We start from the raw sequence: 72,089 nt of genomic DNA on the forward strand, positions 1-72,089 counted from the left end.
CTAGTTCTATTAATTCAACTAGTTCTTACTAAAAATAAACTTACTATAAATAAAAATAAACTAGTTCAATTAGTTATATTAATTTTCTTACTAAAAATACATTAGTTCTATTAATTCAACTAGTTCTTACTAAAAATAAACTAGTTCAACTAGTTCTATTACTTTACTTACTAATTATATTAAACACTTACTAAAAACAGTAAAAAAACTACATTATACAATAGTAAAAAAACTACAGTAAAAAACAGAAGAAAAAAAGAGATGGAGGGAGGAGGGGAAGGGAGGAGGAAGGAGAGAGGAGGAGGGGAGGAGGCCGGTGGATCGGAGGAGGGAGGAGGAGGGAGGGGGCGGGGGGGGAGGGGGAGGGGGCGGCCGGAGGAGGACGAGGGAGGGGCGATGGGAGGAGGGCTGCCGGCGGAGGAGGGAGGAGGGACGAGGGGGCGGCCGGAGGAGGAGGGAGGAGGAGGAAGGGAAGGAGGGACGCGAGCAGGGCGGCCGCGGCGGCGGACGACGGGTTCGGCGCGGGCGAGAGTGAGTGAGAGGGAGAGTGAGTGAGAGGGTCGGGCGCGTGGTGGGGATAAGGTAAGGTAGTAGTAGCGCGGGTCCGCGAAAAGCGCTACTGCTACGGAACGTAGCAGTAGCACTGGGTTCAGATACGCGCTACTGCTAAGTGGGGCTAGCCATCTGCGCCCAGTACAAACATAGCAGCAGCGCGTTTTCCTAGCACACGCTACTGCTAAAATAGTAGCAGTAGCGCGGTTTATTTAAACACGCTGCTACTAAGTAGTAGTAGTGCACTATTTTGTCCAGCGCTACTGCTAAAATGTTGTGTATAAGGTTTTCCCTAATAGTGAAAGGTGAATGGACTCGTGAACTAGGCCAGCAGCGTTCGAGGTCACTGACCCAAGAGTTGTCTAGTGGAGCCACGACCACCGTCATGTTCTTGCTCCTAGCATGCTTGAACATGGCAAGGTGAGATGTGCGCGGCAGAACCCCACCAATACAGCAGCAATCCCAAAAAAGGGTCATGGTGCCATTGTCGATACCGACTGTCGTGGCAGAGGCGAAGAGAGCGTGATCGGCATCGTCGCACGGCGCCGGAGTCCTAGCCTAGGGCCAGTTTGGTTGCTGCCAGGCAACCCAAAGCCACCGCAGGCGCATCGCACGACTGAACTTAGCCAGATCATGTATACCAAGACCTCCGTACAACAGCAGCGAGCACACATTTGGATATATAGTTCACCTTGTAGTGTCCTCCGGTAAGCTTCTTGTCCCCATTCCATAGGAACCGCCGGCGCGCCTTGTCAACCTCCTTGAAAAAATTCTTTGGAGCATGAAGAATTGTGATGGTGAACATGGGCATGGCTGTGAGGACGCATCTGATGAGAACTCGGCAGCCAGCAGCCGTGAGAAGACGACCCTTCCAGTCAGCGAGAATCCTTAAGGAGGGCTATTCCTACAGGCAAAAGAGCTGGCAGGTTTACGACCAATATCAGTAAGTTATGCTCCAGATGCAACTTGGAGGAGGACGATCTACATATTTCTTCCTCTGTGACTTTGCTAGCAACCTGGTTCTTCGACCCTTGTTTAAACATATATTCTCACTCGAACTCACGGCTCCTTAGTAGAGATTATTCAAGCTCTTCTTAATTCGCGTCATCCGCATGCTTCTATAGAAAATGTTTTCACTTTCATGTGGTGCTTATGGGAATCTAGTAACAATAATCGCTTTGGCACGAAAAGTTGATGCTCCTTTGCAGGTTTCCCATACAATGCAGGCAATAACTTCCAGCCAAAACCTGACAACTTGTGCAGATTTAGACCGTCACAAAGTTGCATGGCACCAGGCACGCAACCATCAACAAGTCTTGTGCAGGGGGCACTATCAAGTCCGACTTGCTTATTATAGGTCTAAAAGCTTTCTCACATAGAGCCAAAAAAATTATTGCCACTGTGGAGAAACTGAGACAGAGACATGAGTGTTTCTGCAATTTTTTGAAGGAAACTACGTCTACAAAATTATGGTACTTGCCTCTACTCCAATTGCAACTTCGCCTCTACATGATGAAGCATCAGGCCTCTTGCTAGCGGCAAAAATCTCCCAGCATCTCCAAGTCCAGCAGGTTACATGCCTCACTGACAACCTGACCTTAGCCAAGGAGCAACACAAAGAAATATCTCTTCAAACAAGATCAACTTGGAAGTTGGGAAGCCTTTAGCAGATTATCTTCTTGTCTACGATGGTCTCCAAGCTCATGTGTACCATATCTCTAGGAACGTCAACAGTGTATCTCATACTTGTGCACATCAAGTTCTCAACTGATCCTTAGTTGAACCAATTTTCAGTTGTGTAAACTCAGCTCATACGAACATATGTTGCCCTATAGTATACCAAGCATTGATAAGCAAAACGAGGATTCAAGTACCTAGAGGCTTTGTAATCCTGGTTGTGCTTATCCCTAACTCATTTCATTTACTAGGGCTTTGTAATCCATGTTGTAAACTGTTGTTGAATACTGCACATGACGCCTTTGGCGCCCTTCAACGTTCAAAAAACACACACAAATAAATCATCTATTGGTATGTTAATTAGACGATTGCTGGACTCTTTTTAGCCTTTACATGAATGTTGATTTTCTGTTAGGCGTTTAGTTTTCACTTATTATTATTTTACTTAAAAAAGGCTACTTTAAATAGCTCGTTATAGCTGACATAACCATAGCTCGAAAACCTGCGAAAAGAAAAACGTAGTCAAAAACACTGCTCAGCTAAGAAAAAGCATAACGGAGGGAGTGCAGCCACAACATCGGTGCATGAAAAGTTGTGGCTAAATTCAGCACACGAGTATGTTCCTCGGGTACTCCGACAATCCAAACTATTTCTCGACTCCTGGCGCACCTTCCTCCGCATATTTCCGTTTACAAGTTGGAGGTAGAAACCTATACTGCGTCCACTCATCCAGCTCTGCATCCCAGCTCGCTGGACGTAGCACTGGCCATGCGCTTCACCTCGGGCCTCTCCTACATATGGGCGCATGCGGCCACGTGGAAGATACGTGGATCATCAATGTAAGAGCATGGTCTATTCTGTTTAGGGCACATCTATATATGTTCTAGTTATTGCACATTTATGTGAATGAATCAAGTATAAAAAAAACTAAACAAAAAAAACGCATGCACGAATCTTTGCATAAAATCAATGACATAAGATTTAGATGTGTAATACTTAGGACATATCTAGATGTGCTTTAACAAACTATATAGTTATCTACTGGCTATAGCATGTTGGCATGTCATTTACAACCAATGTAATAGTCAACACGTACAATACTACTAGTTAACTACAAGAAAATTCTATTTTATTAAGATATGACCCACCTTGCCTGAATATCGGAGTCCGTACTACAGACGGCTGCAAATCTAGAACCCACTTCTTTTCTCTCTCCTCTTCCCTCTCTTTCAACTCAGAAACAATATAGTAATATCTAAATTCTTATAGCCGGTTTACATCATCTTATTATACTTGCTTTAAAAGCAAGTACAATAGAGTGACGTAGACAGACTAGTATAAGAGATGCAACATCAGATTTGTGCCTAGCTAAGAAGAGGAGAGAGAATAGAAGCGGGTGCAAGCTTAAAGCCGTCTGTTCCAGCAATCTTTATGAGAGAAAGATATGAGCCGATGCCATGTATGGGGCCTTCGCCGGTGTGTGGGGTCTTCGCCGGTTTCCCTTAATTAACCGATGCCATGTATGGTTTTTGGGTCCAGTTTCCCTTATTAACCGTACCAACTCTTTTCTTCTATATGCAATGCGGGAGCTCCCCGCCCTCTGACGAGGTTTCGTCAAAAAAAAAAGATATGAGCCATGTATTAATGATTTGACATACTGATATGATTAACTATTGTATGTGTGGGCTATTATGTTGGCTATACTATTAACCACCATCGCATTGGTCAGTAGTGGCAATGGATAAGCACAACGAGGCAACGAGGATTCAAGTACCTAATAGGCATCTCAAAGGAGTATACCAAGCTGCGGCTGCGGCTATGTTTCTTGGGGACAGAATCGGATTGGACGCGATCTACGTCCTTTCTCGCCTCTCGGTGCACCCTCCCCCTCTACTTTTGGATCTCAAGGATCTTCTAGCTCATTGTTGACGGGAATGCTTCGAGGCAGGAACCTGAAAACTAGCCCAGACCCGCTCGCTGGACGTAGCAGTGGCCATGCGTTTCTCCGCGTAGTATCTCTCTTACCTACTCCCTCCGTAAAGAAATGAGTATGACCACGTGGAAGATTGGTGATTAACAAGGCGTCCCTGCCATGCCGAATTAGTGGCGTCGATAAGCACAACGAGAGCTCAAAAACCTGGCCATACCACCGATCATGGGGGATACGTAAGCTGTCACTACTAAATTCTATCGTCAACAGTGAGAGCATTGGTCTTCTAAAGCCGGTGCTCCTATATATGCACTCGTGCCATCCATCAGCTGGCTACCGTGTCCACTCCTCCATAGAATTCCTCGACTTCTTATTGCAAGAGAGCACGAGCACCTCATGAGGGTACGCGCGCAGGCATTCTCTTCTGTGTTCGTCTCAGCTTCTGACTGTCAATGAACAGCATATGAAGAAGAAGCTAATCCTTCTTGTTTTTGCCGCCGCAGGATCTTAGCTGGGTGCACACCGGGCTTCACGGGTCTCATTGCGGCAACAGGAGATCAGGGTTCGGCGCGGGTTGGAGTCGACGTAAGTGGCACACTGAATCTCTCTACGGTCTGAGAATTTTCAGTGCGTAGTTTCAGAGTTCTTCCACCGGAAATCACACTTCCCCTCCTACCTATCTCTTGCAGCAGCAGCACCTCGTCAAGATGACGAGCTCCATGGCGGCTGGCGCCCGGCAATGCTTTCGATCGGGACGTTCGGGACAGTCGAAGGCCGCAGGGGCGAGCTGCAGAAGATGCAGGCGGAGCTCACATTGCTCATGAGCGCCAAGGCCATGGCCACAGCAGCGGCGGAGGGAGAGGGCGACAAGAGGCGTCGCCTGACGCAGAAGAGATCACCGAGTGGAGGGATGGTCAAGCACAGGTCCTTCAGGAAATTCATGTCAGCTGCCTTCAGCAACTTCCTGCCCAAACCAATCTTCAGGGGAACAACACCTGGACCGACACCCGCTCAGGTGCTGTTACCCAACGTTTTTCTAACTGTTTCCTGCTGCCAACTTCATGTGTTCTAAACACTCATATGTCCCTGCATGGTTTTCTTCATGGCAGATACCCTGGCCATTACCCCATGACGACATACCGAGCGATAACTGGGCGATGTCAGAGGCGACGATCAAGAGCTACCGAACGGCGCATTTGCCTTGGAGAGGCAAAGCGACGGGTGAGGAACAAGGGAGTAAATGGATCAAAACAGATTCAGAGTGTAAGCTTATCTTTGACAGAGTACCAATGCTTGCAAGCTGACCTAGAGCCTAATATGTACCTCAATTCCCCAGATATCGTGCTGGAGATCTGAACTCAAAAGATGGCGGCGAGGAAGAAAAGGAGGACCGGGTCCTGATACAATTTTCTTTGGGTACATGTACATGCCTGTATCCAAAATGTTTTGTCAGCTGTAACACTACGTTTTTGTGTCCTCTACCGTTATGTAAGTGGGCATTTGAGTAGTTTTACAGTTTGACTTGGTGATAGGTTATCCTAAGACCAACACCAATGCCCTCGGTAGCATCTGGTGCAAGCAAAGTGATATATGCATATACTTTCTCCTCAACCATCAAATGTACATCTGGTCATTCAAGTATACAATAGAATCTGATTAACCAATAAACTATGGAATCTGCAGATATTCAGGCCCGCAACAAAACCATCCTTTTGCCCATATGATTAGTATTATTAGAGTGTTTTAGCCTATGACCTGCAAAATTGAATATGAAAGAAGGTAATCCCTAATCTCGTGATTGCAGCGTACATTTAGCAAGCCCGGTTTGAGCTCTCGCCTGGGTTACCAAAGGAAGTGCATCTGTTTCCTATTCTGTTGACCATTTGGAAGATGACTCTGTACTCAAGGCACCATTCTTAAGAGATTTCAGGGTATCACATTCCTCTGGAAATCCCTTGAAGAGCATCTGCATGATTTTTCAATTGCAATAATAGTTAATGTCTCTTTCAATGATTAACCCAAAAAACAAAGCCATGATGGAAAGTACTTGTACTAATAATTTAAAATGCACTGAAACAATGACTCAAGTAGTCATACAATGAAATGAAATCTCTACTACTTAAAAAAAAACGTAAGGTTCCTATTTCACTTTTCTTCCCACCATCCCTTCGTCCAACCTTCCAAGCATGATAATCAATCGACTCAATTTACTTACCTTCTGAACCAATTTCACTTTAATTTACTTACCAACCTTCTGATCGAAATATAAGGTAATTCACGGGCAGAATTTGATGAATCTCTATCTCTACTACTTAAAAAGAACGTAAGGTTCCCATTTCACCTTTCTTCTCACCATCCCTTCGTCCAACCTTCCATGCATGATAATCAATCGACTTAATTTACTTATCTTCTGAATCAATTTCACTTTAGTTTACTTACCAACCTTCTGATCAAAATATAAGGTCATTCACGGGCGGAATTTGATGAACATTTATTTACACAATCATATTATTATGGACAGGTAAATCACAAGCTAACGTACTAGAATAATTATATCCCGTTGCAACGCACGGGCATTGTTATAGTAAAAGATAAAGACTCAAAGTGGTTCTCAACATATTTATGCATATCTTTGTTGTCATTGCTTTTCAAACCAGTTCTCCAATGATTACCTCTCAAACCACCTATATGCTTAAGAGGCGAGGAAGATATTCATACCACACCCACGGTATAATATTGAAGTCTTTCTCAAGAGGGCGAAGGGCCATCCAGAGGCGCTCACCTAAAGTTGCGCGGACCTTCAACACCGCAGAAGGCTCAATATCTGCCTTTCACTTCAGCAACTTTTCATATGAGATCCATCTATCTATTTATCGTCTATGATGCTATTTTTAAAGGTTTTAAATGTTACATGTGAAGTGCTTATGTGGTACTTTTTTAATTGGTGCTTGTGTATTGTTGTACTAGCTATATGGTGTACCGTGATGTCAATTATAAAATATTGGTGGGCATTTGATGGATATGAAATATATTGTGTGTTCGGTCTGAAATCGCGGTGAACATTTGTTGGATATGACATGTAAATTTGTTTATTAGAAGAAACTAGCTAATTGCCCATGTGTTGCAACGAGGGCATACATATTCTGGTGGTTCAACATAAATCTTGTCCGACATATGCCTTACGCCCACTTCTAGATTTTGGTAAGATTAAATTTGATTTGATGATGAGTAGGGGAAGGCAATGAAATTTATTATTTAGTTGTGGTTTTGATAAGATTTGATTTGATTTGGGTATGGGTCGGGGTGGGAGTAAAGTTTTGATTTAATTGAGTTTTTAGTAGGATTAAATTTGGGTAAGATAAGGGAAATGACCGATTTGGTTTAGATTTAACTCCAGGTTACTTTATTTATATTGATTTTTATTTTGTGCGGCATCGGTTAACATTACCAAAAAAAATCAACAGAAAACTAAAACGAGAGAGAACGTGGGGAGGAAAAAAATCGAGGGAAGAGGTAAGGCGAACCTATCAACTCCCATGTTAATAGTAGAGATAGATGATGCGAAAATTCGTTTCTGAGCCCAGGCTCAGCTACACCTGATATCTTAGCCATCCAGTGACATATGGATCCGCGCCGTAACTTGTATTCTATCAGGCATTCCCACTGTATGCAACATAAAATTATTGTGGGCCATCATCTCATTTAATGTGGCTGCCGTTGCCACGGGCGGAACGGCTCGTCCCTCACGGCTCTGGATTTTCCTTGGGCCATCCTGGTCCATCTGCGCTCCAGCCTGACATTCAAAATTTGAATTGCAGCACGCTACACTAGACCCTGCACAAGCTCTGTACGCCACAAATTCACTCAACCAAGCGTGCAAAAAACACTACGATCACAGAAACGCCAATGTTTTCATAACCAGATTATTTAAAATTCCTCACTCCATAGTGACACCATTTGTTCGATCTCTTCGAATACAACGAACAAACACACAATGTTTTACAGTCTTACAACATGGAGGAACAAGCATGGACAACACACCAGAAAAATCCCCAGATCAAGCTATAGCCCAACAAATTTAATTCTGCACGCCACGTAATGGTCATGTGCATGAGTTCCGGCGGTGTCCCTCGATTCCACAGTTTTTACACTTGCCGGGCTTTACATGGCTGCTTCGGTGCATCCCCGGGCATGTCGTTCTTTTGTGACCTTCCCAGTCATCTGATGCTACAGAATCTTCGTGCGTTTGCTCAGCCCTTCTCCCGACTGTTTGTCAACCTGCCTGTGTGCTCGAACTCGCCACACTCACACTCAAATTCAGTCCCGTCTTCCTTGATGTTGACCTCATACACCACTCTACACCATTTTTCACGTTTGGCAGCATTGTTGTGTGTCAGATATTTCTTCCCCCTCTCAATCTCATTAACCTTCTATGAAGTCCCTTCGATGAGTACCTTGCCCAAACCGCTTGAACATAGCCTTCGTGTATATTTTGCTCGCATGACGCTCAATAGCCAGATTTGTTCGCCTCACAGCACCTGCATGTAAGATCAACTTTCAAAGGTCATCACGAGCAAAAATAAGATGCCAAATCAAAAATATTTACCCAAAACATTTATGTCTTCGACATACTCGGATCCATATACTTCCAATCATAGTTGTTTTCTCCTCATAGCTCTCCTCCCTCTCACCCATCGAACTAGAGACGAATGTAGTGCCTCACAAATATAAGCATAGCGCTCTCGCTGCATTTGGTGCTTGTAATCTTAGCGCAGAACACACCCTTGAAGTAAGGCTTTGCGCACTTAGTTCTAACTAGAAGCGGTTGCTTGCTTTGCTGCGCCGCCTAGACTGTACTTAACCTTCTTTTCCGCGGAAGTGAAAAGGTTGGTTTGACACATGCACTGATGCATTAGTAGTTAGCAAAGACACTCCGACTCAGCTGTGAGGATTTTGGGCTTATCCAAATATTGCTTGCTAATTCTTTGACCAAACGCTCATTGGATGATAAGCACTCATCCAAAATTTGCTTGCTTGAGGTGGATTGACTTATCAAAGGACCAACATGCATCCAATCTATCTGCCAGATCTCCCAAGACACCTACTAAGTCTTCATCACAGAATCATCCCTGAAACGGCGAGAGATAATTTTAGAAAATTATTGTGTTGAATTATGAGTCGCATTGAGCTGAAATATTTGTCCATTGTTGTGATAACAATTCACTGCCGGTGCTTATAATAAAATAATGAGACCGGTCATCATATGGGTGTGGCATCGGTTGGCTTAGATGATCGAGGGAGAGATTTTGTTATGGCAATAGTGTAAGCTGAGTATAAGTGCGACAACACCGTCCTAACAGTATTTGGTACTGCCCATCTTAGTGGCAATTTGAAGGCAAACGACATAAAAATGGCCAGGCTTAGTCCATTTACAAGAAAAAAAATCCAAAATTTAGTCTGAAGTCCATTAATAACTGAAAGGCCAAATTTAGTCTGAAGTTCATAATCAGAAGTTCAGCAACATACAAATTTAGAAACGCTTAACTTGACCAAGCATGCTGTCTAAATCAGCTTAAATTTATTCAACACCTTTCCAGGTTCTACCATATTGTTAGAACTGCAGGTCCCTATCACTACGTGATTGGACATTTGTCGACCTATACCCCCACTTTAGAGAAAAATGCTTATATATCACTGAAAAACGCCTAGTTTCATCATATCCATTGAAAAACATTATTCATTCGATAGGACTCGCTTCCAAAATCTCTTCATTATTTTCCTTCACTGTTAGATGGGAGTTAATGAGCTTACACCTAGTGCGTACCATTTTGTCGTGGTTTAGAAGTGCCATTTTGCACCATCTGTGCACGGTGTGTGGATACACTTTTGAATTGCAACTTCCATAGCTCTCTTTTGATCTGCACAATTTGTCAAAAAGAACTACTCAGCATCACCAAACGCAAGACAAGCACAAATAAATACTGCCAGGCAAAGTTAGTACAGTGCAAAACCTTGTTTGTTGCAGGTATGCCCATCATCCTAAGAAATTCTGCGAACACCCACCAGTATAACACTCTGGAAATGGTGGTTCACCCGAACAAAAAGACCGAATGGCATGTCATACAGACTTGTCTTGTCACTGCACCTGCATGACCGGCTGTTCTTCACCTCCGGCTTCCCCTGCACATCAAGGTTCACCAAATAAGTAACCAACGGAAACTCACTTCGCCAAGAATCATCGTTTGTCAAAAAACAAAATGAACATCAAAGCATTATCTCTCACCGCACAGCCGGACAGGATCTCCTGCATTATCTTCGTGCTCTTATCGTTCAATCTACTCTTACCATAGCGTATCCCAAAGCCAACCACCCACGAATACAAATTGTAAAAGTCATACGCCTCACCCGACAAGTCAAAACTCAGACCAAGTTCAGGTTTCACCACACTCTTACTAGGTTCTTCTGCATATTTCTGGATGGATTGTTCCAGGGCGGTGTACTCCCCAGCCTCAACCTGAATTTTGACACAACCTTGGTATAAATCGAACAATGCATGAACAATCAAATCCTACAGAAAATCATCCACTCTAATATTTGCAGTGCACTAAACATTTATCACACTACGCCAACACACTCGATGAGTGCTGAAAATAATCTTTGCCAGACTCCTTAGCAATTTTTACTTCCTACAAAAAGATGGCCGTATTGAACTAATAAGAAATTTGTTTGCATTACCTTGGTCCAGCCAGGTGCTTCGTGATTCACCTCCCCCGTGGATTGTGGAGACCTAGTTGGCGAAGCATTCTTCCTTCCCCGGATCTCGCAGCGTGGCAGTAGCGCCAACGGCACCGGATCTGGATGTTCCAAATTATCTGCTGACTCCTCTCTTAGTGGAAACCTGGGACGTAGCAAACGAGTCACCGGCGGCGGGGGCATGGGGGTTCGATTCAACGGATCGCGGGGGGACAAATTCGTATGAAAGGTGGAATCCCAGAGATAAGGAGAGCAGGCGCTGGCCTAGGGGAACTCACCGGTCTACTGGATCTAGTAGGAATTCTAGCCCGCCGTCAGCTTCCATCGCCACGCCGCCGGCAGAAGGAGCGGTCGCCGCACACGCCATACTCCCCTTCCCTGGTCGGTTTCACCGCTTGTCAGCCGCCCACACCTGGAACACTCCACAATTTCCCCATTTGGTGGACCCCACACACACGTCCACTGCCGTGAGCCCGTGACGGCTCAGGCTAGCACGGAACGACCTCGAGCGTTCTGTTCCACGTCCCATGACGACGCCTAACGATGGGTGCGGCGAGCTACGAAAAGGGACCACACGAGCGCACTGTGGAAAGGCGTATAAGTCTCGTATCCTCATTTTTTCGCGCTGCAACTCTGCCGCGCGTGTCAGACTTTCTGCAATCTCAACGCAGCAGGCGAAGGCTCAGATTTCGGGCTCATTTGAGCCCGAGCACCAAATCTAGATGATGGGCTAAACCTACTTATTGGGTCACTGCATTGTACACGGTTCCGTACAAAGGTGTGTGAGCAATGGCCACCCACAACACACTTTTTTTCGATAAAGGGCGCTTTTATTATCTCAAAATGTAGCATCAAGCGATACAAAACATTTAGAGTATCACCCGGCCTCTGCATAATTAGGATGCACACAGCCAAACATCAAAAATCTGACAAGAAAAAAAAAGACAATTCGGCAACAGTAGAGTCCTATAGACCGACACTATGCCTATGTCGAAACAGTTGGTGGACCGATGCGGAGATTATGCTACCACCCATGTTGGGTAAAAACTCCATAGCCACCTGCTCCAATCGCGTACACACCACCTTGAATAGCGGTTGGTACTCCGCACGTTGTAGCATAGACCACATACAAAGCGAGTGCGTACAGCGGAAAATAACCTGCAGAGGAGAAGCATTTTTGTCATTAAAAACCAAATCGTTTCTACATAGCCAAAGCAACCATAGTAAGGCGTACGCTCCCACCCTTATTAGCGTTTTGAACCTATTTGAAATACCGTCCAACCAATAACCAAAAATCTTGGCAACACTTGTGAGCGGATACAAATTTGACGCTATTTGGATGACTGACCACGTAGAACGCGCAAACTTGCATTGAAAAAAGAGGTGTTTGATTGTCTCGTTATGAGTACAAAAACAACACTTCTTGCGTCGTGCAAGGTTGTCTTTGGTTAGCACAACACCTCTACGAAGATACCACATGAATATTTTAACTTTTAGTGGAATCTTTGCCTTCCAGATTTTCTTGTTATTGCTCTCCGGTACCTCAGAATGCGTGAGCGCACGATACATAGAGTCTACCGTAAAAGACCCCTATGTAGTAAGGTTCCAGCGAAACACATCACGACCTTGCGTCAGGTTAATCAGATCCAGACGGGATAAGAGATTATGCCATGACAAGTCGGACGCCAACCAAATCCCGCCTGAACGAAATATTCGGCGGGGATGAGCGGAGCACCTGCGCAATAGTATTGTTCTTATCGCGAGCAATGTTGTACAAGGCTGGATATTGTTCTCGGAGACTAGCATTGCCTAGCCAGATGTCTTCCGAGAAACGAATCTTCGACCCGTCCTTTATCGCGAAAGACCCAAAGCGAAAGAGTTGTTTCTTTGCCGCCATTAGGCCAGCCCAAAAGTGTGAGTCGCCAGTTTTCCAATATGCCTGAGACACCGCCTTTTGGCCTAGATACTTGTTGCACAGCATGGTTTGCCAAACACCATCCTCAGTAAGAAATTTGAACAACCATTTACTAAGTAACGCACACACTCCATATATCGTATCGTATTCAATGACTGACCCTATCCCACACGATTGTTTAATCTCCAATCATGTGTGATACGTGGTTGGAACGCAAACGTTTCTCTCCGGCAAATCGCGGGCAATGAATTTCTCAACCCCACACAATTTTGTGTCTCTAATCGTGTGTGATATGGGGTCCGAACGGAAATGTTTCTTCTGTGATGTGGGATGTATGACAGACCTTCCAAGTTTGGTTCATCATTTGCGATAGCTCACCCCATCGCACGCATATACTTCAGGCTTATCATCTGTGCAATATACGGACCTATCGGATATGGTGGCGTGTGTGTTGCATCCCCTATCAGGCAAATATTCACAACCAATAGACCCAATCTGTACTATTACCTCCCACTGGTAGAAAAAAGCCCTTTAGTCCCGGTTCGCAACAGCCTTTAGTCCCGGCTGTGCAACCGGGACTAAATATGCGCGATTAAAGACCCCCCCTTTAGTCGCGCCACTTACGAACCGCGACTAAAGGCTTTAGTCCCGGTTCTCGTGGCTGACCGGGACTAAAGGCCCGTCCACGTGGCCGCCAGGGGTCCATCGGGGCGGAGGACCTTTAGTCCCGGTTCTCGTGGCTAACCGGGACTAAAGGCCTCGTCCGCAGGTTTAGGATTTTAGCCCCCCTAAACCTGGTTTCTTTTTAATTTGTAGTGTTTTATTTCTTTTATATTTTATTTTGTGTTTTATTTTAATTTTGATGAAGTTTCAGTACACATATTCTACGCTACTATATACATGCATATGAAATTTCAAACAAGAAGAATTCAAGAGGAATATATAATATATATTCAATCTCGGGTGACCATATACAACTTCGAACAAGTTTCCATACACAATTAGGATGGATGACCATATACAACTTCGAACAAGTTTCAATCTCGGGTATGCATATAAATTTCTTCGTCCTCGGTATAGTGTTCTCCTTTAGGATTGATGACTTCCCTCATGAAAAATCCTGCTAATTCTTCTTGAATTGGTCGGAAGCGAGCTTCTGGACTAAGCCTCCTCCGCAAGTTATCCGTCGCGTTCCGCACGCTATCCGATGCCTTCCGCTCAGAGGTGTGTCTCCGGATGTTCTCACAAACATAGTATCCACATAGATTGGTCCCCGGTGGCTGCTTATCCACATTAACTAACCTTCTGAAATCTAGCTCATGTTTGAATTCACCGACAATTTCTTCTGAGAACCGTCTCCAAACCCTACAGGGCAAAGAAAATTAAATGAACAAGGGAGTTATTAGTTACTTGATATTAGGAAATGAACGAAAGAGACCGATCGATATAGAGCTCAAATGATTGAAAATAATTACTTTTGCAGCATTTTTCTCATGTCGGCCCAACGCTTTGGATCCGAATCCATAGAGTCCATGATTAGAACTCTGGAGGTGTGAAGTTCAATATTTAGCAGAATCCAGTGGAACCTGCGGACACGTTACATGCACAGTCATGCATAACTCATCGATTAGACATACCATGCATGGAGTAAACAAAAGAGAATGGGCACAAGAGAGAAACACTCACCCAAAATGGTAAGGAAATAGAATATGACTTTTGAGTTGATGCTTTCTAAGAAACTTGTACAAGTCTTTCTCCACGTCTTCGGGGTGATGTTGTAACACATGTCCATTAACGATATGTGGGTCAATGAACCCAACATCATGGATGTTTCTTATTTTGCATTCCCAAATCTTCAATCTGCATAATAGCGTACGCAACAATATAGTTAGGACAATATATATATATATATAGTGCAGGCAATGAAGAACGAGATGAGGTAGAAATAAATCACTTACAGAACGTAGCAACTCAGCATAGATTTGTCGAGGTCGCGCAGATTGAACAGCTGGAACAATTCACTCATATGAACTTGTACAGAGTACCGTTTGGTGTGATGCTCCTCTGTAACATCCGCATAAATATATTCTTTGTCGGCCCATGTTATGAATTGCTTGTACCAACGTAGCAGATTTCGCATTTGTGGCGGTAGACTCTTCTCCCGCGCAGGCTCGACGAGAGGCCCATTCCGCACATATTGTAATGCTATCTCACATACTGGCGCATCCTCAAGGCCTAAGAAGGCACGAAGAGTCAAACCCATCTCGGACGCTTGTTTCATGGCACTCGCTACAGTCAATCCAAGTGCTGCCGCAGCTGCTATGATCTCGGGGTCCTCTTCCGGACCGGCTTTCACTATGAGCGGGGGGATCGATTGTTTCTTCTGCATCCCGAGCTGGTCAACTTGTTTCCCGCTTTTTTTACTTTCTTCTTTCTCCTCCTTCAATATTTTTGCTTGCCTACGAAGTTCATGTCCATAGTCGTCAGGCATATTCAGCTCGGCTTGGGACGGTGTCGTCAAAAAATCCTTAGCCCACTTCTTTTGCTTCTCAGTGAATACTTGCTTGGGCTCAGGCTCTTTTATCGCCTTCATATCCGCCTTCCATTTCTCATAATCAGCAGACGCGGCCAATTTGGTTTCAGCTTCACTAAGTTCCCCAGGCCTTGGGAGGAGAGGCTTCAGTGATGGCTCCGGTACCCTTGTGGTCTTAGGTACATAAGGGTCCGGGTTAATAGTCCAGGAGCGGGTTTCCTTGCTGTCCGCCTGCTTCTGCTTCTTCGCCGGAGGTGGATTGGGGGGCGTCGTACCCGCCGGAGGAGGATTGGGGGGCGTCGTACCCGCCGGAGGTTGTGGATCGGGGGACGGCGTCGAATGGCGTGAAGGAGGTGTAGGTGAACCACCACGACCACCACCACCGCCACCACCGCCACCACCACCACCACCATCGGAGGGGGGTGGACTTGCTAGCCTTGGCGCCTCGCCTGGAAACACTATGTACTTCTTTTTCCATAGAATGAACTGGCGCTTGACATCTCCAAGTCTTCTCTCCCCTTCGGGTGTAGGTTTGTCAATCTCCAGGTCCTCAAACCCTTGGACTATGTCTTCCACCGTGACACGAGCATAGCCATATGCAATGGGGTTGTTGTGGTGGAGTGCTCCAGGTGTACAGGGTAAAGCACTGCCGCTAGCTACCTTCGTGGAAACGTTCCCCACGGGATAATGCAGATCACATTCTTTCATCTCCTTTACATCATCCACGGGGTAGTGAGGCTCCGGTGCACGAATCTCGATCATCGGTGCACTAGCACCAGGCGGGGCATCCGTGGAAGCCACGCTGCTTCTCCGCTGCTGGCTTCCGCGATCCGCTTCATGATCTTCATGCGGCCCTGCAGCCGATTTTTCTTTTACTAGTTCATGCACGGTCTGCTTCAACTCATGGAGTTCCGATGCAAACTTCGTCATAAGATCTGCATCCCGGTCCGTCTTTCTCTTACGGCTTCTGTAACAGTACGGGTCATTGTCCTGGGAAAACCCTACTTTCCACGGAACTTTGCCTTTGCCTCGTACACGTCCTCCGTGTTCATCATTCCCGAGGGCTGTTGTCAGTGCGTCTTTCTCTCTGTTGAACTTGATCAAGCCCTCTTGAGCTTGGGTCATTGCGTCAATAAGGGCTTGGGTGGGAGCAAACTGTCTCTGCCGGTGAACACACACCCCTGTCTCCGGGTCTAGCGATCCCCCATGCCCGTACCACCAGCTTTTGGCCCTTGGGTCCCATCCCTCTGTACCTAGAGGGATTCCTCGCACCCTCAGGTCCTCCTCCATCTTCTGCCACCTAGGCTCCGAAAGGCGGTATCCTCCTGGCCCCATAATATGATGGAACTTTTTCTTACTCGCATTATCCTTATTTTTTTCGATATTTCCTTGAAATGCTCCGATTGCTTTTGCCTCACAAATTCTGGCCAATCATCTTTCAGTTTCTCATGTTGTCCATTGAAATCCGGAGTCTTGCCCTTGTTGACATAGTCACGGGTTAAATTTTTCTTGAAGTTCCGGAATGCTTCGCCCATCTTCTGAAGAGCGAACTCTTTAACTAGCCTCCTCCTCTGACGTCCACCCGGAACCTCGTTACCGAATTCATCGACTTTGTTGTATTCCGGAGGTAGAATGAAATGTTCCATAAGCTTTCTCCAGCAATCCTTTTTCGTTCTCTTGTCGACAAAACTGAAACCAAGACGTGCCTTCTTTGGCTCCTTCCATTCCTGGACGGTGATCGGGACGTTGTCTCTAACAACGACTCCGCATTGGTTGATAAACTTTGAGGTGTGCTGTAGGGGCTTGCCGGTTTCACTGACAAACTCAATGGCATATGTTTCTCCTGTTTTCATCGCCTTGGATTTGCCACGCTTTGTCGTACTCGATCCGGAGGGCTAAAAAAAGAAAGAGAGTCGCGCGCGTTAATACATATGTATTCACATTTCAGTAAGTTTGTATCACGAGAGGCTCAATGTATATATATACCTCGCCGGAGGTGGTTGCTACTTGCAATTCGAGATCGTCGTTTGTTGACGGTTGACCTCCGTCGACAATGTCCGTTCCTTCACCTTCTTGATCATCGACAATCTCTGTTCCACCGTCAAGGTTCAGAAAAGAAGAGACTACATCCTCTTCTTGCTCATATTCTGAGCCCGGCACATAAGGAATCTCGTTGTTGATGATGCCCATTAGATAACGTTCAGCCTCCGGATCCCTAAGCGGCTCGGCTCTATCGTCCTCCATATGTCACTCCTGCATGTAGTAAAAATTCTTTAAGTATAAAGGAATTAAAAAATAAGATTAAGGGGACATACAGGAGGAGGAATTAAAAAATAAGATTATTGAGCACTGCCAAGTATTTTGTTTTGTTTTCTTTGTTTTTCTTTTTGGTTTTCATTTGGTTCTTTCTTCTTCCTTTTTTCTTCTTTTTTTCTTCTTTTTTTCTTCTTCCTCTTTCTTCTTTCTTTCTTCTTCTTCCTTTTTCTTTCTTCTTTCTTTCTTCTTATTCCTTTCTTCTTCCTTTCTTCTTCTTTTTTTCTTCTTCCATTTTCTTTCTTCTTTCTTTTGGTTTTCATTTGGTTTTCATTTTTTTCTTCTTCCTTTTTCTTTCTTCTTTTTTTTCTTCTTCCTTTTTCTTTCTTCTTTCTTTCTTCTTCCTTTTTCTTTCTTCTTTCTTTTTTTCTTCTTCCTTTTTTTCTTCTTCCTTTTTCTTCTTTCTTTCTTCTTTCTTTTTTTCTTCTTCCTTTTTTTTCTTCTTTCTTTTGGTTTTCATTTGGTTTTCTTTCTTCTTTCTTTTTGGTTTTCATTTGGTTTCTTTTGTTTTGTTTTCTTTTTTTCTTCTTCCTTTTTCTTTCTTCTTCCTTTTTCTTCTTCCTTTTTCTTTCTTCTTTTTTCTTCTTCCTTTTTTCTTCTCCTTTTTCTTTCTTCTTTCTTCTTCTTCTTCCTTTCTTCTTCCTTCTTCTTCTTTTTTTCTTCTTCCTTTTTCTTTCTTCTTTCATTGTGTTTTCATTTTTTTCTTCTTCCTTTTTCTTTCTTCTTTCTTTTGGTTTTCATTTGGTTTTCATTTTTTTCTTCTTCCTTTTTCTTTCTTCTTTTTTTCTTCTTCCTTTTTCTTCTGTTTTCTTTTGTTTTCTTTGTTTTCTTTGTTTTTTTCTTCCTTTTTCCTTTTTCCTTTTTCTTCAGTTTTTTTCTTTTGTTTGTTTTTCTTGTGTTTCTTTGTTTCCTTTTTTCCTTTTTCCTTTTTTCTTCTGTTTTTTTCTTCTGTTTGTTTTTCTTGTGTTTTCTTTTTTGCTTTCTTCTTCCTTTTTCTTTTGTTTTCTTTTGTTTTCTTCCTTTTTCATTTTTTCTTCCTTTTTCTTGTTTTTCTTCTGTTTTTCTTTTGTTTTCTTCTTCCTTCTTTCTTCTTCTTCCTTTTTCCTTTTTCTTTCTTCTTCTTCTTCCTTTTTCTTCTTCCTTCTTCTTCTTCTGCCGGCGCGCGGAGGACGGCAGGCAGGGGCAGCGGACGGCGGGCAGCAGGGTGTCGGGCGGCGGGCGGGGCAAGGGCGGGGCAAGGGCGGGCAAGGGCCACGGGCACGCTGCGGCGGCGGCGGAGCGCTAAGGGCAGGGCACGGGCGGCGGCGGCGCTCACTGGGGACAGGGGCGGCGGCGCGCAGGGCTTTGGCGTCGGCGTCGGCGTCGGGGCAGGGCTTCGGCGTCGGGGCAGGGCGTCGGCGGCGATCGGCGTCGGGGCAGGCCTTCGGCGTCGAGAGAGGAGAATGGGAAGTGGCGGAAACTGCTAAGTGCAGTATATATAGACGTACCTTTAGTCCCGGTTGGGGAGGCGGACCGCGACTAAAGGGTTTTGGCGCCGCGGTCCTCCCCAACCGGGACTAAAGGGTTTTGGCGCCGCTTTCGTTCCCGCGCAGAAAGACCCTTTAGTCGCGGTTGGGGACAACAACCGCGACTAAAGGGTACCCTTTAGTCGCGGTCCGCCTCCCCAACCGCGACTAAAGGCATTGTGCTGCTACCACTGCCGCTCCCCTCACTAGTTTAGTCCCACCTCGCTAGTTGAGAGGGGCGCGCAGTGGTTTATAAGCCCCACTGCCGCTCCCCTCTTGAGCTCCTCTCCATTGCAGGCTTACGGGCCTAATTGTGACTGCTATGCCTGATGGGCCTACTGGGCCTTCTGCGGGCCTGAATCCTGGCCCATCGATGGGTTTCTAGTCGTATTCAGGCCGTGGTGGCCCAGTAGGTGGCATATTTTTTATTTTTTGCCTGTTTTTTGTTTTCTTTTTTGCTTTATTTATTTTGTTTTGTTTCTACTTACAACAAAAAACTTATTTATTTTATTTTATTTTGTTTCTAATTACTTATTTATTTTACTTTATGATAATTATTTTTGCTATTAAAGTTTCTAAGAAAAAAAGTTCTTTATGAAAATTCTTTTAGCTTTCAATGATTTTGAACAGAAAATACTTCGATATTTTTAGTTGAATCAATTTTATATAATTTTAGTTTCAAAAATACTAGAGGTTGCTTATAATGTTTTGAACAGAAAATACTTTGATAATTTTAGTGTCATAAATTTTATTTATGTTATTAAAATTTATTTTATTTTGTTTGTACTTATATATTTTATTAAAGTTTATATTATTTTGTTTCTAATTCATTTTAAAATCTTAAAAATACAATTATATATCAAAAAAATCAGAAAATAAAACTAATTCATTTTAAAATCTTAAAAATACAATTATATATAAAAAATCAGAAAAATAAAACTAATTCATTTTAAAATCTTAAAAATACAAATAATATAAATCAAAAAAATTCAGTTCATCGAATCCCTTGAAGGTTTGACAAAAGGTTTGATACATCATTCAGTTCATCGACCAAATACAAAGTTTGGTACAATAAATTATTACACATCAATTCTTCCCTTGTGTCCCTGCTTGCTTACGATTGTGCCGTATCCATGGAGCATCCTCATCATTTAACTTAATGCTTGGGTCAGTGTTCACTTTGAAGGGCGGAATTTCACCAAACATATTAGAATCTTCTGACATGTCTGTCTTGTCCTCCACTCCCACGATGTTTCTTTTCCCTGAAAGAACAATGTGGCGCTTTGGATCATCGCATGATGTACTGATCGTTTTCTTATCTTTCCGTTTCCTCGGTTTGCTACTCATGTCCTTCAAATAAAAAACCTGAGCGACATCTTTGGCAAGGACGAATGGTTCGTCAAGGTAACCAAGATTGTTGAAATCCACCATTGTCATTCCGTATTGCTCGTCCACCTTTACCCCACCTCCTGTTAGCTTGAACCATTTGCACCGGAACAAAGGGACCTTAAAGGAGGGTCCATAGTCAAGTTCCCATATCTCCTCTATGTAACCATAATATGTGACCTTTCGCCCATTCTCGGTTGCTGCATCAAAGCGGACACCACTGTTTTGGTTGGTGCTCTTTTTATCTTGGGCGATGGTGTAAAATGTATTCCCATTTATCTCGTACCCTTGGAAAATCGTTATAGTCGAAGATGGTTTCTTGGCCAACATGTACAGCTGATCTCCAACATCATTGTCATTCATTAAATGTTTTCGCAACCAACTGCCGAAAGTCTCCATGTGGGCCTTTCTAATCCAGGATTCAGGCTTCCCCGGGTTGTCCGAGCGTAAAATATTCTTGTGTTGCTCGAAGTACGGAGCCACAAAGCTGGAATTTTGCAGAACTGTGTGGTGTGCTTCAGTCATAGAATGACCGTCCATACATATCGTGGATTTCCTTCCGATCTTGCCTTTTCCACTTAGTCTCCCCTCGTGCCGCGATTGAGGAATACCAATCGGCTTAAGGTCAGGAACATAGTCAATACAGAACTCAATTACCTCCTCATTTCCATAGCCCTTGACGATGCTTCCTTCTGGCCTAGCACGGTTACGAACATATTTCTTTAATACTCCCATGAACCTCTCAAAGGGGAACATATTGTGTAGAAATACAGGACCGAGAATGGAAATCTCTTCGACTAGGTGGAGCAGGAGGTGCGTCATAATATCGAAGAAGGATGGTGGGAACACCAACTCGAAACTGACAAGGCATTGGACCACATCGTTCTGTAACCGTGGTAGATCTTCTGGATTGATTACCTTCTGAGAGATTGCATTGAGGAATGCACATAGCTTCACAATGGCTACTCGAACATTTTCCGGTAGGAGCCCCCTCAAAGCAATCGGAAGCAATTGCGTCATAATCACGTGGCAGTCGTGAGACTTCAGGTTTTGGAACTTTTTCTCCGCCATGTTTATTATTCCCTTTATATTCGACGAGAAGCCAGACGGGACCTTCATACTGCTCAGGCATTCAAAAAAAATGACCTTCTCTTCTTTGGTAAGAGCGTAGCTGGCACGACCTTGAAACCATTCCGGATGCCGGTCATCTGGGTCTTTCAAAAGTTGCTGGTCCTGCCGTGCTTCCTTTGTATCATTTGTCTTCCCATACACGCCCAAGAAGCTTAGCAGGTTCACGCAAATATTCTTCGTAACATGCATCACGTCGATTGCAGAGCGGACATCTAGGACTTTCCAATATTCTAGCTCCCAAAATATAGATTTCTTCTTCCACATGGGTGCGTGCCCGTCAACTCCCCGCGGAACTGATTGTCCGCCAGGACCCTTTCCAAAGATGACTTTCAAATCCTTGACCATATCAAATATCTCAGCACCAGTACGTTCCGCAGGCTTCGGCCGGTGATCTGCCTTGCCGTTGAAATGCTTGCCTTTCTTTCTTACGTTATGATTTCGGGGAAGAAATCGACGATGACCCAGGTACACGTTCTTCTTACAATTAACCAAACGTACACTTTCAGTCTCATGTAAGCAGTGCGTGCATGCATTGTATCCCTTATTTGTCTGTCCCGAAAGGTTACTGAGAGCACGCCAATCGTTGATGGTTACAAAAAGCAACGCTCGTAGGTCAAATTCCTCTCCTTTGTGCTCATCCCAGACACGTACACCAGGTCTGGCCCACAACTGTAAAAGTTCATCAACTAATGGCCTTAGGTACACATCGATGTCGTTCCCGGGTTGCTTTGGACCTTGGATGAGCACTGGCATCATAATGAACTTCCGCTTCATGCACAACCAAGGAGGAAGGTTGTAGATGCATAGAGTCATGGGCCAGGTGCTATGGCTGGAGCTCTGCTCGCCAAAAGGATTCATGCCATCAGTACTTAGACCAGATCTTATGTTCCTTGCGTCAGCTGCAAAATCTTTGAACACTCTGTCGATCTTTCTCCATTGCGTTCCATCAGCGGGGTGTCTCAACTCCCCGTCGGACTTACGGTCCTCTTTGTGCCATCGCAACGACTTGGCATGCTTTTTGTTCATGAACAGACGTTTCAACCGTGGTATTATAGGAGCATACCACATCACCTTGGCGGGAACCCTCTTCCTGGGTTTCTCGCCCTCAACATCGTCACGAGGGTCATCGCCTCTGATCTTATAACGCAATGCAGTGCATACAGGGCATTCATTCAAATTCTCGTATTCACCGAGGTAGAGGATGCAGTCGTTAATGCATGCATGTATATTCAGAACCTCTAAACCTAGAGGGCAGACAACCTTCTTTGCTTCGTACGTACTGGCGGGCAACTCGTTATTCTTCGGAAACATATTCTTCAACATTTTCAGCAAATTTTCAAATGATGAGTCACCTACACCTTCCTGTGCCTTCCATTTTAGCAAATCCAGTGTGCAGCCCAGCTTTTTCAGACTATTATCGCATCCTGGATACAACGACTTTTTGTGATCCTCTAACATGCGATCCAAATTCTCCCTATCCTTGTCAGTTTCGCAGCGTCTCCGTGCATCAGCAATGGTCCGACCAAGATCATCAGCGGGCTCATCATGTGCCTCTTCTTCACCTTCACCTAACCCTTCCCCACCTTCAGCATCATCCTCCATGAAAGTATCACCGAAATGATCATGATAGTTGTCATCGATATCATCCCCTTCTTCATCTTCTTCCATTCTAACCCCTCTTTCTCCATGCTTGGTCCAACAATTATAGCTTCGCATGAAACCGCGCCGAAGCAGGTGCATGTGAACCTCTCTTGAGGAGGAGTAACCCTTCTGATTCTTACAGACAACACATGGACAGATAATAAAACCTCGCTGCTTGTTCGCATTTGCCACTACGAGGAAATCTTTCAAACCCGTAGTGAACTCGCCGGAGAGTCGGGGACCGTACATCCATTGCCGATTCATCTGCATTATTATTATATACAGTATATAATTAACCATCATGCATTTGTTAAACTAACTAGCTAGAAATAATACAAATTAAACAATGAACTACACACATGCATATTTTATCAATGACACATGAAAGGTTCAAGTTGCTAACCGCGATCGCGGAGGAAAAATAAATGAGAAAGCTCAAGTGTGGCTCGGACACTTCATATCATGTTTGTTTCAGGCTCTCGGGCATTTCATCGAACACCTTGTGTGCATAGGAGGAACCAAAAGCAAACCCACCACCCCCTTCTAAAAATTGTGAAGTGAGCTGAGTGAAGTGAAGTGAGCTGAGTCCTATATATAGGGATGGGCCTTTAGTCCCGGTTGGCCTCGCCAACCGCGACTAAAGGCCTTCGGGGACCTTTAGTCCCGGTTGGCCAGGCCAACCGGGACTAAAGCCCCTCCCGTCCGCCAGCTGGATGGGCCTTTAGTCCCGGTTGGCCTGGCCAACCGCGACTGAACGCCTTCGGGGACCTTTAGTCCCGGTTGGCCAGGCCAAACGGGACTAAAGCCCCTCCCGTCCGCCAGCTGTCGACCGAGCGCGCTGGGCCCAGATAGTTGGTCGCGGGTCCGAGATAGTTGGTCGCGGGTCTCCTCCCGAACCGCGACTAAAGACCCCTTTTGTCGCGGTTCGATTATTTTGGGGACTAATGGGGGCGTATGGAAGCCTCTTTTTCTACTAGTGTCCGTTCTGATTTATTGGTCCCCTTCAAATTTTGTGTCAGAGTTTGACCATAGATTTAACTAATAAAATATTGATGCATGTCATTAAAAATTACCTCGTTAATTCGTATTTGAACATAGTTTTCGATAATATTATTTTTGCTATGTATAAGCTATACTTTATTAATTTAAATCATGGTCAAAATATGACCCTAAATGATAGGGATAATTAATTGTATTCTCCTAGTTGGGTCACACTTGACAGTTTTACCCCTAGTTTACAAAAATCCTCGGTTTTGCCCAAACCACTTCGCTCCTCACTACTAGGAAAAGGCCTGCTAGTGGCGCACTTGTTTTGCCTACTAATGGCGCACCATAGGTGCACCATTAGTATAGCCATTAGTATCTGGTATACTAATGGCGCACCAGGCAGTGCGCCATTAGTACATCACACGGTGCGCCATTACTATCTGACTTAGTAATGGCGCATCACATAGAAGTGCGCCATTACTAACAATTTTTTTCAAAAAAATTTCAGAAATATTTTTTTCAAATTTTTTTCTTAATCTCGGGTCACTATGGCTTAATCTCGGGTCAATATGCTTAATCTCAAGTCAAATCGCACTCCGTGGTCAAACTTCCCGAAATGTCACCCATCCTCACACTACTCTAGCCCAAGCACGCTTAACTTCAGAGTTCTATCCAACCTCAACACCAGCTCACTTAACAGGCACTTGTTGATATATCTAGCATATCAATCCTATTAAACCTTGTTGATGTCTAGGACTTTGTTCATGTTCATGAGTGTGATGAAATTTTGAAAAAATATTTCAAACTTCCCGGTCATATTACGTATCATATTTTGAAAAAAAAATTCAAATTTTTTTTGAAACCAATTTTTTTTTTCTGTTACTAGTGGCGCACCTAGCAAATGGTGCACCACTAGTAAGTTTGAATTTTTTTTCATTTTTCTCCCCTCTAGATCTTAAAAGCCCCGTATCTTTCGTTCTGTTAGGTTTTTGGGGATTTTGAAGATGTTGAACCGTTCCCCCCGTTCAATTCGTATGTAACTTTTTGAGTAGATGATTTTTGATATAAAAAACTTTTTAATCCGAGTTCGTATGCAAAAGTTATGCCCATTTTACAAATTTCAGAGAGATTTTGCAAATAAAGTCGAAATTCATATTTGTAAATTTTCCCAACAAATAGACCACATATCACATGGGAAACTTATTTTATTTTATTTTTTTGACATTTCCATCATTTTCTTTTATTTTTTCTAAAACTGAAAAGGCGGTCCAAGGGGGGGTGCATTCGGTGGAATTTTTGGGCAAAACTAGTAATGGCGCACCACACCCACGGTGCGCCATTACTAACTTTGAAAAAAAATATAAAAAATTGGTAGTAGTGGCGCACCAAAGGTGTGGTGCGCCATTACTAGTTAAAACTTATAATGGCGCACTGTCCCCTGGTGCGCCATTACTAGTTTTGACAAAAAAAAAATTGTTAGTAGTGGCGCATCGAGGGTGTGGTGCGCCATTACTAGTTAAACTAGTAATGGCACACTATCCTCTGGTGCGCCATTACTAGTTTTGAAAAAAAAAAGTTTGTTAGTAGTGGCGCACCGTGGATGTGGTGCGCCATTAGTATTTGGACACTAATGGCGTACCAACACATGGTGCGCCATTAGTATATAGTAGTGACGCACCACATGTGTGGTGCGCCATTAGTGTCCATATTATCTATAGCCCTTTTCCTAGTAGTGCCTCTTATACTTTTGCACTTTGATTGGTCGACCGTCACTTTGAAAAAGTTTCATCTGGGAATGACATTCATGGAAGTCCAAAATGGTTTTGTTTTGGAGCATCGATTTTATTTTTTGCCACCCCTTCCACAAATATCATTCCGAGATAAAACTGGCAAGAACTCAAAACATTGATCAATGTTTGCCACCAAAAAATTATATAATTTCAAATTTTTTTTCAGATTTTAATTTTCATGGTGAGATCATATGAGCTCAAACTGAGATAGGGACTTTCCAACACTTTTGGCATAAATGCAAATGACATGCACATTTAGGTGATGTTTTTCTGAACATTTTGGTATCTTATTTGCATTTTTTCCGAGTTAATATCAATTTATGATGAAGTTTTAAAGTGATGGTCTAACAGTTTAAGGGCAAAAACATAAGAGGAGCGAAGTGACTTGGGCATAACCGATGATTTTTGAAAACTAAAGATAAAACTGCCGAGTGTAACCTAACTACTACCTTCATTTCAGTTTACAAGTCCTGCGCGTATACCTAGGTTGTCAATTTTATCACCCTAATATAAACTATATAACACAAAAATTATACCTTTCGAAAGTAGAAACTCCAAGATTTATGTTGGTACATTTTTTGTAATATATGATTTGTATTAGGTTGGTCAAATTGACGACCTAGGGATACGCGCACGTCCTGTAAACTGAGAAAGAGGTAGTAGGACATGAAATTAATTATTCCTAAATACTATGAGGACTAATAAAGCAGTAGTGATTGCAGGCTAAAGTCGCCCATGTTTCTTGGAGACAGCATTGGATTGGACGCGATCTGAATCCTTTCTCGACTCTCGGTGCAACTTCCCCCTCTACTTTCGATCTCAAGAATTTTCTCCGTACTGACGGGAATGGTTCGAGGCAGGAACCCGAAAACTAGGCCAGACCAGCTTGCTGGACATGGCACTGGCCATGGGTTTCTCCGGGTATCTCTCTTAGTCTCTTACCTACATCCATGACCACGTGGAAGGTTATTAGTATAGTGATTAACAAGGCAAGCCTATCATGCTACTAGTTTCTCCGGGTATCTCTCCTATCATACACATACTCTGATGCTCCTATAAATATCCATTCCTGTAGATGAACGACTGAACTTCTTACTGCGAAAGGGCACAACAGCACTCATGAGGGTACACATGCATTCTCTTCTGTTCTTCTGAACCTCTTGCCGTGAATGGTATATATAGATGCTAATTTCCTTCTTGCCTTCGGTGCCGCTGATCGAGCTAACGCAGCAGGTTCTGAGCTGGGTGCACAGCAGGCTTCAGGGATCCCATTGCAGCCAGGAGAAATCAGAGTTCAGCGCCGGCTCGATTCGACGTAAGCGGCAATTTGAGGGTTTCCAGTGCGTGAATTGAACCTCAAACGGCAATTTTCTCCGATTCGGTAGAACTGAATGAAATCGCACTTCCCCTCCCTCTTGCAGCAGCTGCTGATCACACTAGCAGTTCCAGTGGACCTCGTCGGGGCGACGGCAAGCCCGGCGCCGGCTGGCACCCGGCAACGCTCGTCATTGCCAAAGGAGCGACCACCGCGGTGGAAGACGAAGGCAAGAGCCATCAGCTGGCGCTGAAGAATGGAGGAGTAGTCAGGCACATGTCGTTCAGGAAATTCATGGCGTGTGCCTTCAGCGGCTTCCTGGCCAGACCATGCTTCAGGGGAGCCAAGCCACGATCTGCCGAGGTGCTGCTGCATGCAGAATGCTTTTGTTTCACAGCTCTTGTGCTGTTTGGAATGCAGTAAATTGTTTTCCAGAATCTTTTGCGTGGATCGCACTGTTTTCCGGCTTGTAAGACCATGATTTTCTTCGTGGCAGATACCCTGGCAATTGCCCCATAACGACATACCCAGCGATTACTCGGCGATGTCAGAGGCCGCGATCAACAGCTACCGAACGTTGCAATTGCCTTGGAGAGGCAAAGCGGTGGCGGCGGAACAAGGGAGCAGATGGATCACAACAGACTCGGAGTGTAAGTTTATCTGACCGAGTGCCAGTGCTTACAAGCTGGTAACATACAGTAGATCCTAAATATGTTACTCCCTTTCTCCAGATATCGTGTTGGAGATCTGAACACACAAGATAGGAGCAACGAGCGAAAGAAGGCAACGGCTCTTCAATACCTTTTTTTTTTCCTTGATAACGTCCACACATGTGGCATACTAGACATCCGTCCACACTCCGTGTGTGGCGTGAGCAGGAGGCAGCCCACATGGGCTGTGTGTGGGCGAACATTAGAATTGCCACACGTATGGGCGCAGCTACTTCGTGTCACACGCCCAACAAGTACTACTCATCCCCACCCTGTGCGTGTGGCGCGAAGCAAATATGCCCACACGTCCTAGCGCAACTATGTTAGGTACCCGCGGGATGAAGATTTAGTTGCCATCCGGGATGGCAAATATAGTTGTAAAAGTATGGTAACTCTCTCTGTTTTGGTTAACTATAATTGTCATGTCTAATTTATGGTAGTTGCCGCGTGTAATCAAACCATAGTTGCCGTGTGTGATTAACTACTTGCCACATATGGTCAAACAATATTTGTCATGTGTGTTTACCTAGTTGCCACGTGTGGTCCAACCATAGTTGCCATGTATGGTTAATCACAGGTGCCATGTGTGTTTATCTGGTTGCCACGTACGCGTAACTGCAGTTGCCGTCTAGCAATGAATCATAGTTGCCATGTGTGTTTACCTAGTTGCCACGTACGGCAACTGCAGTTGCCAACAAACAATGTACGGGTGTCGTGTGGGCGAAAAGCAGTTCGCCCACACGCGCGTGGACTAGGTGGTGGTTGTGTGGGCAGAAACTAGTTCCGCCCACAGAGCGCAGCTGGCAAACCGCGTGCTGCGGGGCGTGTGGGCGAACTCTCCAACGCCCACACACACAATGATGCCCACGTGGCACTCAGATTCAAACAGATTTTTTAAAGATTTGTGCAAAACAAAATCAACGTGGATCAAGGCGTGTGGGCTATGTGCAAACATGCCACACGTGTGGGCGTTATGATTTGGGTTTTTTTGCGGGCTGATATTTTTCTTTTGAATAAACATACATTTTTTCAGACACATACGATTTTTTGGGGGTACAATGCATACATATTTGTATCCAACCTTGTAGTTACAACTACTGTTCCTAACATAACCTTAGCCCCCTCCCCCTCCATGTGTCATCCACTTGGGCGACATTGGCGGCCACCCAGTACATCCTCCCCCGGCTCTATCTTCCATGTTCCCTCTCCTCGCCGTCGCCAGGCAAATCCTGCACATTCGATGGCGACGATGGGGCTTCTCCGCCCGTACGTGGTTTCGATCTTCTCGTCCTAGAACTACAGCGGCGTGGTGCTTGTTGTGCGCGTCAACAGTGGCATTTGTGGTGCAGACTCACTAGCAATTGTGTGAGGCTAGGCAGCGAGGGGTTTCGGCCCTATCCCCGTGGTCGGCCCTCATGCTGGGCTTTCTTGATGAGAGAAGCCAGGCCATCAGCAATTATATTGAACCACAAGGGGGATAAAGGGTCCCCCTGCTCGACCCCCCCAGTATGATCATTAACTTTCACATCAATTTTGCCTCCTCTAACCAACTTCATCACCCCCTCCCCCAAGTGCCACCAAAGCCTTTGGCTTGCCACATCTGGTAAAGGAAGGGCCAATTCACCTTATCATAAGCCTTCTCAAAGTCAATCTTCAAAAGAACCTCTGATCCTTTTGTTGACTGCAGCTCATAAATGGTCTCATGCGGAAGGACTACCGCTTCCATGATGTGCATATCCTTACTAAAGGAAATCGGAGTTTCAGCAACAAATCTCCCAATAATCACACCCAATTTGTTTGCCAAAAGCTTTGTCGGTATTTATAACTGACTTTTAATAGAGAATAGGCATGAACTTATGAATTAAATCAACATCCACCACCTTAGGGATCAAAGCAATAATCCCATGATTGAGTCTCTCAATATGCAAAGCCCCCCTATGAAAAGCATCAAACATTTCCTTTAAATCAAATTTCACCTCTTCCCAGAACATCTGATTAAATTCAGCAAATAGCCCAACAAGGCTAGTAGCCTTGTTATTCTTCAAATTAAACATATCCTCCAAGTCAAATTCTTTGGTAAAAAAAGGCCCTATCCTCACTACTATGCTGGGAACACTTAAATTCCCTCCAACCTAATGGAGGAAACCTCTGGAGAACCAAATAAATCTTTATAAAACCCCAGTAATATGTCTAGCCGTATTATCAACCCCTTTAATGTTCTCCCCATTATGATGGAGGACAAAGATATAGTTTTTTTCTGCCACTGACTTTCACCTGAAAGTACCTGGTGTTGCCATCTCCCGCTTTCAGATTTTTCTCCTTTGCTCTCTGCCTCCACTTGAGCTCCTCATCCCTAAGCGGCTTTTTCAAGTTGGTATGTAAAACTAGCTTAAGCTCTCTTTCCCCCACACTAAGAGGGTTGGTTTCTCTATTTTTATCAAGAGTGTCTAGCTAACTCAGAATCTCCTTCTTCAGGTTCTTGTACACCCCTTCAACAATAGTGTACCACCTCTTCAAGTGTCTCCTCAATCTCCTAGAATCATGCCAAAGGACATGAAGACATAAATACAATTTTGGTTAACTGAGATATGATTTGCAAACCTAAGTATTTTGGTTGACTTGTGTTCTCAATCTAGGTCTCATGAATACCAGACTGTTGGTGAAATGTTTATGGAAACTTGAAAATGAAGAAGAAATTTGGTCAGCTAAAAACAAATTGGTAAGTTTTATTGAGGGGAAAAGTACTTGAATGGAAACCCCTTTCTCAATCTCAAAAGAAACCAGGGTATTTTTAGTTTTGGAATTCTCTTATGGATGCTATGAGTATTTCCTCCCTTTTTGCAAAATCAAGTTATGAAATGGTAAGTCTTCCCGATTCTAGGAGGTCACTGGAGTAGTTATGAGACATTCTCTCATAAATTCCCTCGACTATATGCTATTATTTTCTACACAATATTACAGTTCATGAAGAAATTCGTCAAGGGCTTGGATGTTTGAGTTTTAGAAGAGATCTTTGTGAAGACTTCCTAGAAATGTGGTTGTCCGTGAACAAGAGAATAAATGTTATTGTGGTGGCTAATGTTAGAGATTCTAACCTGGACTTGCAATCCAGATAAGGGGTTCTCTGTTAGGTCTTTTTATTTGCAAATGCATGCTCATCTTCATGTGTCTCCTAAGAAGTTTATATGGAAAGTTGAAATTGTTGGGAAACGTAGCATGTAATTTCAAAAATAATCTTACGCTCACGCAAGATCTATCTAGGAGATGCATAGCAACGAGAGGGGGAGAGTGTGTCCACGTACCCTCGTAGACAAAAAGCGGAAGCGTTTCTTAACGCGGTTTATGTAGTCAAACTTCTTCTCGTTCCGACCGATCAAGCACCGAACATACGGTACCTCCGAGTTCTGCACACGTTCAGCTCGATGATGTCCCTCGAACTCTTGATCTAGCAAAGTGTCGAGGGAGAGTTCCGTCAGCATGACGGCATGGTGACGGTGATGGTGAAGTGATCCGCGCAGGGCTTCGCCTAAGCACTACGTGAATATGTCCAGAGGCGTAAACTGTGGAGGGGGGCTGCACACGGCTAACAATGTTTGATGTGTGTTCTAGGCGCCCCCTCCCCACGTATATATGGAGGGAGGGGGAGGAAGCCAGCCCTAGGCGCGCCCAAGTAGGAGGAATCCTACTTGGGCTCCTAGTGGGATTCACCCCCCCTTTCCTTTTACCGGAGAAGGAAAGAGTGGAAGAGAGAGATGGGGAGAAGGAAAGAGGGGGGCGACGCCCCCTCTCCTAATCTTATTTGGCCTCCTTCCTTGGGGGGTGCGCCACCCCTTGTGGGCTGGTGTGCTTCCCTCCTATGGCCCATATCTTCCCCCGGGGGGTTCCGGTAACCCCCCGGTACTCTGATATGTACCCGATACATTCCGGAACACTTCCGGTGTCGGAATACTATCATCCAATATATCAATCTTTACCTCTCGACCATTTAGAGACTCCTCGTCATGTTCGTGACCTCATCCGGGACTCCGAACAACATTCAGTCACCAAATCACATAACTCATATAATACAAATCGTAATCGAATGTTAAGCGTGCGGACCCTATGGGTTCAAGAACTATGTAGACATGACCGAGATTCGTCTCCGGTCAATAACCAATAGCGGAACCTGGATGCTCATATTGGCTCCCACATATTCTACGAAGATCTTTATCGGTCAAACCGTTATGACAACATACGTTATTCCCTTTGTCATCGGTATGTTACTTGCCCGAGATTCGACCGTCGGTATCTTCATACCTAGTTCAATCTCATTACCGGCAAGTCTCTTTACTTGTTCCGTAATACATCATGCCGCAACTAACTCATTAGTCACATTGCTTGCAAGGCTTATTATGATGTGCATTACCGAGAGGCCCCAGAGATACCTCTCCGATACTCGGAGTGTCAAATCCTAATCTCAATCTATGCCAACCCAACAAACACCTTCGGAGATACCTGTAGGGCATCTTTACAATCACCCAGTTACGTTGTGATGTTTGATAGCACACAAGGTATTCTTCTGGTATCCAGGAGTTGCATAATCTCATAGTCAAAGGAATATGTATAAGTCATGAAGAAAGCAATAGCAATAAAACTTAACGATCATTATGCTAAGCTAACGGATGGGTCTTGTCCAGCACATCATTCTCCTAATGATGTGATCCCATTCATCAAATGACAACACATGTCTATGGTTAGGAAACTTAACCATCTTTTGATTAACGAGCTAGTCTAGTAGAGGCTTACTAGGGACACTGAGTTTTGTCTATGTATCCACACATGTATCAAGTTTCCGGTTAATACAATTCTAGCATGAATAATAAACATTTATCATGATATATGGAAATATAAATAACAACTTTATTATTGCCTCTAGGGCATATTTCCTTCAGAAATACCACCAAGAATCTAGGTTTTCTATTGATTGGTGTCTAAGTAGATGATGAGAAATACTTTTGCGCGCATTCCACCATTGTTTAAACCGGATAATTCCGGAATTTCCGAAAGATCACTCTGATATCACTATTCCGAGATATAATATTAGAAATGCTACAGAGCTCCCACTCACTTTCTTGTAAATACAGGTTTCTTCAAAAGTCTGTATAAAACCATATGCTTTGATCACCTCATCAAAGCGTATATTCCAACCTCGAGATCCTTCCACCAGTCCATAAATGGATTGGTGGAGCTTGCACACTTTGTTAGCTCCTTTAGGATTGACAAAACCTTCTGGTTGCATCATATACAACTCTTCTTTAAGAAATCCATTAAGGAATGCAGTTTTGACGTCCATTTGCCAGATTTCATAATCATAAAATGCGGCAATTGCTAACATGATCGGACAGACTTAAGCATCGCTACGGGTGAGAAGGTCTCATCGTAGTCAACTCCTTGAACTTGTCAAAAACCTTTCGCGACAAGCCGAGCTTTGTAGACAGTAACATTACCATCAGCTTCAGTCTTCTTCTTGAAGATCCATTTATTCTCTATGGCTTGCCGATCATCGAGCAAGTCAACCAAAGTCCATACTTTCTTCGCATACATGGATCCCATCTCAGATTTCATGGCCTCAAGCCATTTTGTGGAATCTGGGCTCATCATCACTTCCTCATAGTTTGTAGGTTCGTCATGGTCTAGTAACATGACTTCCAGAACAGGATTACCGTACCACTCTGGTGCGGAACGTGCTCTAGTTGACCTACGAGGTTCGTTAGTAACTTGATCTGAAGTTTCATGATCATTATCATTAGCTTCCTCACTAGCTGGAGTAGGCATCACGGGAACGGTTTTCTGTGATGAGCTACTTTCCAATTCGAGAGAAGGTACAATTACCTCATCAAGTTCTACTTTCTTCACACTCACTTCTTTAGAGAGAAACTCCTTCTCTAGAAAGGATCCATTCTTAGCAACAAAGATCTTGCCTTCAGATCTGTGATAGAAGGTGTACCCAACAGTCTCTTTTGGGTCTCCTATGAAGACGCACTTCTCCGATTTGGGTTCGAGCTTATCAGGTTGAAGCTTTTTCACATAAGCATTGCAACCCCAAACTTTAAGAAACGACAGCTTAGGTTTCTTGCCAAACCACAGTTCATACGGTGTCGGCTCAACGGATTTAGACGCTGCCCTATTTAAAGTGAATGCAGCTGTCTCTAATGCATAACCCCAAAACAATAGTGGTAAATCGGTAAGAGACATCATAGATCACACCATATCTAATAAAGTATGGTTACGACGTTCGGACACACCATTACGCTGTGGTGTTCCAGGTGGCGTGAGTTGTGAAACTATTCCACATTGTTTTGAATGAAGGCCAAACTCGTAACTCAAATATTCGCCTCCGCGATCAGATCGTAGAAACTTTATTTTCTTGTTACGATGATTCTCCACTTCACTCTGAAATTCTTTGAACTTTTCAAATGTTTCAGACTTGTGTTTCATTAAGTAGATATACCTATATCTGCTCAAATCATCTATGACGGTCAGAAAATAACGATACCGGTCGCGAGCCTCAATACTCATTGGACCACACACATCGGTATGCATTATTTCCAATAAGTCAGTAGCTCACTCCATTGTTCCGGAGAACGGAGTTTTAGTCATCTTGCCCATGAGGCATGGTTCGCAGGTATCAAATGATTCATAATCAAGTGATTCCAAAAGTCCATCCGCATGGAGTTTCTTCATGCGCTTTACACCAATATGACCTAAACGGCAGTGCCACAAATATGTTGCACTATCATTATCAACTTGGCATCTTTTGGCATCAATATTATGAATATGTGTATCACCACGATCGAGATTCAACAAAAATAGACCACTCTTCAAGGGTGCATGACCATAAAAGATATTACTCATATAATAGAACAACCATTATTCTCTGATTTAAACGAATAACCGTCTCGCATTAAACAAGATCCAGATATAATGTTCATGCTCAACGCTGGCACCAAATAACAATTATTCAGGTCTAAAACTAATCCCGAAGGTGTAGAGGTAGCGTGCCGACGGCGATCACATCGACCTTGGAACCATTCCCGACGCGCATCGTCACCTCGTCCTTAGCCAATCTTCGGTTAATCCGTAGTCCCTGTTTCGAGTTACAAATATGAGCAACCAAACCAGTATCAAATACCCAAGTACTACTACGAGCATTAGTAAGGTACACATCAATAACATGTATACCAAATATACCTTTGTTCACTTTGCCATCCTTCTTATCCGCCAAATACTTGGGGCAGTTCCGCTTCCAGTGACTAATCCCTTTGTAGTAGAAGCACTCAGTTCTTAGGTCCAGACTTGGGCTTCTTCCCGGGAGTGGCAACTTGCTTGCCATTCTTCTTGAAATTCCCCTTCTTTCCTTTGCCCTTTTTCTTGAAACTAGTGGTCCTGTTAACCATCAACACTTGATGCTCCTTCTTGATTTCTACCTCCGCAACTTTGAGCATTGTGAAGAGCTCGGGAATAGTCTTCTCCATCCCTTGCATATTATAGTTCATCACGAAGCCTTTATAGCTTGGTGACGGTGATTGAAGAACTCTGTCAATAACACTATCAACTGGAAGATTAACTCCCAGCTGAGTCATGTGGTTATGATACCCAGACATTCTGAGTATGTGTTCACTGACAGAACTGTTCTCCTCCATCTTGCAGCTATAGAACTTGTTGGAGACTTCATATCTCTCAACTCGGGCATTTGCTTGAAATATTAACTTCAACTCCTGGAACATCTCATATGGTCCATGACATTCAAAACGTCTTTTAAGTCCCGATTCTAAGCCGTAAAGCATGGCACACTGAACTATCGAGTAGTCATCAACACGCGACCGCCAGGCGTTCACAATGTCTACAGTTGTTGGGGGGTGGCACACCTAGCGATGCATCAAGGACACAATTCTTCTGTGCAACAATGAGGATAATCCTCAAGTTACGGACCCAGTCCGTGTAGTTGCTACCATCATCTTTCAATTTAGCTTTCTCTTGGAACACATTAAAATTCAAGGGAACGGTAGCACGGGCCATTGATCTACAACATAGATATGCAAAAACTATCAGGACTAAGTTCATGATAAATTAAGTTCAATTAATCATATTACTTAAGAACTCCCACTTAGATAGACATCCCTCGAGTCATCTAAATGATCACGTGATCCAAATCAACTAAACCATGTCCGATCATCATGTGAGATGGAGTAGTTTTCAATGGTGAACATCTCTATGTTGATCATATCTACTATATGATTCACGCTCGACCTTTCGGTTTCCAGTGTTCTGAAGCCATGTCTGTACATGCTAGGCTCGTCAAGTTTAACCTGAGTATTCCGCATGTGCAAAACTGTCTTGCACCCGTTGTATGTGAACGTAGAGCTTATCACACCCTATCATCACGTGGTGTCTCGGCACGACGAACTGTCGCAACGGTGCATACTCAGGGAGAACACTTATACCTTAAATTTTTAGTAAGGGATCATCTTATAATGCTACCACCGTACTAAGCAAAATAAGATGCATAAAAGATAAACATCACATGCAATCAAAATATGTGACATGATATGGCCATCATCATCTTGTACCTTTGATCTCCATCTCTAAAGCACCGTCATGATCTCCATCGTCACCGGCTTGACACCTGGATCTCCATCGTAGCGTCGTGGTCGTCTCTCCAACTATTTCTTCTACAACTATCGCTAACACATAGTGATACATTAAAGCAATTACATGGCGTTTGCATTTCATACAATAAAGCGACAACCATAAGGCTCCTACCAGTTGCCGATAACTTTTACAAAACATGATCATCTCATACAACAACGTATATCACATCATGTCTTGACCATATCACATCACAACATGCCCTGCAAAAACAAGTTAGACGTCCTCCACTTTGTTGTTGCAAGTTTTACGTGGCTGCTACGGGCTTCTAGTAAGAACCATTCTTACCTACGCATTAAAACCACAACGGTGTTTCGTCAACTTTGTTGTTTTAACCTTCAACAAGGACCAGCTGTAGTCAAATTTGATTCAACTAAAGTTGGATAAACAGACACCCGCCAGCCACCTTTATGCAAAACTAGTTGCATGTCTCTCGGTGGAACCGGTCTCATGAACGTGGTCATGTAAGGTTGGTCCGGGCTGCTTCATCCAACAATACCGCTGAATCAAAATAAGACGTTGGTGGTAAGCAGTATGACTATCACTGCCGACAACTCTTTGTGTTCTACTTGTGCATATCATCTACGCATAGACCTGGCTCGGATGCCACTGTTGAGAAACATAGCATGCAATTTCAAAAACTTTCTATGCTCACGCAAGATCTATCTAGGAATGCATAGCAACGAGAGGGGGAGAGTGTCTCCACGTACCCTCGTAGACCGAAAGCGGAAGCGTTTTGTTAACGCGGTTGATGTAGTTGAACTTCTTCTCGTTATGACCGATCAAGCACCGAACGTATGATACCTCCGAGTTCTGCACATGTTCATCTCGATGACGTCCCTCGAACTCTTGATCCAGCAAAGTGTCGAGGGAGAGTTCTGTTAGCATGACGGCGTGGTGATGGTGATGGTGAAGTGATCCGCGCAGGGCTTCGCCTAAGCACTACGTGAATATGACCGGAGGCGTAAACTATGGAGGGGGGCGCCGCACATGGCTAACAATGTTTGATGTGTGTTCTAGGCGCCCCCTCCCCATGTATATAAAGGAGGGAGGGGGAGAGAGCCAGCCCTAGGCGCGCCCAAGTAGGAGGCATCCTACTTGGGCTCCTAGTGGGATTCGCCCCCCCCTTTCCTTTTACCGGAGGGGGAAAGAGAGGAAGAGAGAGAGGGGGAGAAGGAAAGAGGGGGGCACTAATGTCTACTACGCAACCTTCTTCTTGTAGACGTTGTTGGGCCTCCAAGTGCAGAGGTTTTTAGGACAGTAGCAAATTTCCCTCAAGTGGATGACCTAAGGTTTATCAATCCGTGGGAGGCGTAGGATGAAGATGGTCTCTCTCAAGCTACCCTGCAACCAAATAACAAAGAGTCTCTTGTGTCCCCAACACACCCAATACAATGGTAAATTGTATAGGTGCACTAGTTCGGCGAAAAGATGGTGATACAAGTGCAATATGGATAGTAGATAAAGGTTTTTGTAATCTGAAAATATAAAACAGCAAGGTAACAAGTGGTAAAAGTGAGCGTAAACGGTATTGCAATGCTTCGAAACAAGGCCTAGGGTTCATACTTTCACTAGTGCAAGTTCTCTCAACAATAATAAAATAATTGGATCATATAACTATCCCTCAACATGCAACAAAGAGTCACTCCAAAGTCACTAATAGCGGAGAACAAATGAAGAGACTATGGTAGGGTACGAAACCACCTCAAAGTTATTCTTTCTGATCGATATGTTCAAGAGTCCGTAGTAAAATAACACGAAGCTATTCTTTCCGTTCGATCTATCCTAGAGTTCGTACTAGAATAACACCTTAAGACACAAATCAACCAAAATCCTAATGTCACCTAGATACTCCAATGTCACCTCAAGTATCCGTTGGTATGATTATACGATATGCATCACACAATCTCAGATTCATCTATTCAACCAACACAAAGAACTTCAAAGAGTGCCCCAAAGTTTCTACCAGAGAGTCAAGACGAAAACGTGTGCCAACCCTATGCATAAGTTCACAAGGTCACTGAATCCGCAAGTTGATCACCAAAACATACATCAAGTAGATCAAGTGAATATCCTATTGTCACCACAGATAAGCACATGCAAGACATAATCAAGTGTTCTCAAATCCTTAAAGACTCAATCTGATAAGATAACTTCAAAGGGAAAACTCAATCCATTACAAGAGAGTAGAGGGGGAGAAAGATCATAAGATCCAACTATAGTAGCAAAGCTCGCGATACATCAAGATCGTGCCAAATCAAGAACACGAGAGAGAGAGAGATATCAAACACATAGCTATTGGTACATACCCTTAGCCCCGAGGGTGAACTACTCCCTCCTCATCATGGAGAGCGCCAGGATGATGAAAATGGCCACTGGTGATGGATCCCCCCTCCGGCAGGGTGCCGGAACAGGGCCCTGATTGGTTTTTGCTGGCTACAGAGGCTTGCAGTGGTGAAACTCCCGATCTAGGTTATTTTCTGGGGGTTTCTGTATTTATAGGAATTTTTGGCATCGGTCTCACGTCAGGGGGGGGGGGTCTCCGAGTCATCCACGTGATAGGGGGGCGAGCCCAGGGGGTAGGGCTCGCCCTCCACCCTCGTGGATGGCTCGGGACTCTTCTGGCCCAACTCTTTTACTCCGGGGGCTTCTTTTGGTCCATAAAAAATCATCAAAAATTGGCACGTCAATTGGACTCCATTTGGTATTCCTTTTCTGTAAAACTCAACAACAAGGAAAAAACAGAAACTGGCACTAGGCTCTAGGTTAATAGGTTAGTCCCAAAAATCATATAAAATAGCATATAAATGCATATAAAACATCAAATGGATAATATAATAGCATGGAACAATCAAAAATTATAGACACGTTGGAGACGTATCAAGCATCCCCATGCTTAATTCCTGCTCGTCCTCGAGTAGGTAAATGATAAAAACAGAATTTTTGATGTGGAATGCCACCTAACATAATTATCAATGTAATTTTCTTTATTGTGGCATAAATGTTCAGATCTGAAAGATTCAAGACAAAAGTTTAATATTGATATAAAAATAATTATACTTCAAGCATACTAACAAAGTAATCATGTCTTCTCAAAATAACATGGCCAAAGAAAGTTCATCCCTACATAATCATATAGTTTGGCTATGCTCCGCCTTCATCTCACAAAATATTCAAATCATGCACAACCCCGGTTTCAGCCAAGCAATTGTTTCACACTTTAGTATTCTCAAACTTTTTCAACTTTCACGCAATACATGAGTGTGAGCCATGGACATAGCACTATAGGTGGAATAGAATGGTGGTTGTGGAGAAGACAAAAAGGAGGAAGATGGTCTCACATCAACTAGGCATATTAATGGGCTATGGAGATGCCCATCAATAGATATCAATGTGAGTGAGTAGGGATTGCCATGCAACGGATGCACTAGAGCTATAAATGTATGAAAGCTCAACAAAAGAAACTAAGTGGGTGTGCATCAAACTTGCTTGCTCATGAAGACCTAGGGCATTTGAGGAAGCCCATCGTTGGAATATACAAGCCAAGTTCTATCGAAAATTCCCACTAGTATATGAAAGTGACAAAATAAGAGACTCTCTATCATGAGGATCATGGTGCTACTTTGAAGCACAAGTGTGGAAAAAGGTAGCATTGTCCCTTCTCTCTTTTTCTCTCCTCTTTTTTCTTTTTTTTAGAGACTCCCCTCCTTTTTTTTGGAGACTCTTTCCCTTTTTTTGGAGACTCTTTTGGCCTCTCTTTTTTCCTCACACGGGACAATGCTCTAATAATGAAGATCATCACACTTCTATTTATTTACAACTCAAGAATTACAACTCAATACTTAGAACAAAATATGAATCTATATGAATGCCTCCGACGGTGTACCGGGATGTGCAATAAATCAAGAGTGACATGTATGAAATTATGAATGGTGGCTTTGCCACAAATACGATGTCAACTACATGATCATGCAAAGCAATATGACAATGATGGAACGTGTCATAATAAACGGAACGGTGGAAAGTTGCATGGCAATATAGCTCGGAATGGCTATGGGAATGCCACAATAGGTAGGTATGGTAGCTGTTTTGAGGAAGATAATGGTGGGTTTATGGTACCGGCGAAAGTTGCGCGGTACTAGAGAGGCTAGCAATGGTGGAAGGGTGAGAGTGTGTATAATTCATGGACTCAACATTAGTCATAAAGAACTCACATACTTATTGCAAAAATCTACAAGTCATCAAAACCAAGCACTATGCGCATACTCCTAGGGGAAGGGTTGGTAGGAGTTAACCATCGTGCGATCCCGACCTCCACACATAAGGAGGACAATCAAAGAGATACCTCATGCTTCAAATTTGTTACACAACGGTTACCATACGTGCATGCTACGGGACTCACAAACCTCAACACAAGTATTTCTCAAATTCACAATTACTCATTAGCATGACTCTAATATCACCATCCTCATATCTCAAAACAATCATAAGAATCAAACTTCTCATAGTATTCAATGCACTTTATATGAAAGTTTTTATTATACCCATCTTGGATGCCCATCATATTAGGACTAAATTCATAACCTAAGCAAATTACCATGCTGTTCTAAAAGACTCTCAAAATAATATAAGTGAAGCATAAGAGTTCATCAATTTCTTCAAAATAAAACCACGGTAGTGCTCCAAAAAGATATAAGTGAAGTTTTAGCGCAAATGACAAACTACTCGAAAAGATATAAGTGAAGATCAATGAGTAGTTGAATTATTATGCAACTATGTGAAGACTCTCTAACATTTAAGAATTTCAGATCTTGGGATATTATTCAAACAGCAAGCAAAACAAAACAAAATGACATTTCAAGGATAGCACACATCATGTGAAGAAGCAAAAACTTAGGCTCAACCGATACTAATCGATAATTGTCGAAGAAGAAAGGTGGGATGCCTACCGGGGCATCCCCAAGCTTAGAAGCTTGAGACTTCTTGAAATATTATCTTGGGGTGCCTTGGGAATCCCCAAGCTTGAAATTTTGCTAAATCTTAAAAAAAAACTTCATCCACACAAAACTCAACAAGAACTCGTGAGATAAGTTAGTATAAGAAAATAAATCACCATTTAGGTACTGTTGTGAACTCATTCTAAATTCATATTGGTGTAATATCTACTGTATTCCAACTTCTCTATGGTTCATACCCTCCGATACTACTCATAGATTCATCAAAATAAGCAAACAACACATAGAAAACAGAATCTGTCAAAGACAGAACAGTCTGTAGCAATCTGTAACTCCAAAAATTCTTAACTAAATTGGTGGACATGAGGAATTTGTCTATCAATCATCTGCAAAAATAATAAACCTAAAATCACTCTTCTGTAAAAAATAACAGTTAATCTCGTGAGCGCAAAGTTTCTACTTTTTACAGGAAGATCACATTAACTTTCACCCAAGTCTTCCCAAAGGTTCTACTTGGCACTTTATTGAAACAAAAGCTATAAAACATGATTAATACAGTAAGTTAATCATGTGGACACACAAAAACAGTAGGGGTAAATATTTGGTTGTCTCCCAACAAGCGCTTTTCTTTAATGCCTTTTTAGCTAGGCATAATGATTTCAATGATGCTCACATAAAAGATAACAATTGAAACATAACGGGAGCATCATGAAGAATATGACTAGCACATTTAAGTCTAACCCACTTCCTATGCATAGGGATTTTGTGAGCAAACAACTTATGGCAAGAATCAACTAGCATAGGAAAGCAAAACAAGCATAGCTTCAAGATTTTCAACACATAGAGAGGAAACTTGATATTATTGCAATTCCTACAAGCATATGTTCCTCCCTCATAATAATTTTCAGTAGCATCATGAATGAATTCAACCCTATAACCAGCACATAAAGCATTCTTTTCGTGATCTACTTGCATAGAAATTTTACTACTCTCCACATAAGCAAATTTATTCTCATCAATAGTAGTGGGAGCAAACTCAACAAAATAACTATCATGTGAAGCATAATCCAATTGAAAATTAAAATCATGATGACAAGTTTCATGGTTATCTTTATTCTTTATAGCATACGTGTTATCACAATAATCATCATAAATAGGAGGCATGCTTTCATTAATAAATTTTCTCATCAAAACTTGGGGGACTAAACATATCATCTTCATCAAACATAGCATCCCCAAGCTTGTGGTTTTGCATATCATTAGCATCATGGGTATTCAAAGCATTCATACTAACAACATTGCAATCATGCTCATCATTCAAAGATTTAGTGCCAAACATTTTAATGCATTCTTCCTCTAGCAATTGAGCACAATTATCGGAATCCTTATTTTCATGGAAGACATTAAAAGGATGAAGCATATGAGGCACCCTCAATTCCATTTTTTGTAATTTTGTTTTATAGACTAAACTAGTGATAAAACAAGAAACTAAAAGATTCGAGTGCAAGATCTAAAGATATACCTTCAAGCACTAACGTCCCCGGCAACGGCGCCAGAAAAGAGCTTGATGTCTACTACACAACCTTCTTCTTGTAGACGTTGTTGGGCCTCCAAGTGCAGAGGTTTTTAGGACAGTAGCAAATTTCCCTCAAGTGGATGACCTAAGATTTATCAATCCGTGGGAGGCGTAGGATGAAGATAGTCTCTCTCAAGCAACCCTGCAACCAAATAACAAAGAGTCTCTTGTGTCCCCAACACACCCAATACAATGGTAAATTGTATAGGTGCACTAGTTCGGCGAAGAGGTGATACAAGTGCAATATGGATAGTAGATAAAGGTTTTTGTAATATGAAAATATAAAAATAGAAAGGTAACAAGTGGTAAAAGTGAGCGTAAACGGTATTGCAATGCTTCAAAACCAGGCCTAGGGTTCATACTTTCACTAGTGCAAGTTCTCTCAACAATAATAACATAACTGGATCATATAACTATCCCTCAACATGCAACAAAGAGTCACTCCAAAGTCACTAATAGCAGAGAACAAACGAAGAGATTATTGTAGGGTATGAAACCACCTCAAAGTTATTCTTTCTGATCGATCTATTCAAGAGTCCTTAGTAAAATAACACGAAGCTATTCTTTCCGTTCGATCTATCCTAGAGTTCGTACTAGAATAACACCGTAAGACACAAATCAAACAAAACCCTAATGTCACCTAGATACTCCAATGTCACCTCAAGTATCCATGGGTATGATTATACGATATGCACCACACAATCTCAGATTCATCTATTCAACCAACACAAAGAACTTCAAAGAGTGCCCCAAAGTTTCTACCGGAGAGTCAAGACGAAAACGTGTGCCAACCCCTATGCATAAGTTCACAAGGTCACTGAACCTGCAAGTTGATCACCAAAACATACATCAAGTAGATCATGTGAATATCCCATTGTCACCACAGATAAGCACATGCAAGACATACATCAAGTGTTCTCAAATCCTTAAAGACTCAATCCAATAAGATAACTTCAAAGGGAAAACTCAATCCATTACAAGAGAGTAGAGGGGGAGAAAGATCATAAGATCCAACTATAGTAGCAAAGCTCGCGGTACATCAAGATCGTGCCAAATCAAGAACACGAGAGAGAGAGAGAGATCAAAGACATAGCTACTGGTACATACCCTCAGCCCCGAGGGTGAACTACTCCCTCCTCATCATGGAGAGCGCCGGGATGATGAAGATTGCCACCGGTGATGGATCCCACCTCCGACAGGGTGCCGGAACAGGTTCCCGATTGGTTTTTGGTGGCTACAGAGGCTTGCAGCGGCGGAACTCCCGATCTAGGTTATTTTCTGGGGGTTTCTGTATTTATAGGAATTTTTGGCGTCGGTCTCACGTCAGGGGGGGTCTCCAGGTCATCCACGAGATAGGGGGCATGCCCAGGGGGTAGGGCTTGCCCTCCACCCTCGTGGATGGCTCGGGACTCTTCTGGCCCAACTCTAATACTCCAGGGGCTTCTTTTGGTCCATAAAAAATCATGAAAAATTGGCACGTCAATTGGACTCCGTTTGGTATTCCTTTTCTGTAAAACTCAGAAACAAGGAAAAACATAAACTAGCACTGGGCTCTAGGTTAATAGGTTAGTCCCAAAAATATGTAAAATAGCATATAAATGCATATAAAACATCCAAGATGGATAATATAATAGCATGGAACAATAAAAAATTATAGATACGTTGGAGACGTATCAGGCGCCGCCCCCTCCCCTAATCCTATTTGGCCTCCTTCCTTGGGGGGGGGGGGCGCCACCTTTTGTGGGCTGGTGTGCCTCCCACCTATGGCCCATATGGCCCATATCTTCCCCCGGGGGGTTCCGGTAACCCCCCCCCCCCCCGCCGGTACTCTGATATGTACCCGATACATTCCGAAACACTTCCGGTGTCCGAATACTATCATCCAATATATCAATCTTTACCTCTCCACCATTTTGAGACTCCTCGTCATGTCCGTGATCTCATCCGGGACTCCGAACAACATTCGGTCACCAAATCACATAACTCATATAATAGAAATCGTCATCGAACGTTAAGCGTGCGGACCCTACGGGTTCGAGAACTATGTACACATGACCGAGACTCCTCTCCGGTCAATAACCAATAGCGGAACCTGGATGCTCATATTGGCTCCCACATATTATACAAAGATCAACCGTTATGACAACATACGTTATTCCCTTTGTCATGGGTATGTTACTTGCCCGAGATTCCATCGTCGGTATCTTCATACCTACTTCAATCTCGTTACCGGCAAGTCTCTATACTCATTCCGTAATACATCATCCCGCAACTAACTCATTAGTCACATTGCTTCCAAGGCTTATTATGATGTGCATTACCGAGAGGGCCCAGAGATACCTCTCCGATACTCGGAGTGACAAATCCTAATCTCGGTCTATGCCAACCCAACAAACACCTTCGGAGATACCTGTAGAGCATCTTTATAATCACCCAGTTACGTTGTGATGTTTGATAGCACACAAGGTATTCCTCCGGTATCCGGGAGTTGCATAATCTCATAGTCAAAGGAATATGTATAAGTCATGAAGAAAGCAATAGCAATAAAACTTAACGATCATTATGCTAAGCTAACGGATGGGTCTTGTCCATCACATCATTCTTCTAATGATGTGATCCCGTTCATCAAATGACAACACATGTCTATGGTTAGGAAACTTAACCATCTTTTAATTAACGAGCTAGTCTAGTAGATGCTTACTAGGGACACTGAGTTTTATCTATGTATCCACACAGGTATCAAGTTTCCGGTTAATACAATTCTAGCATGAATAATAAACATTTATCATGATATAAGGAAATATATAACAACTTTATTATTGCCTCCAGGGCATATTTCCTTCAGAAATACCACGAAGAATCTAGGTTTTCTATTGATTGGTGTCTAAGTAGATGATGAGAAATACTTTTGCGCGCATTCCACCATTGTTTAAACCGGATAATTCTGGAATTTCTGAGAGATCACTCTTATATCGCTACTAATGACTAATGAACGCAGGAAATTGTGAAATTCTTTGTTTAGTGTCTTTCCACAGGAAATGGGCTCAAACATGGAAGAATATCGTCACATAGAAGGAAACATGAAGTGTGGTGAGCAAGGCAAGTCAACAAGAGGCGCTAGGATGGAGACAGAGAAGAATACGACGCATGGTACGAGTGCACGCACTTGTACCAGTGATCGTACCACACGCTATCGGTACCACGGCGTCCACCTGAACGACTTCCATAAATGGGGCCACGCCAGAATCTCAATAGGAGATCCACTATTCACGAAACAAAGAAACAGAAGCCATCTTCAACCCTAGTTGCCACCATTTCCCATCTCATCCCCATAACCACCATCACCTTCATCACCACAACCATTCTCTCCAAATTAGTCATGCTTGTAATTGGTGCATCACGATCGGCAACTATTGTGAGACATATTATCAATCAATCATTCATTTTTATGTCATCTTCAATGAGTTATTTTTGCAATTCGATCGCCATGTTTGAGTAATTCCTTAAGGTAATGGGTTGAGGCAAGGCCTTGCAACCCCATGTATTTGTGCACGGGATCGTTGGAATGACTTTGTGTACTTGATGTTATTTGTATGTGCGCGTCGCAATGGAGCTGTATTTTGTCCTCTTCTTGTTCTAAGGCCCTGTGGGTACCCGGGATCCCGTAGATCGGTCAAGGAGGAGGTAAGAAGTGAGGATGCATGGAACGTCATTCTGAACCCTAGTGAAATAAATGATTAGTACGGTAGCGAAAAGAAATTCCTTGAGGACAAATGAAGTGTAGTCATTAGACGGTCAATGCTTTTGTCTGAGGTAATTCTTAATAACCGAGATAACCCCGTGTGACGGTAAGAGCCATCGGTTGGACAACTGACTCTCGATGTAGGTCATGACTGGTCGTGATGTACTTTGGACACATCCCCCACTTCATCACGTTGTGAGCACATGTAACGGATGTCTTCCAGGGTAATGTTTATTACCAAGATGAGATCCCAAGCATACGTATAAGGCTGTGAGAGTAAGACCTCATACCCATGCATATTTCAATATTATTGTTTACTTCGAAAAAGGTTGTCAAAGCTCTAGTAAAAACTAGAATTTAATTAGAGAACAATAACTTATTTGACTCTTTGTTGTAGTGCACATCCTCTCGTGGGTTCGATACCCAAGGTCACTCCTTGGGGGAAGATTTTTTTCAAAACTGTGATGAATTTTGTAGCAAATTCGAAATATATACGTGCTTATGCAAGAAAATCAAAACTAGCACCCCATTGGCCTCCGGTTGGCCGAAGAGGGGCTCTTCGGCCTGCTGTTGCCCAAAGTAGGCTCTTCAGTCTCGCGTTGGCCGAAGAGTGCCCCAACTGGGCCGAAAAGGACTCTTTAGCCTCCTGTAGGCCGAAGAGTACTCTTTGGTCAACCGTAGGCCGAAGAGTCATTGGGCCCCAACTTTTCGCGTGAATGGCAGCCCGAAGTTGCATGGCTGCGCTCTTCTGCTTATGGTAGGCCGAAAAGGCTTTTTTTAGTTATGACTTACACATGTTGCGCAACCTTTTCCCATCTTAGACATTGAAAAAAAATCGCGCAACCTTTTCCGTCAATATTTTCCCGCCAACTCTTGCCCTCCATATGTTCCCGCCACCCGTTTCCCGCCAACCCTTTCCCGCCATATGTTCCCACCAACCCGTTCCCGCCATATGTTCCCGCCAACCCTTTCCCTCCATACCCCAGTCGTTCTTTGCCCCCATTTTCTCCTCTCTACCTATAAAACCCCCTTCACACGGAGGTGGATAAGAGTCCAGTGTTGTGTACTCGAGATGTCCCATTATCCTTTCGATCGTAGTTTTCACCCTGGGATGAGCAGATGTCTTCTCAGGCTAGCCAGTAGCCACCGATTTCAGGATGGACAATAGGATAGTTCCATGGGACGAACTCACCGGTAGTGACACCATATTAAATGAGTTGGCTCATGAATTACGTCGGTCTGGGTGGCCTGAAAGGACCTATGAGGAGGTACGGAAAGAACTTCTTAGGTTGCATGAAAGGTGGAAGAAGGTCGTGGAGCCGAAGAGTGAAACTTTCAGAAGGACTGCATCGAAGAATCCATTTTTATGGACTGAGGACAGCGAGGACGAAGATGATATCTTCATATCGCCGCTTCCGGGTTCTGCATCCTCGAAGGGCAAGAGTTCTGCATCGACGGAGGGCAAGAGGACCGCATCGTCGAAGGGAAAGAGGGCTGCATCAATGGAGGATGACGATGATGACTTCATGTAGTATGTAAGCTGTATTTTTTAATTTCGGCCGCACCGTTTAATTCAGATGTACTTGTATCTTAATTATCGGTTGTACTCTCTTTGGAAATGTAACTGGGATAACAACACATACATGAAGCATGTCTCATACATAGATAATGACTCACACATTAGAAAAGTATGAAACTAACATAGATAATGACTCATACATAGATAACCATATCACTGCTGGGGATGAGGGCGAATCTGGGCCTTCCTCGGGCAAGGACCGGAAGACGATAAGCGTTGAGGCGGTGGGCGAGGCTCACGGAAACCACGACCATAGATAACCTCGTCTGTCACTGTCTGTGTCTCCTGCGTCAGTGGTGGTGGTGGAGTGTGAAACACTGTCTGAGAGAAGTCATAAGTGTTTGGAGCTTGGTCATCGTCATCGTCATAGCCCTCTAATCCAAATCCAGCACCACTAAGTATTGGTTACTGCATTGAATGCATGAACTATTGCGTCTGGTTGCCTACCGCAATATAGTAAAACATGTAAAATTAATTTGCGAACCTACAATGTTTAAAAGAATGTACAAAGTAGTCTTACCTGGTTCCATTTGATGAGACCAGGAAGAGGTCCCTGATTGAGAAGGAGATGACTGATTCCAGGAAGAGCTCCCTGGTTGTCAAGGAGATGGCTGATGCACGGAGTAGCATGGTTGCTGCACGGAGTGCCGTGGTTCTAAACGCTGGACAGAGGGGCGTGGGGGACGATGTGCCAGACGAGGAATGACAACATCATAGATCGTCTACATGTAAGTGATGCGTAAATCCCTCTTAACTTCTCATCCATATGCCTCAACCATGAGAGGTGCTCTGGCTGTGGGATAGTATCCCCCCTCTCAACCTACCGCATTAAAGCGGAAACCTCCTCTCGCGCCTGGACTGTCAAGTCACTCTGCACGTGAAGAGTTAACCCATTGTATATGATAAGCTTATTATAAAACTACACATATGAGAACCATGACACGTACCGCGTGGTGTCTCGTTCCCACAACAGAGGTAGTTGGGTACATATCGCTGGTGAGAGGGGCTTCAATCTGATCAGGAGCAGCTGATGGAACCAAGTAGATCCTCGTTGTATGCCGGTAAGTTTGTAAATACAACCCAAACTTGTCCCAGTCAAAGGGTCAAACCTCATTCTAGACATTTGTCGGCGCCGCAGTCCATTCTTGAACGTAAGGGCTAATGCTTTGAAGCCAAACAGCCATGGGCTTGTTTCCTCCCATGCGACTGTACCTAAGATTGACATGCGCGTTGCATGGTTAGATATATTCTAAATGTAGTGCTGCCAACTTTAATATTATTACTTACTTGTGAACGTGGTCTGGTATCCGTGGAATATCTGGAATTGCAGGCTCTTGACATAGACCGAACTGTCTCATCACCCTATGAAGAGCCATCTCCTCAACGGTCACGTCGAACACCAACTTAGCCTTGGTCATCCAGTAGTACCGATCTCTAGTGCATAAGCCAGATATCCCAAGTGGATACCTGGATGTTATAGTCTGATATGAGTAGGGCTCCCAGATAACTTGATCCTCGTGCAAACTATCAAACTACACCATGAAGGATGGGTAGAAGCCCTTCACCTGGGTATGTGCAAACTGTCTCTGTACATGACAACAAATATACATTAGTAATACTATTGCATGGCAAAAATAATTGAAAGAATTACATAATTTAAAAGTGCCTCTCTCCGTGCCCAAACAGATCCCATAGTAGGCAAGTCGCCGATAGCAGGCACGTAAGCCCTTGTTATATCCTCCAACCCAAACGGAGTGTCAATGGAGACATAGAGTCGTCCAATAGGGAATCTCTCGTATGACCAGAGCTGCAACAATAGTGGACATCCAACCAGACCTGATTTTCTAGACTTCAACAAGCAACCGACCTGATTTTCTAGACTTCAACAAGCAACCTTTGCACATGCCTCTGTACGTAGCTACTAACACGGCAGAACCAAAACTCCTCTGCACAATGTCCCCAGGGCAACATGCGTCAGCTATCTCTCGTGCAATATCGATGAGTCGTGCATCAACAGTGGTCACGTGGTTCTCCATGAACATCGTCTTGCCAAACAACCATAGAATATATGCCTCTAGGGATCGATCAATCTGTGCCTCTGACAAATCTACTGCGGGGTATCCTAATGAGGCAATCTACATAGAAAACATACGATTGTGTCAACGATGTACTAGTGGTAACTAAAAAAACAACATAGTCGTGTGGCCAGAAAGGTTACCTAAAACTGGCTCAACCACCTAAAACGAGGCCCGTGAGGATCGTTGTCTAAGCCCGTAGCAGTTGGCACTGTAGCTAGAAAACGGGCCTGCATATTTGCTAGCCAGCCAGGTGATACGTCTCCAACGTATCTATAATTTATGAAGTATTCATGCTATTACATTATCCATCTCGGATGTTTAATGGGCTTTACTATGCACTTTTATATTACTTTTGGGACTAACCTATTGACCCAGAGCCCAGTGCCAGTTTCTGTTTTTTCCCTTGTTTCAGTGTTTCGCAGAAAAGGAATATCAAACGGAGTCCAAACGGAATGAAACCTTCGGAAAAGTTATGTTTGGAAATAAAGCAATACGGGAGACTTGGAGTGCACGTCAGGGGATCAACAAGGAGAGCACGAGGCAGGGGGGCGCGCCCACCCTCTTGGGCGCGCCTCCACCCTCGTGGGCCCCTCGTGGCTCCGCTTACCGACTTCTTTCGCCTATATATCTCCATATACCCTAAAACCATCAGGGAACATAATAGATCGGGAGTTCCACCACCGCAAGCCTCTGTAGCCACCAAAAACGAATCGGGACCCTGTTCCGGCACCCTACTGGAGGGAGGAACCCTCACCGGTGTCCATCTTCATCATCCCGGCGATCTCCATGACGAGGAGGGAGTAGTTCACCCTCGGGGCTGAGGGTATGTACCAGTAGCTATGTGTTTGATCTCTCTCTCTCTCTCGTGTTCTTGATTTGGCACGATCTTGATGTATCGTGAGCTTTGCTATTATAGTTGGATCTTATGATGTTTCTCCCCCTCTACTCTCTTGTAATGGATTGAGTTTTCCCTTTGAAGTTATCTTATCGGATTGAGTCTTTAATGATTTGAGAACACTTGATGTATGTCTTGCGTGGGATAACCGTGGTGACAATGGGTTATTCTATTGATTCACTTGATGTATGTTTTGGTGATCAACTTGCGAGTTCCGCCCATGAACCTATGCATAGGGGTTGGCACACGTTTTCGTCTTGACTCTCCGGTAGAAACTTTGGGGCACTCTTTGAGGTTCTATGTGTTGGTTGAATAGATGAATATGAGATTGTGTGATGCATATCGTATAATCATACCCACAGATAATTGAGGTGACATTGGAGTATCTAGGTGACATTAGGGTTTTGGTTGATGTGTGTCTTAAGGTGTTATTTTACTACGAACTCTAGGGTTGTTTGTGACACTTATAGGAATAGCCCAATGGATTGATCGGAAAGAATAACTTTTAGGTGGTTTCATACCCTACCATAATCTCTTCGTTTGTTCTCCGCTATTAGTGACTTTGGAGTGACTCTTTGTTGCATGTTGAGGGACAGTTATATGATCTAATTATGTTATTATTGTTGAGAGAACTTGCACTAGTGAAAGTATGAACCCTAGGCCTTGTTTCCTAGCATTGCAATACCGTTTGTGGTCATTTTTATCATTAGTTACCTTGCTGTTTTTATATTTTCAGATTACAAAAGCATATATCTACCATCCATATTGCACTTGTATCACCATCTCTTCGCCGAACTAGTGCACCTATACAATTTACCATTGTATTGGGTGTGTTGGGGACACAAGAGACTCTTTGTTATTTGGTTGCAGGGTTGTTTGAGAGAGACCATCTTCATCCTACGCATCCCACGGATTGATAAACCTTAGGTCATCCACTTGAGGGAAATTTGCTACTGTCCTACAAACCTCTGCACTTGGAGGCCCAACAACGTCTACACGAAGAAGGTTGCGTAGTAGACATCAAGCAGTTTCTGGCGCCGTTGCCGGGGAGGTTAGCGCTTGAAGGTATATCTTTAGATCTTGCAATCGAATCTTTTTGTTTCTAGTTTTAGCACTAGTTTAGTTTATAAAAGAAAACTACCAAAAAAATGGAATTGAGTTTGTCTCATACGCTTCATCTTTTTAATATCTTTCGTGAGTATGATGGAAAGGAAAATTGTGCCAAAGTGTTAGAAGGAGAATGCATTAAAATATTTGGCACTGAATCTTTGAATGATGAGCATGATTGCAATGTTGTTGGTATGAATTCCTTGAATATCCATGATGCTAATGATATGCAAAGCCACAAGCTTGGGGATGCTATGTTTGATGAAGATGATATTTTTTGTCCCCCAAGTTTTGATGAGCCAATTTATTATGATGAAAGCATGCCGCCTATTTATGATGATTATTGTGATGACACGTATGCTATAAAGAATAAAGATAACCATGAAACTTGTCATCATGATTTTAATTTTCAATTGGATTATGCTTCACATGATAGTTATTTTCTTGAATTTGCTCCCACTACTATTCATGAGAACAAATTTGCTTATGTGGAGAGTAGTAAAATTTCTATGCAAGTAGATCATGAAAAGAATGCTTTATGTGCTGGTTATATGGTTGAATTCATTCATGATGCTACTGAAAATTATTATGAGAGAGGATCATATGCTTCTACATATTGCAATAATATCAAGTTTCCTCTCTATGTGCTTAAAGTTTTGAAGTTATGCTTGCTTTGCCTTCCTATGCTAGTTGATTATTGTTCCCATAAGTTGTTTTCTCAAAAAATCCCCATGCATAGGAAGTGGGTTAGACTTAAATGTGCTAGTCATATTCTTCATGATGCTCTCTTTATGTTTCAATTCTTATCTCCTATGTGAGCATCATTGAAATCATCATGCCTAGCTAGGGGCGTTAAACGTTAGCGCTTGTTGGGAGGAAACCCAATTTTTATTTTTGTTCTTTCTTTTTGCTTATGTTTAGGAATAAATCTTTGATCTAGCCTATGTTTAGATGTCTTTTTATGTTTTAATTAGTGTTTGTGCCAAGTTAAACCTATAGGATCTTCTTGGATGATAGTTATTTGATCTTGCTGAAAATTCCAGAAACTTTCTGTTCACGAAAACAATTGTTTAAAATCACCAGAACGTGATAAAATACTGATTCCAATTGCAGAAGATGAATAATCAAATTATCTAGGTCGTCCTATTTTGGTAGAATTTTCTGAGTTCCAGATGTTTGCGTTAGTTACAGATTACTACAGACTGTTCTGTTTTTGACAGATTCTGTTTTTCGTGTGTTTGCTTATTTTGATGAATCTATGGCTAGTAAAATAGTTTATAAACCATAGAGAAGTTGGAATACAGTAGATTTAACACCAATATGAATTTAGAATGAGTTCATTACAGTACCTTGAAGTGGTGTTTTGTTTTCTTTCGCTAACGGAGCTTACGAGTTTTCTGTTAAGTTTTGTGTTGTGAAGTTTTCAAGTTTTGGGTAAAGATTCGATGGACTATGGAATAAGGAGTGGAAAGAGCCTAAGCTTGGGGATTCCCAAGGCACCCCAAGGTAATATTCAAGGATAACCAAGAGCCTAAGCTTGGGGATGCCCCGGAAGGCATCCCCTCTTTCGTCTTCGTTCATCAGTAACTTTACTGGGAGCTATATTTTTATTCACCACATGATATGTGTTTTTCTTGGAGCGTCATTTTATTTTATTTAGTTTTTCTTGATGTTATTTAGAATAATGTTTTTCATCTCTATTTTCAATAAAAATGTCAAGGGTAGCCTTTACCATGCTTATTTTGCAAGTATACATGTTGCTGTTTCAAAACAGAAAGTTTACCGTTGTTGCAAAAATTCCCTAGAAAAGTCAGAATGTGATAAAATGTTGAAACCTTTTGCATAACAAGCTCTGATAAATTTAATACAGTGGGATTTTCTTTCATAATTTTTGGAGCTAGGGAAGTATGGATCTTGCTGCATTCTTTACAGACTGTCCTGTTTAGGCAGATTGCTGTTATGCTTGCATTGTTTGCATATGTTTGCTTCTTTAATGATTCTATTTGAGGATAGGACTATTAAATATGCAGAGGCATTTAGTATGCAATGTTGAATAATAATTTTAGTGATTTTCTACAGTATAGTATGATAAGGTTTTTGCATTGGTTTATACTAACTTATCTCACGAGTTCTTGTTGAGTTTGGTGTGGATGAAGCTTTCGAGATTTAGGAAACCGAGATATAAAAGGAATTAAGGAGACACGAAAGCTCAAGCTTGGGGATGCACAAGGCACCCCAAGATATTATTTCAAGAAGTCTCAAGCATCTAAGCTTGGGGATGCCCCGGTAGGCATCCCACCTTTCTTCTTCAACAACTATCGGTTAGTATCGGTTGAACCTAAGTTTTTGCTTTTTCACATTAGTTGTGCTATCCTTGCAATGTAGTTTTATTTTGTTTTGCTTGCTGTTTGAATAATATCCCAAGATCTGAAATTCTTAAATGAGAGAGAGTCTTCACATAGCTACATAATTATTTAACTACTCATTGATCTTCAGTTATACCTTTTTGGGGTAGTTTGTCATTTACTCGTGTGCTTCACTTATATCCTATGAGTAAATGGTTGAATGATTTGAATGTCATAAATCTGAAATTATATATGTTTCATATGCCTTTTCCATGGGGAGTAATGACTTCACATATAAGAAGTAGAGGTGGTAAATTTATTGAAGGTTAGCAAACATTGTATTGGTCACTTGAACAATTCATGAAAGAATATTGAAGGAAGAGAGATTTCACATATAAATATACTATCTTGGACATCTTCTATGATTGTGAGCCCCATTAAATATTTTCAAACCTGAGCAAATTAGTTGAAGTTGGACAAGGAAGGCAACTTAATGAGTTATGCTTGGGTATATTTGTATAAGTTATATTGTTATGGATCCTCTAACATGTGGTGCTTGCTATTTAGAATCCTTTGCTAGCCAAAATATCTGTACTAAGCGGGAATACTGCTTGTGCATCCAAATTCCTTGAACCAAGTTTCTTCCATCAGTGTCCACCATATCTACCTATATGCGGTATTTACCTGCCGTTCCAAGTAAATTTGCATGTGCCAAACTCTAAACCTTCAAATAATAATCTGATTTGTATGCCCAAATCGCTCATGTAGCGACTAGGGGTTGTCAGTATCTTCCATGCTAGGTGGGTTATTCTCACGATGAGTGGACTCCGCTCATCATTCACGAGAAAATGGCTGGTAACTGGGATGCCCATCCCTATGATCAAAAGATCAAAAAACTAAATCGCAAATAATTTAAACAAACTCCCCCAGGAATGTTGATAGTTGGACGGCACCCGTTGTTTCGAACAAGCCGTGGAGTGTGAATGTTGGTGGAGGGGGAGTAAAATCTTTACCTTTCAGCTTGGGAACCGCCTATAATGTATGTAGTATGGAAGATATTGGGAACTCTTGGTCATTATGTTGACAATGAAAGCATACCTCTCAAAATTATTTTCATCTCTGTTTTTGCTTCGAGCTCTGGCACCTCTGCAAATCCCTGCTTTCCTCTGCGAAGGGCCTATCCTTTACTTTTATGCAAGAGTCAGTAGTATTCCTTCTCATTCCAACCTACTCTTTAGTTGGCAAGCATCATGTGATGGAAAGATATGAGCATATATGGCCATTCAAATATATTTGATCATGAATTATTATTGTTGACAATTATCTATATGATAAATAAGTTGGGAGGCGAAACATTAAGCCCCTATCTTTCTCTGTGTTCGATGGATGCTATTTGTTCTAAAAATATGCTTTGAGTGGTAGCAATCATGGAAGACTATATGATAGTTGAGTATGTGGGATTTGCTAAATCAAAGCTCTGACATAGACTCTTCCTGAAAATAAGATGAATTGTAATTGTTTGATGACTAATAACACGGTTTGTTAGTTTTCAAGAGAATTTATGATCTATGCTTTAACATGTGAATAGTTTGTTACTTGATCATGCAAAGCTTTATGATGTGAGCTACTGTTATGACATATAATGATGCTAGAAAAGGTGAATGAAATTATCATTGATCAAACTTATGCACCTGCTAGCATTCACACTTCATAAATTCTTTCTTTTATCATTTACCTACTCGAGGACGAGCAGGAATTAAGCTTGGGGATGCTGATACGTCTCCAACGTATCTATAATTTATGAAGTATTCATGCTATTATATTACCTGTTTTGGATGTTTATGGGCTTTACTATGCACTTTTATATTATTTTTGGGACTAACCTATTAACCCAGAGCCCAGTGCCAGTTCCTGTTTCTCCCCTTGTTTCAGTGTTTCGAAGAAAAGGAATATCAAACGGAGTTCAAACGGAATGAAACCTTCGGAGAAGTTATTTTTGGAAAGAAAGCAATCCAGGAGACTTGGAGTGCACGTCAGGGGATCAACGAGGAAGGCACGAGGCAGGGGGGGCGCCCACCCCCCTGGGCGCGCCCTCCACCCTCGTGGGCCCCTCGTGGCTCCCCTGATGTATTTCTTCCTCCTATATATACCAATATACCCTAAAACCTTCGGGGAACAGAATAGATCGGGAGTTCCGCCGCCGCAAGCCTCTGTAGCCACCAAAAACCAATCGGGACCCTGTTCCGGCACCCTACCGGAGGGGGGAACCCTCACCGGTGGCCATCTTCATCATCCCGGCGCTCTCCATGACGAGGAGGGAGTAGTTCACCCTCGGGGTTGAGGGTATGTACCAGTAGCTATGTGTTTGATCTCCCCCTCTCGCGTTCTTGAGGTGATACGATCTTGATGTATCACGAGCTTTGCTATTATAGTTGGATCTTATGATGTTTCTCCCCCTCTACTCTCTTGTAATGGACTGAGTTTTCCCTTTGAAGTTATCTTATCGGATTGAGTCTTTAAGGATTTGAGAACACTTGATGTATGTCTTGCGTGGGATAACCGTGGTGACAATGGGTTATTCTATTGATTCACTTGATGTATGTTTTGGTGATCAACTTGCGGGTTCCGCCCATGAACCTATGCATAGGGGTTGGCACACGTTTTCGTCTTGACTCTCCGGTAGAAACTTTGGGGCACTCTTGGAGGTTCTATGTGTTGGTTGAATAGATGAATTTGAGATTGTGTGATGCATATCGTATAATCATACCTACGGATACTTGAGGTGACATTGGAGTATCTAGGTGACATTAGGGTTTTGGTTGATGTGTGTCTTAAGGTGTTATTTTACTACGAACTCTAGGGCTGTTTGTGACACTTATAGGAATAGCCCAATGGATTGATCGGAAAGAATAACTTTGAGGTGGTTTCGTACCCTACCATAATCTCTTTGTTTGTTCTCCGCTATTAGTGACTTTGGAGTGACTCTTTGTTGCATGTTGAGGGATAGTTATATGATCCAATTATGTTATTATTGTTGAGAGAACATGCACTAGTGAAAGTATGAACCCTAGACCTTGTTTCAAAGCATTGCAATACCGTTTACGCTCCCTTTTACCACTTGCTACCTTGCTGTTTTTATTTTTTCAGATTACAAAAACCTATATCTACCATCCATATTGCACTTGTATCACCATCTCTTCGCCGAACTAGTGCACCTATACAATTTACCATTGTATTGGGTGTGTTGGGGACACAAGAGACTCTTTGTTATTTGGTTGCAGGGTTGTTTGAGAGAGACCATCTTCATCCTACGCCTCCCATGGATTGATAAACCTTAGGTCATCCACTTGAGGGAAATTTGCTACTGTCCTACAAGCCTCTACACTTGGAGGCCCAACAACGTCTACAAGAAGAAGGTTGTGTAGTAGACATCACCAGGTTCTACCTCTAAAGGACCTATGGCATCACCGGCCAAAGGTAATCCCGACAAGTAGGAGACATCCTGTAAAGTAGGCGCCATCTCTCCCCAGGGAAAGTGAAAGGTATGTGTCTTTGGTTGATGACCCACAAGTATAGGGGATCTATCGTAGTCCTTTCGATAAGTAAGAGTGTCGAACCCAACGAGAAGCAGAAGGAAATGATAAGCGGTTTTAAGCAAGGTATTCTCTGCAAGCACTGAAATTATCGGTAACAGATAGTTTTGTGATAAGATAATTTGTAACGGGTAACAAGTAATGAAAGTAAATAAGGTGCAGCAAGGTGGCCCAATCCTTTTTGTAGCAAAGGACAAGACTGGCAATTTCTAATATGAAGGAAAACGCTCCCGAGGACACATGGGAATTATCGTCAAGCTAGTTTTCATCACGTTCATATGATTCGCGTTCGGTACTTTGATGATTTGATATGTGGGTGGACCGGTGCTTGGGTGTTGTCCTTACTTAGACAAGCATCCCACTTATGATTAACTCCTCTTGCAAGCGTCCGCAACTACAAAAGAAGTATTAAGGTAAACCTAACCATAGCATGAAACATATGGATCCAAATCAGCCCCTTACGAAGCAACGCATAAACTAGGGTTTAAGCTTCTGTCACTCTAGCAACCCATCATCTACTTATTACTTCCCAATGCCTTCCTCTAGTGTAACATCCCAATTTTTTTTAATTTGGAATGTTATACATAGGTCATTCATGCATATCCTATGTTATTGCATTTTTGTTTCGCGATCCTCGAAATTCTAAGCAACTCAAGGACCCGCGGAGAGAGTTGGGGATTTCACCGTTTTCATATTTGAATTCTATCAAATATCGAAACAAGGATAATTTGTTTTATTATTTTTCTCTCCGAAAATATTTCATATAAAAATATAAGAGAGGAGGTAATATGACTTCTCCAAAATAAATGAAATATAGGAGGAAAATTTTTAAAGTCAAAATATTTGATTTTATTCGGATTTTATTTCTATTTTATTTGCATAGGAAAAATATATGCATTTTTCAAAAATTGCATTTTAGGCCAAGAAAATGTTCACCTTGTTCTAAATATTTTATTTAGACGGTGAAAATTTGTTTTGGTATTTTTAAATTTTTATTTATTTTTCTAGGATTTCTTTTCGGCAGAATGTGTTTTTTTAATGAGAAAACCTGCCGGACCGAACTGGGCCGCGGCCCAGCTGGCGCAGCCAGCCCCGCGCCGCCGTCGTCTCCGAGCCGGACTCCTCGAGGGAGTCCGAGCCGCCGCCGCCATGGCCTCGCCCCCTCCCGCAAGCCGCCTCCCCTCCCCCTTTAAAAGCCGGACCCGGGGCCCCCTTGGAGCCCCAAGTCGCCGCCGCCAGCCCCACCGCCTCGCGCCGCTGCCACACGCCGCTGCTGCGCCGCCGCCGAGCCGCTGCCGCGCCGCCCTCCGCCACCCCGCGCTACAACCCGCCGTCGCCCGCTCGCCGGAAGCCGCCGGAGTTCGCAAATCTCCCCGTTCGGTTTTTTTTGGTTTAGGTAAAAACCGTCGTTTTAAAAAAAACCTAGTTACGTTTTTTTAGATTGGTTCGTTGGTTTTCTCGGTTTAGTGCATTTAGCGGACGTTCGTCCGAACGTTCGTTTTAACGAACGGTTTTCGCCCGTTAGTCACAGACAACGAACGTTCGTTCGTTAGCTTGTTCGTTCGTTTTTTCTTTTTCTCGGGTTTTTTCGTGATTATTTTCGATCGCGATTTCTGATCCGATTTTCGTTTTAGTTTATCTTTTCGCTCGTTTATCGGAATCAGGCGATTCAAGCGCCTAGATCTTCGTCTCGAAGCCCTCTTTCTGTTTAACCAACTTGAACAAGATTTTGGTACTGTAAAATTTGACTTTAGTCCAGATTAGTAATCGGATCTTGTTTCTTTCGCAGTTTGAGTTTCGTTGCTCCGTTTGATTTGATTCTTTTTGCAAACCGGAGTTCTTAAGTTGAACTTTCTGGTTAATTCTTCTTATTTGAGTTTTACCCATGCATCTGTGATTGATTGCTTATGTATGCTATTGTTTGTTTGCGATAGAATTCCCGAAGTGCGAAGCGTGCTACTACGAGTCTCTAGGTTTTGCGGATCGTCAGCAAGGCAAGTAACACATTGATCATACTCTTTTCATACCCAGTTTTTATGCATTAGTTATAATCCTCAAACACTGCATGATTAGGATGTGATTAACTTGAGGGTTTGGGAAGTAGTTGATGAGGTAGAACCTATTGCCCTGTTTTGTTATCAAACCTTGGGAGTTATTTCTACATTATGCTTATATCGCCATGCTATGCTCGTAGACGTGGATTGGGTTTTGAGTGTATCCATGACATATGTGAGATGCTAATTAATGGTTCAACTTAAGGTGGAAACTTTAATGCACATCTGGGTGGATTGCTTGTTTGGGCACCTGGAGAATCCAGTGTTGTCCTAGGATATCCCGGAGTACCCGTGTGATCATCCTATGGTCCGCCACCCAGGCTCAAAGGGATCTTAAGACTATTCATGCTAGAAACTTCCGTGTGCAGCCACAAGCCATTATGGGCTCTGACATAGTTGAGTATGTTGCATGACCTCTTTCAGTGGTGGGCTAGTAGATGTAGAGGGAAAGTAGGTGTAACTGTCCACCCAGAGTAAAGAGTTAATGTTTCTGAAAGACTGTGTCTCGGTCATCCGTTTCTCAAACACCATGTAGTGCGAGAAATCCAACGGAGGAGATAGAGTCTTGTGGGGAAAAGTGTGCAAACCTCTCCAGAGTGTACAATCTAATCATGGTTAGCGGTGTCCCAGGTTATGGACAACTTGAGTATCTAGTACTTGGATTTTCCTATTGTATATTGTCACTCTTAATTAATTTGTTGGGTTGATAATTACTTTTAATTGGGATTGAGTTGGAGGAACCTTCCTGTGACACCCCAAAATATTGACCTTGTTTTATAAATTAAAATTTTACCAGGAAATAAAACTTTTCCATTTGTCTAGATTTATCTTTTGATATTATGGGTTTTTACCTCAAGTGGTACTCTCCAAAAGTATTATTGGGTTTTGTATGCTCTCTCTATGAAACAATTCTTTATCAGTGGATTTATTTGCAAGATTTGTTTTTCCCTAAGCTCTATTCTTTTGAAAAGATTTTTCATGAATTTGGAGCCTATTTTTGCACTGCAACCATTTGACAGGTGCATTTAAAATTTCCACCAAAATTTGGGGATGTCATGTGATGTTTCCACACCACTTTTATGCAGAAATACCTTTTGGTTATTGGAGATTTTGAGCTCTGCATCAACTTTTCAAATCTGGTCCAGTAGGCATTTTTGCACTACAACCTATTTAAATATTTCTTTAAAAATTCTTCCAAGTGTTTGGAGATGTCGGTAGAGGCATATAATTCAACTTCATGCAAAAACCCAGTGGTGATATTTCAAACTTTTGAGTGAATCAACCTCTTTTGCATTCTGGTCCAGTTTGGTGATTTGTACTGCAACCCTATTTTATTTTGATCTAGTGACCTTGAGCTTTTTCCTGCTGGTAGCCCTCCCTGCAAAACCCTTAAGTCCAAGAGGATGGACCCATTGTAGGATTTTAAGTGCATGCAATGAGACCTCTTTCTTTCTGTCCAAAATAGTAGTTTTGCAAAACTTGCACTAACAAGTTTCTGGTTTTGCCCCAATGATCTTACCATCATCACCTACTACTAGAGAAACCCTGATCTGGAGATTTTGGCCACTCCAAGAGTTGCCTAAATGCACTTGGCATTCTGTCGAACACTTGGTGCGCACAGTCAGTTTTGGGCATGTTTCCTAGTTTGCACTATGATCTTGCTCCACTGACCCAGCAAACTTGTCCACTAAGCTCCTAGCCATCCCTACCCTAGGCCTGTTAATTGCCAGCCTCCCCCTCGCGCTCTAGGCTGCCCTGGCATTTCGTCGAGCATGTCCAGTGCGTGCTCTGGGCGCGCCCAGAGCGCACGTTTTGCACGCGCGCGCACTGAGCCGCCGCGTCGCACTGCCGCCCTCGTCGCGTCCCGTCCCTGGCCCCTGCAGAACCGCACTACGCTCGCCCACTCTCCACGCCACCCCTGGCACCCTACAGCGCCGCTGGCAGAGCTCTTGGCGGCACGCCGGCGTCGGCAGCGGGCTCCTGCCATGGTCGGCGCCGCCCAAGCCACCCGCGCACGCCAGCTGCCCCCTGTGAACAGCCCAAGCTCATCCACTTGCTCGTCGGCACGCGCTCGTCGCCGCCACGACACCCTGCAGCTACAGAACAGCGACTCGTCGTCGTTCTTATCCACCGCCGCGGAGCCAGCCCCGTCGCGCTATAAAAGGAGGCCCCAAGCTCCTCCGAGCACTCAGGCAACCCCAGGCCACCCCCATAGCTTCCCCTTAGCCAGCAATCGACGGGGAAGGGCCGTCTTCCTCGTCTCCGGCCAGTTCGGCCGCCGCCGAGCTTCGGTGCCATTCGTCGCAACCAGGCACCCCCTCGCCCATCCAGCGCCACCAACCACTTCTCCTCGTCCTTGCGGAGCTGCCCAGCGCCTCAGCCTCGACCAAGGACCACCATAACCCGAAACCCACTTTGCTCCCTTAGCCCCCTCCGCCGCGGAGCTCGCCGCCGGCGACTCCTCCCACCTCCGTCAACCCCGCGACCACCGAGAGGACCGCCCCGGTCTGGCGGATCCATCCCTGCCCTCAGGTGCCCTCGAAGAGCCGCCGTTCGTCGATGGCGATCGCCGGAGGCCCGCCACCGTTCGGGCAGAGAGAGAGGAGGGAGGGAAGACCAGTCAAACCTGACCAGTGGGCCCCTGGACCCACTGTCAGCGACCCGCGCGCCCGTCCTCTCTGGTTAAGTGAAAGCGCGAAAGTCCAGAGTACGTTTTCTCTGCTTCGAAAGCGTATTTTCCCCGAAGCGTTTTCCTTTTTCTGGTTTTATTTAAAACAGAGATTTGACCAAACTTTGACTCGCTATATCTTTTAAAATAAAACTCCAAATGAGTTGATTCTTTTTCCTACCTCTCTCAAATTTCATCTAGTTTATTTTAAGATTTATTCCAGAAATATTTGAGACCAACTTTTTGTACTGTGTTTGAAATATTTGTTATTTGCGTATATCTTTCAAAATAGGAAATGGAGAGAGAAGAAAGCTTTCAAAAGTGCACCCTTTGCATACTCTTGAAGGCAAGCATCTCTGAACTCTGGCATAATATTTTGTGTGGTGTTTTGATACGGTTACAACACCACCTTGACGTGGAGCATACGCTATTTTATGTGACGATAAAGTCACACACCTGAGTGTATTTTTGGAGATGCTCTACTGTTGGTATGGATATGCTGGTGTCAGTAATCATCCTCGTGAACTTCTCATGCATACCGGAAAGAAGCCGGGAAAGTCGTGGTCTTGGGTAGACACGAGCTTGTCCCAAATTCCTCGTCGCGACGAGTGTGTCTGGTATGGCATGAGGGGGGTCTGATGAGCGGTGATTCTGTCGGTCATTTGTAATGTTTTGGTTATGCTATCATTCGGAGAATACTTGGACCACCTGAGTCGGTCGTAGGTCGAGTCTTGTTCAGTAACTTCCCCTACTTGTTTTGTACTACCACTTGTCCCTGTCGCAGGCAGGGTACGGTTCAGTAAGTTGTCAACCCCTTGCCAAGGCACACACCGTACAGAGAGGCCATGGTGGAAGATACCGGGTGCATCCGGTAGGCATGCCACCTGGTCCGGGGGCATGGGTGTTTCCGGTTGGGACCGAGAGGGGGGCACCCCTTAGAGCGCGCGTATATAAATTTGATCCCAAGCTACATCGAGGTTGTAGCCTCCCCACTTAGAGTTTTGCTTGGCAGGTGTCGTGGGTGATTCCAGACACCGGTAAGTTAAGCTGGTGTGTGCAGGCCAGGCGTGTTTTCAATTAAAAGGCCGTAGGCGGAATTAGTCCCGATGGACTAAATAAATCCGTTACTCGTGGGTAAGGAGTACACCCTCTGCAGAGGTCATATCTTTTGGATAGCCATGTCCTTGTGTAAGGACAACAGTCTGAGATGAATCTATTGACGGTTTTCGGATGGAGATACGGTTAACTGGATCATAGTAACGGCTTTCGGATGGAAAACGGCTAAACTAGAATCTAGTGACGGTCATCGGATGGAGAAACGGCTAGACTAGATTTTGTTTATGACCTGTGACATGTGAGGATTATGTTTATTATTATTATGGACTAACCCTTTACATTATTTGAATTATGGAGTATTCCTGGGACGGTTCTACCTCCTGGATATTCACTGCAATTATTCTTTATAAGCCCTTTATGTGGCGTCGCTCAGACGCCCGACTGCGGCATGCTTGTTATTTAATTATCCTTTATAAGCCCTTTATGTGGTGTCGCTCAGACGCCCGACTGCGGCATGCTTGTTATTTAATTTATTCCTTTTAAGCCCTTTATGTGGTGTCGCTCAGACGCCCGACTGTGGCATTGTTAATTTAATTGCATCCTTTCGAGGGGTTATTTCAGACACTCGATCCGTGCATTCTTTTATTTTTCTTCCGTATTGCATGTCCATATTTTTCCAGCATGCGTGCATCACAGATTTTCATTTAATTCGTGATAGACGTCAACACCATATAATATTTCAGAGCATGACTACCCCTTGTACCCGTGCTCTTAATGTTTGCAAGTACATACAAACGTACTCACTGGCTTGTCCCTGGCTATTGTCTTGGCCAGATTTCTTGCGTGGAGAAGAGCGTTACGATGACAGCCCCGGAACCCATGTTAAGGTGATAGCAGCCTCGCGAGGATAGGAGTTATCCTGGTCAGCTGTTCTTGTGGGAAATGGAGTCCCATAGGCGCAGACGTACCACAAACCGCTTCCGCCATCAACCACTAGAGACCAAGTGTTGTACTCCTAGGCCACAATGGTCTTGTACTACATATTTTGTACCTTTCTTGGAATTCTTGTATCAAGTTGACGCCTCATCAGCTAACAGTAATCCTGGGGCTGGTGAGCACAACGGCCGTTTCTTTGGGAAATTAATATCCCGAAAATCCGGTCGTGACACTTCCCAATGATGTTTCAACTACCATGATAGTTAAAATAAAATTTATTCCTTTGTTGTAGGAAAAAATTGGCTTTTCGCAAAAACCCTATAACCATAAAGCCTCCACCAGCCATATATGCATATAGTGATAGCATTTATCTGTTCATTGCTCTATTGTGTTATTTTGCCAGCATATTCCATGTGCTGACCCGTTTTCGGGCTGCAACATATCACGCTGCAGACTTTTCAGACGAGGAGTAAGGTTCGCTAGGTCGTTGCCGTGCAGCTCAGCTATGCCGTTGGAGTTGATGGACTCACTTTATTTTCCAAGCCTTCCGTTGTTATCGTGTTAGATGGCCTTAAGCCATATTTATTGTAATAAGTTCTCTTTGGAGACATTCGATGTAATAAGTGTGTGATTGCTACTTTGTTATAAATCCTTCGAGTACTGTGTGTGTCAGCATTACCGATCCAGGGATGACACTGAAGCACAGAGACTTGACCGTTTGAGGTCGGGTCGCTACAAGATGGTATCAGAGCACACGCTGAGTGTAGGACATGACCACTAAGAAAGCCATAGGTCACTCTTCTCTACTCATTTCTGACTCCTCTCCATTTTCTACTCTTTAGGATGGCGGACTCGAGGAACAAGTTTGCACAACCGGATGAAGACACCCCTTTGGACGACATTTGAAGGAAGTCACTAGATACTTGAACATTGGAATACCAAGCTTCACCGGGACCTACAACGCCACATTACCAGAAGAGGAGCGCTGGATGATTCAAGTACAAATTCCAGGAAGGACGTTCACGCCAGTCACTGAGCACATAGAGTTTTCCTTTGATGCCCCAACCTGGAGTCTAGGCAAGAGCATGGCAGCCCACATCGCCATGGGACGCATCGGTGAAGTTTACCACAAGGATCTCAAGGACACTATCTACCAGTATGTGGGCGTCGAGATGAGCAATGGGAGATAGTCAGCACCAGGAAGGACAGGTCCATTGCAGCTTTCATCCAGGAGTTAAACCAGCACATTCGACGTCAGGAAAATCAGATGTGCACAGACATGATAGATTTGAAGAAGGCGAAGATAAGGATCGCCGAGCTTGAAGAGGAACTCAAGTCTACACGCGATGGATATGAAGAAGAAATCACAACACTATTGGAGAAGAACGATGACCTGATAAAGAAGATCGGAGTATTCATGGGAGACCCCACGCCAGGAGGAGAAGACGACGATTCCACTTGCCCGGAGAACTACATCATCATCGACGACACCGACTCCGACCCCGACGACAGCGATGATGACTTTGAAGACGAAGCTGGAGCAGACATCATGGAGTCTTCCACCGATCAAAATTTCTAGTAGACCACCAAATGATTAGTAGTATACCCCCATGTATATAGTAGTAGTCCGAGCACTTTTAATGATAGTTCTAGACCGTTTGTATGCACTACAAAAAAAATACACTTCCGTGATGATACGTGTTTGTCATAGTAGGTCGCGTTTTTTGTGATGCATGTACATCCATGACAAATTTATGACAGAATCAAGATAGTCATACATGTGTTGTCGTAGAAGTGTTCCATGACATTACCAAAATTATCATCACGGAAGTGTCCACTTCCATGACGATAAATCGCGCGTCACAGAAGTGCTTTCATCAAGGGTGACCGACACGTGGCATCCACCATAACGGAACGCCGTTAAGCTATCGGGTCGGGTTTTGGATCCGATAACCCGTTAACAGCCTCGACCAATGGGGATTTTCCACGTGTAAAATCATCATTGGCTAGAGGAAACACGTGTCGGCTCATCGTTGGGACAGATGTCATCCACTCACTGGACAGAAGGCGCCTATGATCCGTCGACACGTGGCACGGCCCAACAGTGGCCCATTCCTGTGAAAAGGCCGACCCGTTTGACTTGGTCAAAAGCTGGCGGGCCGGCCCATGGAAAGCCTGTTAACGGCCTATTCGCATATAGCCCATTTACAGCCCGCTAACCCAAGGCCCGTTACGCCCTATCCGAATTAGGCCCAGTAGCATCATCTGGGCCATCCAATATGATTCGAGCCCATTTTCACTTCTGGCCCATGTATAGCCCATGACGTATTTCGGCCCATATGAGGCCCTTTGTAACTCTTGGCCCATTAGCGGCCCGTGCTGAAACTGGCCCGTAATGAATAGTGCATTACTTTACACCCATTAACGGCCCGTGGTGAAACTGGCCCGTAATGAACACTGTATCACTTTATACCCATTAACGGCCCGTTATTCCGTTGGGCCGTTTCCAGCCCAGGTTAACTTTCGGCCTTCTGAGGGCCCATTTATTCTTGGGCTCATTTGCAGCATTCGGTTACTTATGGCCCGTTACTGTCATTTTCTGCTTGTGGGCCAAATTCAGCCCGTCGTTACAGTCGGCCCGTTTGTGGACCGTTAGTCTGTTGGGCCATTTTCATAGCATCACCAAATACGGCCTATTAATGGCCCGTTATGGTCAGCCCATAAAATGTATGATTTCCATTAAAGGCCCGTCTATGGCCCATTAAAGGCCCGTACAAGACCCATAAATGAGTCAGCGGCCCATGGATCCTACGAGACGTAGAAGGCCCATGGATCCTACGAGACGTACAAGGCCCATGGATCCTACGAGACGTACAAGGCCCATGGATCCTACGAGGCGTAGAAGGCCCATGGATCCAACGGCCCGTGAAGGGCCATGGTCGGGCGAGTTGGCCCCCGTTTGAATGATATAGCATATTCAAAGAATTATCCTACTCAATACTATCACCTCTAAAAAGCATACACTATACAACAAAGAGATCAAGGCATAGAAAGGTAGAATAATCCTACACTATACAATAAACAAATTACAGCCGATTATACCCACTGGGCATTATGGTTCGGCACAGGTGATAATAAAGCATACACAAACAGCAAATTACATACACTGGGCAAATACAGCTCATACATCATGGACGCGCATCAACTTAACTCCATTTGAACTATAATCTCTTCAGAAAATAGGATTGGCCGGATTCAGATAGCACAAATTTCAGTCTGCAAAATCTCCAATTCCTTCATGGTTACCTCAGTGTCTTGTTTCATTTTTTGACTCCTGCATCTAATACCTACATGTCCAGTCTCAACTTGTTGATTATACGTTGACAATCATGTACACGTTGTCTTGCCACCTCTAGTTGATGCTCGAGAACATCAGCACATTCCAATTCCAATCCATAATCATTCGGTAACGGCCATGCCGCACTGCTCGCAGATCTTTGTGTTGATGTCACTTCATCATGAAATGTTTCTGTAAGTACACATGACTAGCGCAAAAATATAGTTACAACAGTGAAGCGAACAAGACACTATTTTGTACTACATGGCAAAACAGGACTAACAATAATGTTACACGTCACTTTCAAAAAATATATTACACGCCATGAAGCATAAGCAGGTGATATTTTAAAAATTATAAAAAAGATAGTCTGTGTAGCCTGCATACAGAAATCCCTCTTAGCTCACCAGAGGAGCATGATGTTGGGGCCCAATCGAAAACACAGACAATTTACAAATTTAGACAGCACGTTGCGTATAATTAAGCAAGCAGTTGGCCATTCTGTGCCTCAATTAAAGTCTTAGGGAGCATAATGAACAGCGGAGGGTTTCATACAAACATACTACAGCAGGCAAAACTATGCAATCATTAGCGTAGTATAAACTAGATTGTGAGCCTCATGCAATAATAGTTGGTTAATCGACTTCAAAGCTTCAGGCACACTTCGACAGAGTAATTAAATGGTAAGGCCTTTAATTATGTCAACTAATAGTGATACAAGTACCGAACATCAGGCATGATTATTTGGGCATCTCATTAACTGAGGACAAATAAAGCAATTGAAAAGAGAAAATTAACTATGCCTGAAACAAACAAGGAATTGAACTATTGAGTTGCATACAGTGACTTACCTTAGCAGGTTGAAGAGGCTCAGCGCAGCTCCTACTTCTCTTGCAAGGCTCCTTCCTAACATCTTGTACTTGGAAATCCTCAATCTTATCTTCATTGCACCCCCTCTGCAAGGTGACACAAACTAGTTACTCGTCTCCTTGGAAGATAAATATGCATACTTTCCAGTCTGTGAACACAAAAGGATGAGATTATAACAAAACAACACCACATAATGAAACATGCCGCATCTCTTGCACTTGCACACAATGAAATGAGCATTTACTATGTCTGCACTATGTAAAACCTAGGCATACCTTCGAACTGGATCTCCAAGTACTCTTGGAGAGCCTACTGTAGTGTACAGCCAAACCTTTATGTCACCTATGAGTTAGACAAGGCCCCACTACAGCAGCCCTTAGTGTTTAAATCGTTGACAAGCTCTGTTAGAGTGTTAGGTCAAGAACAACAAGTAATCAAAGCAAACAGTCCTAGTATGGCTGGCTGATGCAAACAAGCAATTGAACAGATGTGTGAGCAAATCTTACATATCAAGAAAAGAAGCAAAGAAGGAGGCTTAAAGACCATCACTTGACTGACCAGATTTAAGGGGCATTTAAACATCATGTGCAACGTATGAACTAACATAAACATTGCATATTCCAGATTCTACAATGGAATGCACATGTATTAGGTTATGCCATGTATGATGATGCCTAAATGTACAGATAGCAGGCATGAGTGATTCATCATTGCACGCACAATTGAATTGCAGGTTAAGGGCCAGTTCGATTCCGCCTTTTCAGGGCATATTGTCAAAATAAGCCATAAAAGATGTAAAGAAGTCATTTTTGAGTTATGGGCTTGGGGTTAACTAATTTCGCTTTGGAGGGGGGTGTTTCGGGTAGAACCTCACTAAAAATTGAAGGGAAGGGGAATAGTGAAATGACTCTGTTGTCTGCCTATATTACACTCAAAATGCAACTGATGACGCCCGTGTCACACCTGACCCTCAAGTAAAAACAAACACGCAAGCATTCATTGCCCTGCCTGCTTGCATCTCCTCTCCCCTTTCCCTCTACCTCGATCCCCTGCCTGCAGCACTAGGGTTCCTCCAGCGAGCCGTCGCCACTGGTCCCATCTGGCCTGGTCCTCGACGATGCTATGTCCAGCTAGGCTACATGGCTGACGGGTAGGGGAAAATCTCCCTGGCTGCTCCTCCCTCTGGCGCCTCCCCTCATTCTCATGGTCTCCAGCAGCTGCTCCACTGTGGTTCGTCCAACGCACTACTCCGGCGGGCGCTGCACAACTACGGCTGATGCCACACTGCGGCAGAAGGCACCTTATTCCCCCTCCCCTCCTCCCAGGCCATGGCCTTGAGGTGCTGTTGAAGGATGAGCTCATCCAACAAGGTGAGGATCTCCTCTGATTTTTTGCCAAATTTTCATTCTGATCCACTATACGATGAATTGCTATGAGCTGCTTCTGCCGCTGCTATATGATGCATTGCTATGAGCTGCTCCTGCTGCTGCTATATGATGAATTGCTATGAGCTGTTGCTGCTGTATGATGAGTTGCTATGAGCTGATGTTGCTGCTATATGATGAATTGCTATGAGCTGCTGCTGCTATATGATGAGTTGCTACAAGCTGCTCCTGCTGCTGCTATATGATGAATTGCTATGAGCTGCTCCTGCTGCTGCTATATGATGAATTGCTATGAGCTGCTCCTGCTGCTGCTATATGATGAATTGCTATGAGCTGCTGCTGGTATATGATGAATTGTAGACTGCTGCTGCTGTATCATGAGTTGCTATGAGCTGCTGCTGCTATATGATGCTTTCAGGTGGTGCTGCTATACGATAATAACCAGCCACTTGGACCATCGAATTTCAGTAAATAATTGTTCTGCATTTAAATGTGGGTCATGCGTTCTTCGTTTAAATTAGGCAATGGGATCTCTATGGAAAACAATGACCAAAGTAGATTGTGCCAAGTAGATGGTATCTTTGTATTTGCATTTTGAGCAAATAGTGATGGTCTGTTTTCCTATCATATTAATTACTGCACTGGGTTCAATTTGTGATGTTTGCAAGTCAAATTAATTTCCATATGGGCAGCAAAATGAAAAAATATAATGCAATCTAGACTTTCCACTGATCATACCAAAGATAAGCTGAAAACGCAATGAAAAGAACTGGTTGGCTTATTACATGGAGCTTATATTCACAGGTAATTATTTTCTTAGGATAACTCATAATAACTGTCCCTAAGAAACTTGGCTAATAGAACTGGCATACAAATAACATGTCACGATGATTGCAATGGAGGAGTGACGTACCATAGCACACTGGATAGGCTCACCGTTGCCTCTCCTTTTTTTGCGATGTTCCATGAAATTGCCACATACATCTTGTACTTTTTCATTGTGTAACCCTATCTGCAAGTTGACACGGCTAATTTCAGACATCTCTACATGATACTACATTGCATATCCCTTGCGCATATTTAAACC

The 72,089-nt window shown here is 43.4% G+C and overlaps 1 protein-coding gene and 1 long non-coding RNA gene across 5 annotated transcripts; one reads left to right on the top strand and one right to left on the bottom strand.

Annotated features, from left to right (window-relative positions):
- Positions 1 to 8,068: 8,068 nt before the first annotated feature.
- On the bottom strand, positions 8,069 to 11,479 carry LOC123098665 (uncharacterized). 4 transcript variants are annotated; one of them, XR_006447955.1, is made up of 7 exons: positions 11,191 to 11,479; positions 10,895 to 11,057; positions 10,443 to 10,673; positions 10,171 to 10,339; positions 9,984 to 10,077; positions 8,792 to 9,288; positions 8,069 to 8,697 (listed from the first exon to the last, which is right to left on the bottom strand). XR_006447955.1 is itself a non-coding variant. In XM_044520711.1 (6 exons), the coding sequence occupies exons 1-4, from the start codon at positions 11,277 to 11,279 to the stop codon at positions 10,199 to 10,201; spliced, it is 624 nt and encodes a 207-aa protein (XP_044376646.1). In that variant the 5' UTR covers positions 11,280 to 11,479; the 3' UTR covers positions 8,069 to 8,697; positions 9,984 to 10,077; positions 10,171 to 10,198. The 4 variants fall into 4 exon arrangements, 1 of the variants encoding a protein (XP_044376646.1); XR_006447956.1 differs by having other exon boundaries at positions 8,766 to 9,288; XR_006447957.1 differs by lacking the exon at positions 10,443 to 10,673.
- A 16,429-nt stretch (positions 11,480 to 27,908) lies between these two features.
- LOC123100340 (uncharacterized) lies at positions 27,909 to 28,615 on the top strand. Its single transcript, XR_006448388.1, has 2 exons — positions 27,909 to 28,078; positions 28,160 to 28,615. It is a non-coding gene; the product is annotated as an uncharacterized lncRNA (long non-coding RNA).
- Positions 28,616 to 72,089: the final 43,474 nt, after the last annotated feature.

Source organism: Triticum aestivum, chromosome 4D (assembly GCF_018294505.1).
Source record: "Triticum aestivum cultivar Chinese Spring chromosome 4D, IWGSC CS RefSeq v2.1, whole genome shotgun sequence".
Taxonomy (NCBI): Eukaryota; Viridiplantae; Streptophyta; class Magnoliopsida; order Poales; family Poaceae; genus Triticum; species Triticum aestivum.

Excerpts from the sequence above, each read along its gene's own strand:
- LOC123098665 (XM_044520711.1), bottom strand. The coding sequence starts at position 11,279 with ATGGCGTGTGCGGCGACCGCTCCTTCTGCCGGCGGCGTGGCGATGGAA. Across the intron at positions 11,058-11,190 it reads CTACTAGATCCAGTAGACCG|GTTTCCACTAAGAGAGGAGT; the intron begins GTGAGTTCCCCT and ends GCTACGTCCCAG. Across the intron at positions 10,674-10,894 it reads AAGCACCTGGCTGGACCAAG|GTTGAGGCTGGGGAGTACAC; the intron begins GTAATGCAAACA and ends GTCAAAATTCAG.